This window comes from Salmo salar, unplaced genomic scaffold (assembly GCF_965601325.2).
Source record: "Salmo salar unplaced genomic scaffold, fSalSal1 ptg000136l, whole genome shotgun sequence".
Classification (NCBI taxonomy): Eukaryota; Metazoa; Chordata; class Actinopteri; order Salmoniformes; family Salmonidae; genus Salmo; species Salmo salar.
Genome location: NW_027675321.1, coordinates 1485242 through 1557330, shown reverse-complemented (window position 1 = coordinate 1557330; position 72089 = coordinate 1485242). Strand labels below are relative to the sequence as shown.

General features: G+C 43.3%; 2 protein-coding genes and 1 pseudogene across 3 annotated transcripts; 1 reads left to right on the top strand and 2 right to left on the bottom strand.

Moving 5' to 3' along the window:
- Positions 1-14382: 14382 nt before the first annotated feature.
- On the bottom strand, positions 14383-25888 carry LOC145866950 (tripartite motif-containing protein 16-like). Its single transcript, XM_082971011.1, has 6 exons — positions 25282-25888; positions 24750-24849; positions 18925-19160; positions 17010-17169; positions 16825-16884; positions 14383-16593 (listed from the first exon to the last, which is right to left on the bottom strand). Exons 1-6 carry the CDS (start codon positions 25876-25878, stop codon positions 16082-16084), a joined length of 1665 nt encoding a protein of 554 aa, XP_082827137.1. The 5' UTR covers positions 25879-25888; the 3' UTR covers positions 14383-16081.
- Positions 25889-30280: 4392 nt separating this feature from the next.
- Positions 30281-41844, top strand: LOC145866949 (tripartite motif-containing protein 16-like; annotated as a pseudogene). The gene is made up of 6 exons (XR_014383177.1): positions 30281-30977; positions 31410-31505; positions 36427-36660; positions 39872-40031; positions 40157-40216; positions 40448-41844. The product of XR_014383177.1 is annotated as a tripartite motif-containing protein 16-like (transcript).
- Positions 41845-55477: 13633 nt separating this feature from the next.
- LOC145866948 (tripartite motif-containing protein 16-like) lies at positions 55478-68628 on the bottom strand. Its single transcript, XM_082971010.1, has 6 exons — positions 67897-68628; positions 67369-67464; positions 62305-62538; positions 61212-61371; positions 61027-61086; positions 55478-60795 (listed from the first exon to the last, which is right to left on the bottom strand). The coding sequence occupies exons 1-6, from the start codon at positions 68491-68493 to the stop codon at positions 60281-60283; spliced, it is 1662 nt and encodes a 553-aa protein (XP_082827136.1). The 5' UTR covers positions 68494-68628; the 3' UTR covers positions 55478-60280.
- Between the last annotated feature and the right edge of the window lie 3461 nt (positions 68629-72089).

Sequence of the window (72089 nt, the reverse complement as noted above, 5' to 3'; positions counted from 1 at the left end):
GAGAAAGGGAAGGAATAAGAGCAGATCCCTCTTCTGTATTGTCCTTCAGGGACTGTCAAAATAGCAGGATGATGTCCTCACCCCTGCCTCGCCTCTCTACCTCTGATAGTCCTTGAATTATCTTTTTGTCTATATCCATTCCATGGACTTGATTCATTTCTGAGAAGATCATTTGCACACATTTGTATGCTAATAGATGTCAGTTTGTATTGACTGCTATGTAGGTTAAATGTACACTTCAAATGCAGCTGTCCTACAACATATCTGTACCTTCTTCTTGATCCCAATTGCATTGTGTCCATGTTTTGTCCTATAAGAATTTCAAAGGAAGAGAAAATGTGTCAAAGAATAGTCTTACAAGCATTAATGTATATATATATATATCTATATATATATACTTTGTAATTTGTAAGTCGCTCTGGATAAGATCGTCTGCTAAATTACGTAATTGTAAATGTACTACATCAATATTTAAAGATAAATGGCATCGACATACAATGTAATGTAAAATAGAAGAACATATTGGAGAAAGCACTAGCCAATACAGTACTGCCATACAGTAACAGTACTGCCATACAGGCCTAATATCACATTTCAAGATATCTTTGTACACAAATTGTTCAATATTTTATCAGGCTGACTTGAAAGATTATACACAACATTTTGCTGCGTGGCAATACTGTGTTTGGATTCTGAAGAGCATTTATACAAAAGAGGTAGTCTAGACACTGTATTAATAACATTATGCATTTGAATCCCATCTACAGCTACCATCTAAGATATTAATTTCCCTCCACAAGGGGGCGGACATGTAACGTTTCCAAAATGGGATAGTATTGTACATGTAACGTTTCCAAAATGGGATAGTATTGTACATGTAACGTTTCCAAAATGGGATAGTATTGTCCATGTAACGTTATGCCCCCTTGTGAGTTAATAGTATTGCATGCTGTAGCAGCCTATATAAACAGGAAGACCTCCATTGACGATTCAGTTTGTTGTAACATCTCGTCTGGACAGGTCACCGTCCTTAGTTAGTTAGTTAGTTAGTTAGTTAGTTAGTTAGTTAGTTAGTTAACGAAGCTAACGTTAGCTAGTTCATTATCACAAAAATGAGAACTGCTCCAGATTGGAAACTTACGTTAATGAGTGTAAAGCCATGTTGTCTTTATGGAAACGATATACAATATATGGGAAAGAATATAGTTGAGGAAATAATCCAAACCTAGTTGTGCCTAGTTAGGACATAACGTTAGCTAGCTAGCTAACGGTACTGTACTGTAGCTCATACAACGCCGACGGTCAAACCCGGCTTTCTAATATTTACGTTAATTAACTATAGTAACGTTATGGAAGATATTCACAGAAAACTATCATTGTCTTCGTTATTCATTATTAGTATGTTATTTTATTATAATACATTATTTCGAGACATATTCAGAGCCAAACATCAACACAACTTAACCTTTTTAACTGTTGTCGCATCCAAACTTGTCACCATCGTTTTCAGTTGTAATTCCTTAGTTCCCGGAAGAAGTCCAGCAACAACGGAGGTTCCTCGATGAACCCACCTTCTAACAAGTTCTTTGAAGAACCTTTTGGGGCTGTTTTTCATTGACCAAGAACCCTACGGTTCTTAGGGGATCTGAGAACAACTCCAGTTGAACCCTTCATTTTTAGAGTGTAGTCGGCTCTATTTACTCTCAGATTCAAACATGATGATTAGCATCAACGATCAAGTCAGCTGCTGCTGCTCCAATACAGTATGAGGTGAGGCGGTGAACTGATGTTGAACTGGGCAGTCAGCTGCTGCTGTTCCAATACAGTATGAGGTGAGACGGTGAACTGATGTTGAACTGGGCAGTCAGTCATTCATTCTGTACTACGAGTCTATCAAATCAAATTGAATTTGACCTTACAGTGAAATGCTTACTTACAAGCCCCTAACCAACAATGCAGTTTTAAAAAGCACAAATAAGAATACTAAATAAAAGGAACAAGTAATTAAAGAGCAGAAGTTAAATAACAATAGCTAGACTATATACAGGGGGTACCGGTACAGAGTCAATGTGTGGGGGCACCGGTTAGTAGGTAATATGTACATGTAGGTAGAGTTATTAAAGTGACTATGCATAGATGATAACAGAGAGTGTGGGGGGGGGGGGCCTTCCTCTGACACCGCCTGGTAAAGAGCTCCTGGATGGCAGGGAGCTTGGCCCCAGTGATGTACTGGGCTGTACGCACTACCCTCTGTAGTGCCTTGCGGTCGGAGGCAGAGCAGTTGCCATACCAGGCAGGGATGCAACCAGTCAGGATGCTCTCGATGGTGCAGCTGTAGAAGCTTTTGAGGATCTGAGGACCCATGCTAAATCTTTTCAGTCTCCTGAGGAGGAATAGGTTTTGTCGTGCCCTCTTCACGATTATCGTGGTGTGCTTGGACCATGATAGTTTGTTAGTGATGTGGACACCAGGGAACCTGAAGCTCTCAACCTGCTCCACTACAGCCCCGTCGATGAGAATGGGGGCGTGCTGTCTTCCTTTTCCTGTAGTCCACAATCATCTCCTTAGTCTTGATCACGTTGAGGGAGAGGTTGTTTTCCTTGCACCACACGGCCAGGTCTCTGACCTCCCTATAGGCTGTCTCATCGTTGTTGGTGATCAGGCCTACCACTGGTGTGGCATCGGCAAACTTAATAATGGTGTTGGAGTCGTGCCTGGCTGTGCAGTCATGAGTGAACAGGGAGTACAGGAGGGGGCTGAGCACGCACCCCTGAGGGGCCCCTGAGTTGAGGATCAGTGTGGCGGATGTGTTGTTACCTACCTTTAAAAAACATGAGCTGGCGCACACCCAGAAGAATAATTTGTGAGGAGGTCCTGACTAACGGCGAATAAACTATCAAAATAAAGTCGCACACTCCATGTATAAACTCCCAGCAATTGAATGGGTATTTACCAACGTTTCAGCATCACTGTGACTTCTTCAGGGTGATGTCATGAATACTTCAACCAGGTTCTGTAGACAAACAGTGCAATTAGTGCAACCAATGACAATAGAGAGGGGTGTGTCATAATGATTAAGTTAATTAAAATGAATTAGTGAAACTGTTAAATAGTATATGACATTAAATATTTTACTGTATTGTTATCATATAGAAACATCATGGAATATTGTACATCATATTAAATATATTACTGTATTGTTATCATATAGAAACATCATGGAATATTGTACATCATATTAAATATATTACTCTATTGTTATCATATAGAAACATCATGGAATATTGTACATCATATTAAATATATTACTCTATTGTTATCATATAGAAACATCATGGAATATTGTATATCATATTAAATATTTTACTGTATTGTTATCATATAGAAACATCATGGAATATTGTACATCATATTAAATATATTACTCTATTGTTATCATATAGAAACATCATGGAATATTGTACATCATATTAAATATATTACTCTATTGTTATCATATAGAAACATCATGGAATATTGTACATCATATTAAATATTTTACTCTATTGTTATCATATAGAAACATCATGGAATATTGTACATCATATTAGCATCAACATACATTATTGTTTCATTCAATTTCACATAATAAGGATATTTAATATTTTCAAGTTCAGAAGTCAGAACTCATCACCTGCTATGTAAAAGAGACAGAAGAATGCACAATGGTCAATGCTATCTGGGATCCTTGGGACATCCCTACCCTAAACCCTAACCTTAACCCCTACCTTAACCATTTTAAATGTCAACTTCAAAGGTCTAGGGACATTCAAGGATGTATCTCTACCTGAAAATACATGATCTAAGTGATTGATAGTTGGTATTCAGCAGTCATAAAGCCTTATTTACTTTAATGAACTACTAAAATAGTGATTTTGTCAGACAGCAGCTCTACACTTTATTGAGTGACTGATCCATTCATCCTTCCATCCCTCCTCAGCCTTCCTCTCCTCTGAAGACCCAGTGAGGGTGGAGCTCAGTCAGAGAGCTGTTGAGGGACTGGTTAGGAAGAACACTTCTACAGCCAGAGAGGTGAGAGGTCACACATGGTTTAGATGGTAGGCTTTGGCCTTCCCTGTAGCTCAGTTGGTAGAGCATGGTGTTTGCAACACCAGGGTTGTGGGTTCGATTCCCACGGGGGGCCAGCACAGAAAAAAAGAAAAAAAGAAACGTATGAAATGTATGTATTCACTACTGTAAGTCGCTCTGGATAAGAGCGTCTGCTAAATGACTCAAATGTAAATGTAATGCAAATGTAAATATTTATGTCCCCTTAGCGGTTCATCACGTCAGCTAAAGGGAATATGTTCCATCATCCATGTTTATTTACATTAGTGCAAATTGTCCACTGATATTGGTGTAATTTCTCACCCCTTTTGGCTGTATAAAAGTTAATTTCCCCTCAGACACACACATTTGTTCTTTGATATTATGAAGGTCATTTGTGTCAAATGTACTTTTCCCCACTCATTCACCCCATCTCTTTACATTGCTTATGCATATTCAGTGGCCTGACTGTGTCAAAGGCTCATCCTGGTAGATCTGAACCTAATGCAGCTTGGAGTGATCAGATGACAGATGTCACATTTTAGTGCCAGGTATAACTGAGGCCATAGATGCTCCATATCCATTACTTTGAGTGTTTTATATATTACTAAGTGTTAATTTCTGTGTTGCAGGGGCAGTCAATGTTTACCACTCCACCACACCTTCAGCAGGCTTCAAAAGTGGGATTGATACTGTTTTCATACTAAGAGGGACCAGGAGTCTGTTGATTGGTCAGTCATTGGGTTAATGTGTTGAAATCAAATCAAGCTTTATTTATACAGCACCTTTCAGACATGGATGCAACACAATGGTTTCACAGAAAAAAAACTAATTAAAAAAATGAAAATAAACAGAAATATTTAGTACACAACAAACAGAAGATTAACAACTGAAAGACTAATGAACATTCTAAGGAATTGCCATTGATTTAAATATTAATTGGATGCAATATCCAACCCAAAATATAAGCTTGTTTTTAGGAGGGGCTCTGAAAGACACTATGGGGGTGTCCACTGGAAGTTGACTAGTAACAACAACTGGGACCTAAAAGACACCCACCATGAGACCCACTAAATCTGCCCAAGAAGAGGCAAACAAAAGAAAAACCCACACCAAACTTAAAGACAGGAAGTAAACCAAAAAGGTGGAGCAACTAAAGGTGTTGACTCTCCACATGTATCAAGACAACTGGAGCACTGGGCCAGACACTCTTAAATAGAACCTGGACCAGCTCAGGTGAAACACCTTCCCACTAACGAGATGGACAAGCCAGCACAGGTGTAACACATACTGACTAACGAGGTGACACCAATCAGTGCGTCCTACGTGCTAACGAGCTAGACGTGCTGACGAGCTAGACGTGCTAACGCGCTAGACGTGCTAACGAGCTAGACGTGCTAACGAGCTAGACGGGCTAACGAGCTAGACGTGCTAACGAGCTAGACGTGCTAACGAGCTAAACGTGCTAACGAGCTAGACGTGCTAACGAGCTAGACGTGCTAACGAGCTAGACGGGCTAACGAGCTAGACGGGCTAACGAGCTAAACGGGCTAACGAGCTAGACGCGCTAACGAGCTAGACGGGCTAACGAGCTAAACGTGCTAACGAGCTAGACGCGCTAACGAGCTAGACGTGCTAACGAGCTAAAGTTCAACCTCAAAACATAAATGGAAAAACCAAAGCCTGTAACACCTTCCCCTTTAAGACAACAAATATATCCTATATTTTCGTTGGACAAGTTTGCTCACCACCAACAGAAAACAACTTCCATTTCACATTATAATCAACTACAATGCTTCACCTTCACCAATATAAACATGGTGTCTACTGGCTGTCAACAATTAAAAACAAGAAAAAAACACTTACTTTTAAATAATAATATACAATAGTATTTTTTCACCTTTTTCTTTCTATAGAATCCCCCACCTTGGTTCACTTACTATAGAATCCTAAAACTAACTAGCTTCTAGAACTCTCGTCTTCCTAAAACTCACTAGCTTCTAGAACTCTCCTCTTCCTAAAACTCACTAGCTTCTAGAACTCTCGTCTTCCTAAAACTCACTAGCTTCTAGAACTCTCGTCTTCCTAAAACTCACTAGCTTCTAGAACTCTCGTCTTCCTAAAACTCACTAGCTTCTAGAACTCTCGTCTTCCTAAAACTCACTAGCTTCTAGAACTCTCGTCTTCCTAAAACTCACTAGCTTCTAGAACTCTCCTCTTCCTAAAACTCACTAGCTTCTAGAACTCTCGTCTTCCTAAATCCCACTAGCTTCTAGAACTCTCGTCTCCTTGGAACGAGCCCAAACAAAACTCATCTCCAATACGGAAAAACGTGCAGTCATAATAAATTGTGATCCATGGCAACGCACTGGCTAAACACAAAACACAAATCTTTTTAACTGCCCACCTTGAGACAATCAGCAACCAAGTTGTCCTGACCACAGACATGTCTGATTTCAAGAGGAAACTCCTGCAATATCCGTAGTAACTTTCCACCTCACTGCGGAGCTTCTCTCTCTTTTCAGGGTTCACTAGATAGGCATGTTGTTGGAACGGGGCCCAGTCCCCAATGTCATGCTCTAGTACATTTGGTTTGGCACATCTGAGAATGAACCCTGATATTTTAAAAGCAGGGCAACAATGTCAATATAATTGTACCAAAAATTGTCAGTTGGTTGCATGAATAAATATCATCAATAAATCGATTACTAAATCTGATCATGAAATGTAAATATGAAATATTTGGTTGCATAGTCATATTTTCAACGTCTTTTCAATGACATGTTGCTAGATGGGATATCCCCAATGTCAAAACACAGTTTTAAAGTGTCCAAATCAATAACCAATAAGCAGAAACAGTTTGTGATAAATTGAAAACGTAAACATAACATGTGCTATATACACAAACATCTGCCACAATAATCATATTACTTGTAATTTTTAAAACAAGCACCTTATAAACTGCACCAGAAACGCTGTAGTTTTGACAAGTAGCAATAAATCACTGATATCGATTAGGGGGGAAATCAGGTTGTACGTGTTGTTGAAACTAACACAACTAAAATAAACACATGGAAATGGGAGATATATTTTACCTCACTGGTTAGAGGACAACCTGCAGAAGAAAGTCAGCTACATTTTGGAGTGATGCATTTAAATGTAGGGGTCGCTAAACAAAGGAACTTATTTGTCATCACTCATCGATATCATGTTGAAATCAATTATGCAAGAGGAGGGACATGAGGTTGCACATCCTGTTAAAACGAACAGCTCAAAAACCACATGGAATCTGGGAATAATGTGTACATCCCTGGTTAGAGGACAATTTGTAGAAAACAGATCGCTACATTTTGAAGTGTTGCATTGTGATTCCTGTGCGTCACCAACGTGGTAAGTGTAACAGAATTCCTTTTGTGTTAGTCACTTTTTATTAAATCTCATAAATAGTAACTCTTCCAATTCAGAGCCTGGATTTCCCCCCTGAAGCTAATATCCATATCATGTTGAAATCAATAGAACAGGGGACAAACGTTTAGGGTTCTACATTGTGACATAATTAAAATATTCCTACTACAATGTTAAAACATTCTACATTGTGACATTATTTCATTGATATCATGAAACAACTCCATGTATTTTCTGATGTTTGATCAGAGGCCTTTTATCAGAGTATCTCTTGTCACATTAACCACAGCCAAAATATTTCTCTCCTGTGTGTGTTCTCTTGTGTTGAGTCAGATGTGCAGATCGACCAAAACTCTTCCCACATTTACCACAGCTATAAGGTTTCTCTCCTGTGTGTGTTCTCTGGTGCACTGTCAGATCTCCAGATTGACCAAAACTCTTCCCACATTTACCACAGCTATAAGGTTTCTCTCCTGTGTGTGTTCTCTGGTGTACTATCAGATGATCAGATGTAATAAAACTCTTCCCACATTGATCACAGATAAAAGGTTTCTCTCCAGTGTGTGTTCTCTGGTGTGATATCAGGCTGCTTGACTGAGTAAAACTCTTCCCACATTGATCACAGCTATAGGGTTTCTCTCCTGTGTGGATTCTCTGATTCATTTTAATGCCTGATGAGGTGCATCTGTTCCCACAGTCAAAGGAGCAGTGAGTTCTCTTCCCTGGGGATGTCTGCAGGTGTTTATTGAGGTGTTCTAATGTGGAGAGACTCTTCTCTGCCTCTTCAGCATCATGACGTTGTTGAGGCTCCCCAGAGGATCCACGATAGTTAAGTATCTCTCCTGTGTGAACAACAAAGTCAGACAGATGATTAAAGGCCCACAACAGCGGAAATCCACTGTAAAAGGTGATGCCAACAGCGTAGCCATGATGTTGTACAACAATTGTCGTCTGTAATGAATGTAATGATTATTTGACAATTGTCTTAACTTCTCTAGGGTAGGGGACAGTATTTTGACGTCCGGATGAAAGGCGTGCCCGTAGTAAAATGCCTGCTACTCAGGCTCAGAAGATAGGATATGCATATTATTAGTAGATTTGGATAGAAAACACTGAAGTTTCTAAAACGTTTTGAATGATGTCTGTGAGTATAACAGAACTCATATCGCAGGCAAAAAACCAGAGAAGAATCCAACCAGGAAGTGTGGAATTCTGAGATCTGTAGTTTTTCAACTCATTGCCTATCAAACATAGTGACTTAGGGTTCATTTTGCACTTCCTAAGGCTTTATGATATTTGTATTTGTCAAAAGGGCAGTTGAGCATCATGTCACCAGAATAAGACCCTCGATATTTATTGGAAAGGAGCACCAAGCTCATCACCGTGCACTTTCAACACTGTGAAATTCATCATAATATACTTAATCTGTTGCCTAAGAAACTGCATGGTTTCCTGAGTAGTAGTGGGAGGGCCACACTCAATATCATCGCGTGACAAGTTTACTTCGATATGATGGAAATGACATAAAGATTTGAGCATAAAGGCGTTTCCACCGCCATTTCTCGCATAATTAATTTTACAGACAAAAATATCCCACCATGTCGAACGAACAAATTAAAAACTGTTGATAAAAACGTGGTTAATGTAGTTAATTACGACATTTCTGCGCTGAACTAGGTTGAATATTTGGTTAATGAAAACTACAACTCCCTTCAGCCCAGTGTCCCACATAGTTCTTGACTTGATTTCTCTCGTGAATGATTTGATTTCTCTCTGGAGAAACGGCGCGTTGGGATCACAGAAATAACGAACTAAATGGAATTCAAGTCATTGAACCCACATCGGTCAATTAGTTGTTGAATAACCGGAGAAAAAAATACGACATTTCGGTTAATCGCTCAGCACTTGCCCTCTCTCCAGTGCTTAATTTTAGCCGGATCCTACTGGAACAGGATCTGGCACCTCTCCGTCTTGGAACAGTTTCGTTTTGTCCGGATCCGGTACCTCTTCTGGCATGAAAAATAATTTTCACTTTTTGCAATGTAAAGATTCTAATAAACGTGATCAAAGTTCTTTGGAGTTGCCTCTTCTTTAATCCCCCCCCATCTCTCACTACAATGAGATTCACTTTCTATTATCTCTCTCCCCCGCTCTCTACTCCGATAGACATGAGCCTGCAACTCTCATCTCTCCAGCATTGCAATTCATAATGTCCTTATAGAGCCGCGCAAAGGGTTGAAATACATTTGACAAAGTTATGGTTACTGCTGTCTGTTGAGAAATAAATTAAATAGGCCTAGGCTATTGATGGATTCAATGTCGTTTTCATTGATCTCAGATTCTCAGTTTGTCCGTGTCTAAATTGCCTGTCATTTCGATCATTTTGTGCTTTCAAGACAACTTGGAACTCGAAAAAAAATAAGCCGAATCATGATGTCAGTGATCGTCAGGTCGGAAAGTCGGAGCTCTAGAAGAGGCCAGAGTTCCCCAGGCTCATGTAATTCATAACAAATTATCGGAGTAGAGAGATAATAGAAAGTCGGAGCTCTAGAAGAGGCCAGAGTTCCCCATGTGGAATTTCAAATTGGATGACCATCAAAAAAAAAAAATCCAGTCTGAGCTCGTTATTTTCCCAATTTCGCAGTTGTCTTGAACGCACGGAAGTCTGAAGTCGTAGATTGCCCAACTCCGAGTTCCCAGTTGTTTTGAACGCAGCATTAAAAAAGATCGTGCCAAAATCTCCAATCGTAAAATGACGTAGAATTGCATTAAATGCGTTTATAAAAAGGCCAAACATTTTCTGGACACTAGGCCACAAACCTTTTTTCCCCATGTGGGCAACTTCTGTAAATGCCTCTACTTACTGCTCTATGCCACTACGCAAATGTGATGATATGCATGCAATGCAGGTCACCCCCCTCTCGTGCTCACTTGTTCCGGCAACTCCTGATTTACAAATTAGGCACTGTCTAGCTCTTTTTTTCTCCCTCAGTCAGTCTTTTTCCAGTAACTCCACAGTCAACAACTCCACAGTCAACAACGTCTAGCCTAGGGGTGTCAAATTCGATTCACAAGTGTCTGCGGGTTTTTGGTTTTTCCTTTCAATAAAGACCTAGACAACCAGGTGAGGGGAGTTCCTAACTAATTAGTGACCTTAATTAATCTATCAAGTACAAGGGTGGAGGGATAACCTGCAGACTCTTGGCCCTCTGTGGAATGAGTTTGACACGTGACTAACCCTTACCTAGCTCTCTCTCTCTCTCTCTCTCTGTGGCTTGTATTCTTTCCCCTGGCTTCCTTGTTTGGGCACTCTCTCCCTCCCCTACTCGCTCTCTCCTCTTCCCCCTTTCTCTCCTTTCTCCCCCTCTCTACTCTGTTCCTCTCTCATTCTTCCACCCCTGGCAGTGCACTCTTAATCCCCCCGCCAGAGTCCATGCCCTTGTAGAGCAGAGAGCATACGCTGGCGACCGTCAGCCCAGCTCCAGTTGATGAGGTAGCAGCATATCGCTTAGGGGCCCTGGCATGGGTCACATCCTGCCACGGCCCTGCCGCAGCCTTCAGGGAGGCACCATCCTAGTCAACTCCCCCCTCCACTATCACTGCACTTCATGTGTAAGCACTGAGCATTCATGGCTGCTTCACCCAATCATAATAACTTATCACAATAAAATAACAACAGCTTGCAGTCAACGGTAGATCCACCTAGCCAGGTAAACACTTCTTTAATCACTAGATTGTAATACTGGGGTGGTGAACTATTAATGACTTACCACATAATTGTTAACAATATATAAATGAACGTCATATAAATGCACACACTCAATCTCATAGCAATATAACAAGGTCATTCTTCTTTCCGATTTGGATAATCTGGCAACGTCAAAGCATTCCCCCTAGCATGTCCATGTTTGTCTTGTCTTATAATGCATTTGTGTGGTATGGAGCCCACATACCTTCAAATCCAGAAGGCTAAATTAAAATGGCGTGCTGACTGTTAATGGAGTGGGACAAACATATGACTTCACTGTCTGTTGTGGCTTCAAGCTCATGTAATGAATAATACAACAGTCTCCACCTGTATCAGTGCAGTCAATGGGCCTGACAGTTGCTATTTATATGTATATTTTCAGCACAGTGTCTTCCCTCCACGATCACACTCAGTCAACTTGTCCTTGAATTACACAGACAAGATAGCAAAACAATACCCAGAGAAAAGACAGTTTATTATCCTCTTTTAAAAGCTAATCAGCATGTAGTGACATAGCCTGATGCAAAATAGAAATTCCAGGAGAAAAACTCTCCATGTAACTAAATTATGCTCTGAATGAAAGTAAGCTCACCCATGCGGTTAATTTGACTAATTTTCTGAAATGACTTTTGTTTCTCATGAGGCGATGTAGCTAGCTAATGAGTTTGTCGGTCCACTCCAGCTGAATAATATGTATAGAGATCCTATTAAATAACTATTCTAGTATTCTAATTCATAATTCTATGGTCATATGACCCACAATGAGAGACAACTGGGGAATGCAGCTGATCGGTAGATTACTACGCTGACATCACAATGTCAGACCTGGGAAGCACTGCTCCCATTGCCTTCCCATGCCCTCCGCCCATTTTCTCGGTCAGTCACAGCACCCCACCCACCCTTTTCCCCACCCCCTCCCACTTAATGACCCCATACCTCATTATGATCTGCAAAGTCCCTTGGTGTCCTCTCACCATATTTATTTTTAATTGAACCTTTATTTAACTAGGTAAGTCAGTTGAGAGCAAATTCTTATTTACAATGACGGCCTACCAAAAGGCAAAAGGCCTCCTGCAGAGACGTGGGCCTGGGATTATAAATAAAAACTAAAAACAATATAAATATAGGACAAAACACACATCAAAACAAGAGAGACAACACAACATATGGTCCCCCACAGCACACCCTATCTCTTTAAAGGTACGGCACTCTGGTAAGAATGTACTGTATTTTCAACCACATGGCTGTCAGGTAGAGTCATAGCATCTGTACTGAGAGTGGTGTTATTGATATTTTTGCTACGAGTGCTTTACTATGTAGATTCTCCTCTTGTCATTTGTGAATTATTCCATCCTGTCTCAGAAGCACTCTGATGTAGCCAATGGTAATGTGCAGTTTGAACCATAACAACGTTTTAGTAAAGGGATGAGGGATGGCACTGGAGAAATGAAACCACTTTCAAAATTATAGACAGAGTTATGAATGCAAGGACTGACCTTCCACGGTATCAAAGTTATAGTTTTAACCATGTTTTGAGGCTATACAGTGTTTGTTTACATTCACATTGTTTCCAAACAATGGAGTTAAACAAGATTATATTTTGCATTCTGATGGGGTACAACAGTTAAACTAAGGTCATAAATAGATGTATTGAAAAGTTGTTGACAAGCAGCCAGCAGCCAGTCCTCCAGACTGCTGCCTGAGCACCTTTGTCTGCTCACACAAGCTGTGCTCTGCTTTGATACCAACACAGAAATATATAGAAAGTCACTGATTTAATATTTCATATTTGTAACGAACATCTAACAACAGATGTCTGTTTGTATGTGGTCTGACAGAGGTTTGAGGACAGTGAAGGTCAAATGCGTAAGCATCATAAATGATTGCACTCTGAAGCAACAAATCTATAAATTAAACTGTTGACAGGATTATATCTTTGCCCCTTGGTGGAGTCAATCAAACTAAAAGACGTCAAGAAAAGTCAAGAAAGTCCACAGCCCACTTGCCTGACTCCTGCTATTCAGAAGAGTACAATTTTTTATTAAGGGTCTGGAAAAATACACAACACTATTTACATAGATAGAGAGGCTCCTCAATGGGAGCAGCACTTGTGAATACAATTAATTCAACTGAAATACAATGAACTCTTATGACTCAGAGCAATGGATTTGAAATATTCTTTCAAAATAAAATATCAAAGAAATGAATGACGTCCAGAGTTACAAAATTCCTGTAGTTGTCATTCAAGACTATGTGATAACTTGTTGATCTCAGGAGGTTTTGAATGTTATATGATCACATATGACTCAGGCATTTGAGTCACCTGGTTCAAAGGGACAGTTCACCATCCTCTGATTGGCAATCAGTGTGTGGTGTAAACCTTTGTTGATTCCGTATTGAATAGCAGTGATTGAATCAACGTGAATAGCTTGAAACATTCATGACCTTTGTATAGACAGACATAGCTATCCTGATTTGTGCTGCAGCGAAAATAGAGAGGATGCATAGTACAGTAATGCATAGTACAGCAACGTGAAAGTGCAATGGTCTCCTGAGGGATCTCCTCCCAGACCTGGACTAAAGCATCAGCCAACTCCTGGACAGTCTGTGGTGCAACGTGGCGTTGGTGGATGGAGCGAGACATGATGTCCCAGAGGTGCTCAATTGGATTCAGGTCTGGGGAACGGGCGGGCCAGTCCATAGCATCAATGCCTTCTTCTTGCAGGAACTGCTGACACACTCCAGCCACATGAGGTCTAGCATTGTCTTGCATTAGGAGGAACCCAGGGCCAACCGCACCAGCATATGGTCTCACAAGGGGTCTGAGGATCTCATCTCGGTACCTAATGGCAGTCAGGCTACCTCTCAATTTAGAACACACATTTAGAACCCTCGTTTAGAACGCTCCTTTAGAACCCTCGTTTAGAACGCTCATTTAGAACGCTCGTTTAGAACGCTCATTTAGAACCCTCGTTTAGAACGTTCCTTTAGAACGCTCATTTAGAACGCTCCTTTAGAACCCTCATTTAGAACCCTCATTTAGAACCCTCATTTAGAACCCTCATTTACAACAACAATCAGCATTTGAGCTGGACACACTTTTTTCAGAAACTATTTACACAAAAAACACACACAGTCCTTACAAAGTTTATCTCCAGAATGTGAGCAGTTTATTTTTTGAAGGAAATGGTTCATATATTCACAGAAGTATATATATTTAATCACTGAACAGTAGCAGACCTAACTTCATCTGTTCCTGACTCTGGATAGTGGATTAAAAAGACCACCTGTTGTTACATCAACACCAGACATCATGATTCATGGAAATGGACATTGTATTTTATCAAATATGAAAACCTTAAATCTCTTCAAATTCAAATCAGTCAGAAAATAAGGATTGTACATAAAACAGAGCAGAATAAATCATCACATCTGGGGACCATCACCACCAGCATGACTAGTATCTATGTGGACCCTACTACAGTTTAACCAGCTCAGCTATAGACTACACCAGCATGACTAGTATCTATGTGGACCCTACTACAGTTTAACCAGCTCAGCTATAGACTACACCAGCATGACTAGTATCTATGTGGACCCTACTACAGTTTAACCAGCTCAGCTATAGACTACACCAGCATGACTAGTATCTATGTGGACCCTACTACAGTTTAACCAGCTCAGCTATAGACTACACCAGCATGACTAGTATCTATGTGGACCCTACTACAGTTTAACCAGCTCAGCTATAGACTACACCAGCATGACTAGTATCTATGTGGACCCTACTACAGTTTAACCAGCTCAGCTATAGACTACACCAGCATGACTAGTATCTATGTGGACCCTACTACAGTTTAACCAGCTCAGCTATAGACTACACCAGCATGACTAGTATCTATGTGGACCCTACTACAGTTTAACCAGCTCAGCTATAGACTACACCAGCATGACTAGTATCTATGTGGACCCTACTACAGTTTAACCAGCTCAGCTATAGACTACACCAGCATGACTAGTATCTATGTGGACCCTACTACAGTTTAACCAGCTCAGCTATAGACTACACCAGCATGACTAGTATCTATGTGGACCCTACTACAGTTTAACCAGCTCAGCTATAGACTACACCAGCATGACTAGTATCTATGTGGACCCTACTACAATTTAACCAGCTCAGCTATAGACTACACCAGCATGACTAGTATCTATGTGGACCCTACTACAGTTTAACCAGCTCAGCTATAGACTACACCAGCATGACTAGTATCTATGTGGACCCTACTACAGTTTAACCAGCTCAGCTATAGACTACACCAGCATGACTAGTATCTATGTGGACCCTACTACAGTTTAACCAGCTCAGCTATAGACTACACCAGCATGACTAGTATCTATGTGGACCCTACTACAGTTTAACCAGCTCAGCTATAGACTACACCAGCATGACTAGTATCTATGTGGACCCTACTACAGTTTAACCAGCTCAGCTATAGACTACACCAGCATGACTAGTATCTATGTGGACCCTACTACAGTTTAACCAGCTCAGCTATAGACTACACCAGCATGACTAGTATCTATGTGGACCCTACTACAGTTTAACCAGCTCAGCTATAGACTACACCAGCATGACTAGTATCTATGTGGACCCTACTACAGTTTAACCAGCTCAGCTATAGACTACACCAGCATGACTAGTATCTATGTGGACCCTACTACAGTTTAACCAGCTCAGCTATAGACTACACCAGCATGACTAGTATCTATGTGGACCCTACTACAGTTTAACCAGCTCAGCTATAGACTACACCAGCATGACTAGTATCTATGTGGACCCTACTACAGTTTAACCAGCTCAGCAGTACCAGAGAGCATAAACCCAGGATAGAGGGGCTGAGTGAATGTGGTCTGGACTCTGTGGAGGAGGGTCATTGTGTCAGAGACACTGTAGAAGGACAAAGTACCTGCCTTGTGATCCAGGTACACTCCTACTCTGGAGGACTGAGGGCCTGATACTTTAGTCTCAACATTATTGTGTCTGAAATAATAACCACCTCTATAGCACTGTAAACTCCAGGACTTGTTATTGAATCCAAATCTATTATCTCTCCCTGTTCTGCTGATGTCTTTATATGAGACTGCTGTAATAACCCACTCCCCAGTCCACTTCACCTCCCAGTAACAGCGTCCAGACAGACCCTCTCTACACAGAACCTGGTACCAGGTGGTGAATCTGTCTGGATGGTCAGGATATGGTTGGACTTGGTCTGTACAGGTCACCTTTCTGTTCCCTTCAGACAGAGAGAGGAGTGTGTATGCTGTGTTTGGGTCCAGTGTGAGCTGGCAGGAATCTGGGAGAAGAGCAGAGACCAATGAGGGGAGTCAGAACAATAAGTTAAGTCAGATACTGTATCTACCCTGTCTTTGATTAGAGCACAGCAGAGATCAAATCAGAGAAATATGAGGAGTCAGATAGATACCCAGTCTTTGATTAGATCTACTATTGCTATATATTTCTAGAGGGATTGTTAGGAGTGGCAGTAAAAAGAGACTGTTAGTTACTTCACAATAAAGAGACTCACATTGTAACAACTGTTCTCTGGTCTTGGGCTCTGGAGGCAGAACAACCTCCACTATATTCACTACAGACACACAAACACATTGACAGAGAGAGGGAATGTTATCATCATACCATATTCCACATGTATATGACTAGTAGGGAACTTTCAATGGTCTAAAGTTGATGTTCTGATTGTTTTCAACACACCTGTAGTGGAGATCTTGGTCCATTCTCCTTTAAGGAAGTCTTCTAGTTTCTCTCTCAGTTCAGACACAGTCTTACTCACATCTCCAAAGTACTGAAGAGGACGGACAACGATGCTGGGTAAGTCTGAAGATACACTGATACTGGAGAGAGACTGATAACTCTGGAGAGAGAGAGGGACAGAGACAGAGAGAGAGAGAGACAGAGAGAGAGAGAGAGAGAGAGAGACAGAGAGAGACAGAGACAGAGAGAGACAGAGAGAGAGAGAGACAGAGAGAGAGAGAGAGAGAGAGAGAGAGAGAGGGGGACACAGAGAGAGACAGAGACAGACAGAGAGAGAGACAGAGACAGACAGAGAGAGAGACAGAGGAACAGAGGGACAGAGAGAGAGAGGAGGGACAGAGAGAGAGAGACAGAGAGAGAGACAGAGAGAGAGAGAGAGAGAGAGAGAGAGAGAGAGAGAGAGAGAGAGAGAGAGAGAGAGAGAGAGAGAGAGAGAGACAGACAGACAGAGAGAGAGGGACACAGAGAGAGGGACAGGGGGACACAGACAGAGGGACAGGAGGACACAGACAGAGGGACAGGAGGACACATAGGGACACAGAGAGAGAGGGACACAGAGGGACACAGAGGGACAGAGAGGGACAAAGAGAGAGAGGGACACAGAGAGAGGGACACAGAGAGAGGGACACAGAGACAGAGAGAGAGAAAGAGAGGGACAGAGAAAGAGAGAGGGACAGAGAAAGAGAGAGACAGATAGAGACAGAGAGAGAGAGAGAGAGATAGAGAGAGAGAGAGATACAGAGAGAGAGAGACAGAGAGAGAGAGACAGATAGAGAGAGACAGAGAGAGAGAGAGACAGAGAGAGAGAGACAGATAGAGAGACAGAGAGAGAGAGAGAGAGAGATACAGAGAGAGAGACAGAGAGAGAGAGACAGAGAGAGACAGAGAGAGAGAGGGACAGAGAAATACAGAGAGAGACAGAAATACAGAGAGAGAGGGAGAGAGATGGACAGAGGGAGAGAGAGAGAGGGACAGAGGGACACAGAAAGAGGGACACCGAGACCCAGAGAGAGGGGGACACGAACAGAGAGACAGAGAGAGAGACACGGAGAGAGAGAGAGAGACAGAGGAACAGAGAGAGAGACAGAGGAACAGAGAGAGAGACACCGAGAGAGACAGAGAGACAGAGAGAGACACAGAGGGACACAGAGAGAGGGACACAGAGGGAGGGGGGGACAGAGACAGAGGGACAGGGGGACACAGACAGAGGGACAGGGGGACACAGGCAGAGGGACACAGAGAGAGAGGGACACAGATAAAGTGGGACACAGAGAGAGGGACACAGAGAGACACAGAGAGAGAGGGACACAGAGAGAGGGACAGAGGGAAAGAGAGATAGAGGGACAGAGGGAAAGAGAGATAGAGGGACAGAGGGAAAGAGAGATAGAGGGACAGAGAGAGGGAGGGGGACAGAGAGAGAGAGAGGAGAGAGAGAGAGAGAGAGAGAGAGAGAGAGAGAGAGAGACAGAGAGGGACAGAGAGAGAGAGAGAGGGACAGAGAGAGAGAGGGACAGAGAGAGAGAGAGAGGGACAGAGAGAGAGAGAGAGAGAGGGACAGAGAGAGAGAGAGAGAGGGACAGAGAGAGAGAGAGAGAGGGACAGAGAGAGAGAGAGAGAGGGACAGAGAGAGAGAGAGGGACAGAGAGAGAGAGAGAGAGAGACAGAGAGAGAGAGAGACAGAGAGAGAGAGAGAGACAGAGAGAGAGAGGGACAGAGAGAGAGAGAGAGAGAGAGAGAGAGAGAGAGAGAGAGAGAGAGAGAGAGAGAGAGAGAGGGGAACAGACAGGACAACATAAGATGAATAGTTTCACATGAAGTTCATTTCACATCACATGTAACAAGACAGTTTAGTTACCTGGAGGAAATGGATGTGATCCTCTGTGTGTGAGAGCTGCTCCAGCTCAGTGCTTCTCTTCCTCAGCTCAGCTATCTCCTGCTTCAGTTGCTCCAGGACTCCTTCAGCTTCACTCACTTGATCCTTCTCTTGGGCTCTGATCAGCTCCTTCACCTCAGAGCTCCTTCTCTCAATGGAGCGGATCAGCTCAGTAAAGATCTGATCACTGTCCTCCACTGCTGCCTGTGCAGAGCGCACTTGAGAGAGAGAGAGAGAGAGAGGGACAGAGAGAGAGAGAGACAGAGAGAGAGAGACAGAGACAGAGACAGAGAGAGAGAGAGAGAGAGAGAGAGAGAGAGAGAGATAGCAGTTAGTTAATAGTATCTCTACTTGCAAATTCATCTTCTGCACATCTATCACTCCAGTGTTTAATTGCTAAATTGTAATTATTTCGCCACCACGGCCTATTTATTAACTTACCTCCTTTATCTTACCTCATTTGCACAACTGTATATAGACTTTTCTATTGTGTTATTGACTGTACGTTTGTTTATTCCATGTGTAACTGTGTTGTTGTTTGTGTCACACTGCTTTGCTTTATCTTGGCCAGGTCGCAGTTGTAAATGAGAACTTGTTCTCAACTGGCCTACCTGGTTAAATAAAGGACTTGTTCTCATCTAGCCTACCTGGTTAAATAAAGGACTTGTTCTCAACTGGCCTACCTGGTTAAATAAAGGACTTGTTCTCAACTAACCTACCTGGTTAAATAAAGGACTTGTTCTCAACTAGCCCACCTGGTTAAATAAAGGACTTGTTCTCAACTGGCCCACCTGGTTAAATAAAGGACTTGTTCTCAACTGGCCCACCTGGTTAAATAAAGGACTTGTTCTCAACTGGCCCACCTGGTTAAATAAAGGTGGAATAAAATAAACAGTAATGGCATTACCCCGGCAACACAGAGAAAACATGATGAACAGTCTGTCATTGTAGAAAACGGACAACCCCTCCTCAACTCCCAGGTCAACCCGAGCCAATCAGCTATTGGTGTCCAGGGCTCCATGTAATACCCTCCACTGGATGACCCCTGACCTTTCCAGCACTGGGAGCTTATAGAGCACCCTCCACCTATACCCTGCCATGCTCTCAGCCCCCACAACCCCCTGCCTCTGATGCCCCTTCCCTCCCGCTAAGCCCACCTCCGTACGGTACAGTAGCCTCTGTGCTGCTTTGAGTCAGAACGCTGCCACCCTGCTCTCCAGGTCCACCAAACCCAGTGATCAGTGGTTCCTCCCAGACCCACGGCCCAGGCACCACTCCCCCCCTCCTCCTCTCGTGTGGGTCTCAGCAGCTGCCAGGCCCTCAGTACTGCAGCATAGAAATCAGAGACCCCTGTTGTATTGAGTCTCTCAGAGACGACCTCAGAGTTGACAAGGTAAAAATCTGTTGTTCTGCCGCTGAACAAGGCAGTTAACCCACTGGTCCCCAGGAGGCCGTCATTGTAAATAGAATTTGTTCTTAACTGACCTGCCTAGTTAAATAAAGGTTTCATTAAAAAGTCTGGCAATAACTTAACTTTTCATTATTTAGACAGACTCCTCTAAATAATAAATATAATAAAATAACAAAAAAAACAGTTAAATGCTAAGTACTATACATAGGTTTTATTAAAAAAATAACAATAGAACCTATTTAGTACTATAATGGTATTTCCTAACATAATATTATTACTATAATAGTTTCTAAAGGGGTTCTAGGCTACCCTACCCTAGAATTAGGGTTCAGGATAAAACAGGTTATACGTAGGGTTAGAGTTTCTGTACAGCACTTTGTGACATCTGCTGATGTAAAAAGGTCTTTATAAAGACATTAGATTGATTGTTAGGTTCAGGGTATTTAAAGAGATAAACTGTATGGGTTTATATCTCTCTTGCTCCTCCCTGTGGTCTTCTGTGGGAACTACATACCTCATTCACCACACTTGATAGGCTCATAATCTGAGGTAGCAACTGAGTCAGAGCTACAAATCAATGATCTCCACCTATCCATTAGGTTTACAACTCAGTGAACCTGCGCAGCATTCTCTCTATTTGATGTCTACGAACCAACAGATTTCAACACATATCAAATTACCAGTTACCATTATTAGTAGCTGTAACCCTAGTTAATAATAAGTTACCTGAGGTAAACCTACAAGGATAATTAATAATAAGTTACCTGAGGTAAACCTACAAGGTTAGTTAATAATAAGTTACCTGAGGTAAACCTACAAGGATAGTTAATAATCAGTTACCTGAGGTAAACCTACAAGGTTAACGCGGGGCTGGAAGAGAATTACTTCAAAACCACAGCAAACAGCTGGGACATATAGTAATATTATATATATATAATATATCACTGGGCTCCTCTGTGCTAACAAACCCTGTGTACCACCCCTCCCCTGTTTAACCTTGAATTTCGTTCAGAAAAACACTTCCACATTTAGCAAAACGAACCAACTCTTTACGGATCTGTTCGGTGGTAATAAACGGAGGCAGATTAGACACCACTACTCTTGTCGAAATCAGCACCAACACAACCCCTCACATAAATCATACTGGTAACTAGCCGGGTAACAAGACTCACCTTTTACATTACCACAACCACCGCCTTGTTCATTCTGGATACAGAGTGGATATGTTCCTCTCCCACCTGTTCACCGACCAGGATCAATAATTCCTCCACACCATTCTCCACAACGCACCTGAAGAGACAGCGTTTCTTCTCCACTCGGTTTGAGGACATCAAACTACCCTACTCCCTCCTCAACTCTAACCCGATAAACAGCGGAAACCGATAAACAAACCCTCCCACCATGACAAAATACATTTGGAAAATAGGCAAAAGAATAGCTGCACTCTTTACGAACGACAAAACCTCACGTTACCAACTTCTTCTTCTTCTTCTATGGTATAATGGCGGTCCTCAAACCAACGTTAAAGGAGCGTGGCGCCTCCTACTGTGCTGGAGTGTGTTCAATCACGGTTTACACCATTTCTAAATCCTCCTACCTAACTCAGTACTTCTGAGAAAATAAAAAAGATCCCTACTAACTTCTAATAGACCCTCCCCCATCCCCCAAATCCCAAGGCCAACTAACCCTACACTCATTAAAACCCACTACCCCATTCCACTACTTTGACCCTATCTGCTCCTGCACCAGGCCAACTAACCCTACACTCATTAAAACCCACTACCCCATTCCACTACTTTGACCCTATCTGCTCCTGCACCAGGCCAACTAACCCTACACTCATTAAAACCCACTACCCCCATTCCACTACTTTGACCCTATCTGCTCCTGCACCAGGCCAACTAACCCTACACTCATTAAAACCCACTACCCCATTCCACTACTTTGACCCTATCTTGCTCCTGCACCAGGCCAACTAACCCTACACTCATTAAAACCCACTACCCCCATTCCACTACTTTGACCCTATCTGCTCCTGCACCAGGCCAACTAACCCTACACTCATTAAAACCCACTACCCCATTCCACTACTTTGACCCTATCTGCTCCTGCACCAGGCCAACTAACCCTACACTCATTAAAACCCACTGCCCCCATTCCACTACTTTGACCCTATCTGCTCCTGCACCAGGCCAACTAACCCTACACTCATTAAAACCCACTACCCCATTCCACTACTTTGACCCTGTCTGCTCCTGCACCAGGCCAACTAACCCCTACACTCATTAAAACCCACTACCCCATTCCACTACTTTGACCCTATCTGCTCCTGCACCAGGCCAACTAACCCTACACTCATTAAAACCCACTGCCCCCATTCCACTACTTTGACCCTATCTGCTCCTGCACCAGGCCAACTAACCCTACACTCATTAAAACCCACTACCCCATTCCACTACTTTGACCCTGTCTGCTCCTGCACCAGGCCAACTAACCCTACACTCATTAAAACCCACTACCCCCATTCCACTACTTTGACCCTATCTGCTCCTGCACCAGGCCAACTAACCCTACACTCATTAAAACCCACTACCCCATTCCACTACTTTGACCCTATCTGCTCCTGCACCAGGCCAACTAACCCTACACTCATTAAAACCCACTACCCCATTCCACTACTTTGACCCTATCTGCTCCTGCACCAGGCCAACTAACCCTACACTCATTAAAACCCACTACCCCCATTCCACTACTTTAACCCTATCTGCTCCTGCACCAGGCCAACTAACCCTACACTCATTAAAACCCACTACCCCCATTCCACTACTTTGACCCTATCTGCTCCTGCACCAGGCCAACTAACCCTACACTCATTAAAACCCACTACCCCCATTCCACTACTTTGACCCTATCTGCTCCTGCACCAGGCCAACTAACCCTACACTCATTAAAACCCACTACCCCCATTCCACTACTTTGACCCTATCTGCTCCTGCACCAGGCCAACTAACCCTACACTCATTAAAACCCACTACCCCATTCCACTACTTTGACCCTATCTGCTCCTGCACCAGGCCAACTAACCCTACACTCATTAAAACCCACTACCCCCATTCCACTACTTTGACCCTATCTGCTCCTGCACCAGGCCAACTAACCCTACACTCATTAAAACCCACTACCCCATTCCACTACTTTGACCCTATCTGCTCCTGCACCAGGCCAACTAACCCTACACTCATTAAAACCCACTACCCCCATTCCACTACTTTGACCCTATCTGCTCCTGCACCAGGCCAACTAACCCTACACTCATTAAAACCCACTACCCCATTCCACTACTTTGACCCTATCTGCTCCTGCACCAGGCCAACTAACCCTACACTCATTAAAAACCCACTACCCCCATTCCACTACTTTGACCCTATCTGCTCCTGCACCAGGCCAACTAACCCTACACTCATTAAAAACCCACTACCCCCATTCCACTACTTTGACCCTATCTGCTCCTGCACCAGGCCAACTAACCCCTACACTCATTAAAACCCACTACCCCCATTCCACTACTTTGACCCTATCTGCTCCTGCACCAGGCCAACTAACCCTACACTCATTAAAACCCACTACCCCATTCCACTACTTTGACCCTATCTGCTCCTGCACCAGGCCAACTAACCCTACACTCATTAAAACCCACTACCCCCATTCCACTACTTTGACCCTATCTGCTCCTGCACCAGGCCAACTAACCCTACACTCATTAAAACCCACTACCCCCATTCCACTACTTTGACCCTATCTGCTCCTGCACCAGGCCAACTAACCCTACACTCATTAAAACCCACTACCCCCATCCCACTACTTTGACCCTATCTGCTCCTGCACCAGGCCAACTAACCCTACACTCATTAAAACCCACTACCCCATTCCACTACTTTGACCCTATCTGCTCCTGCACCAGGCCAACGGCCTGGGAGGACGGGACACCACCACTCAACACACCCTGGAACTCTTCTGAAGTCAAATCTAGTATGACCAAATACTTCTCTGCAGCTGCCACCAAAACATATTTTTTTTCTGTGATTTACATTCCATTTCTGCGGTACAGTTGATAACCATTTCCTATGAACACTAAGAAGCCAACCTTACTGAAGCATATATCACTGGTTGGCCCATCCCTCTGTGCTGTCACAGATCTACTACTCACAGGGATCCTCTCAGGATCCCTCAGCCTTGACCCATCCTCCTCTACTTTCTTCACTGCCTCAGCAGTGACAACCTGTTCCCAACAGTGGGGTCAGTGGGATTGGATAGGGGCCCCTCTACCTCTCTCTCTCTCTCTCTCTCTGACTGGAGGAGACAGGTGAAATGGTGTGTCTCCTCTGGTCAACAATACTCACCTTGAGAGACTCCACAGCCTGTTGGAGCTCCTTCAGCTCCTTCTCTCTCTCCTGGAATCTCTGCTGGACCTTCTGCTGACTCATCCCCAGCTGCCTCTGTGGAGAATCACTCTTCAATGAGCTATCAAGCTTTATTAGTCCAGTAGATCAATAGTATAGTAATGTGACATAGGGCCCATAGAGAGGAAGGTCTAAAAAATGGATGGTCCATTTACTAAATGATATTTATTTGTTGCTATGTGAATGATTATAGTTTTTATGGTAGGACTACATCTATCAACAGGTTGAGACTGAACTTTGGACTCATAAAAGGGCATTCAGAATGATAATAGTGTTTGACATTATAAAATGGTGATACATTTGGAGAATCTGGGTTAACATATCTATATACTCAAGGTTTGTGTTCATATTTGTTCTGCTGAGGATTCATTTCATTTCAATGATCTCATATTCAAACAGCCTTAGTTCCTACTGTATCTTTAATTCTTTGTTTATCAGACAGTCACCAACAAGTTGTTCTGGTCTTACCTGTTTCTCAGTCCTCTCTGCTGCAGCTGACACTGTATCATGGCCTTTATGTTCATCCATCAAACACTGATAACAGATACACTGCTGATCGGTACGACAGTAAACCTCCAGCAGTTTGTCATGATGAGAGCAGATCTTCTCCTGTAGTTGTGCGGTGGCTTTGACCAGCTTGTGCTTCTTCAAAGCAGGAGATTCGTAGTGAGATTGGAGGTGAGTCTCACAGTAAGAGGCCAGACACACCAGACAGGACATGAGGGCTTTCTGCTTTCTGGTCCCAGTGCAGACATCACACGCCACATCTCTAGGTCCAGCATAGCACAGAGCAGGAGGGGGAGCAGCCTGGAGTCCTGTCTTCTTCAGTTTCTCCACCAGCTCAGCCAACATGTTATTTTTACTCAGCGTCGGCCTCGGACTGAAGGTCTGTCTGCACTGAGGACAGCTATAGACCCCTTTCAGAACATCCTGATCCCAGCAGCCCTCAATACAGCTCCTACAGTAACTGTGTCCACAGGGGATGGTGACTGGTTCCTTCAGTAGATCCAGACAGACAGAACAACAGAACTGGTCCTGGTCCAGCAGAACTCCCTGTTGAGCCATTTGGACGGTTGTTCACTCTCACACAGACAGACGACACAGAGACTCAGATCAGTTTCGTTTCCTCAGAAGAGAGTTGGTGAAGGGGGATGGACTTCCTGGTTCTGCCAGAGGGGTGGGGTTAGAGGGAGGGAGGGAGGGGTTAGAGGAATGCAGGAAGAGAGAGAGGAACTGCAAGCAACAGCAAGAGGGAGACAAATAGTTTTGTTCCAATGTTAGAGCCTTTAACATGGAACACATGACATAATGAATCTTAAAATGTGATTTGTTAGAATATATGAAGGGTAACAGTTTTCTATGAAGTACGTATGTATCATTATTTTAATCACCTTTATAATGCCTTATAAATCAATAAGTCCTGAGGAGGTGTGATATATGGTTATTATACAGTACCACGGCTAAGGGCTGTTCTTAGACAAGACACAACACGGATTGAGAATTATCTAACACTTTCAACAATACAATCACATTTTATTTTATTGGTTTCATACACATATTTATCAGATGTTATTGTGGGTGAAGTGAAATGCTTGTGTTCCTGGTTCCAACAGTGCAGTAATATCTAACAATGCTTGTGTTCCCAGCTCCAACAGTGCAGTAATATCTAACAATGCTTGTGTTCCCAGCTCCAACAGTGCAGTAATATCTAACAATGCTTGTGTTCCCAGCTCCAACAGTGCAGTAATATCTAACAATGCTTGTGTTCCCAGCTCACAGAGGGCAAATCTAAAAAGTCAATGAAAATATTAGGACAAGCAATGTATATATATATATATATATATATATATATATATATATATATATATATATATATATATATATATATATATATATATATATCACTGTGTACTGTGATGTGATGCATAGACAATTTGGAGTACATCTGTAGTATATCTGAAGAATAGTAGATGTACAGTAGTAGTTATATAGGATGAACCATGACTAGAATACAGTATATACATATGAAGTGGACAGCAGTAGTTATATAGGATGAACCATGACTAGAATACAGTATATACATATGAAGTGGACAGCAGTAGTTATATAGGATGAACCATGACTGGAATACAGTATATTCATATGAAGTGGATAGCAGTAGTTATATAGGATGAACCATGATTAAAATACAGTATATACATATGAAGTGGATAGCAGTAGTTATATAGGATGAACCAGGACTAGAATACAGTATATACATATGAAGTGGACAGCAGTAGTTATATAGGATGAACCAGGACTAGAATACAGTATATACATATGAAGTGGACAGCAGTAGTTATATAGGATGAACCAGGACTAGAATACAGTATATACATATGAAGTGGATAGCAGTAGTTATATAGGATGAACCATGACTAGAATACAGTATATACATATGAAGTGGATAGCAGTAGTTATATAGAATACAGTATATACATATGAAGTGGACAGCAGTAGTTATATAGGATGAACCAGGACTAGAATACAGTATATACATATGAAGTGGGCAGCAGTAGTTATATAGGATGAACCATGACTAGAATACAGTATATACATTTTTATTCTATATAACTGGTTCATCCTATATAACTACTATACTACATATTTGATCCATATTACCTATACATCCCTTTACATTTATATATACACTACCGGTCAAAAGTTTTAGAACAATTAAGGCTTTTTCTTTATTTGTACTATTTTCAACATTGTAGAATAATAGTGAAGACATCAAGACTATGAAATATCAGATATGGAATCATGTAGTAACCAAAAAAAGTGTTATATTTATATATTTTATATTTGAGATTCTTCAAAGTAGCCACCCTTTGCCTTGATGACAGCTTTGCACAATCTTGGCATTCTCTCAACCAGCTTCATGAGATAGTCACCTGGAATGCATTTCAATTAACAGGTGTGCCTTGTTAAAGTTAATTTGTGGAATTTCTTTCCTTCTAAATGCATTTGAGCAAATCAGTTGTGTTGTGACATGGTAGGGTTGGTATACAGAACATAGCCCTATTGGGTAAAAGACCAAGTCCACATTATGGCAAGAACAGCTCAAATAAGCAAAGAGAAACGACATGAATGTAAAAATAAAGAAAAACCCTTGAATGAGTAAGTGTGTCCCAACATTTGACTGGTACTGTATATATATATATAATCCAGACTGGTTCTGTGTGTGTATATATATATATATATATATATATATATATATATACTCCAGACTGGTTCTGTGTATATATATATATACACTCCAGACTGGTACTGTGTGTATATATATATATATATATATACTCCAGACTGGTTCTGTGTATATATATATATATACTCCAGACTGGTACTGTGTATATGTGTGTATATATATATACTCCAGACTGGTTCTGTGTGTGTGTATATATATATATATATACTCCAGACTGGTTCTGTGTGTATATATATATACTCCAGACTGGTTCTGTGTATATGTGTGTGTATATATATGTGTGTATATATATATATATATATATATATATACTCCAGACTGGTTCTGTGTGTGTGTGTGTATATATATATATATATACACACATATATATATATACACACATATACACACAGTATATACTCAGTATATATATTTATATTCCAGGACTCCAACATTGCTCATCCTAATATTTCTATATTTCTTAATTCCTTTACTTTTTACTGTCACGTCCTGACCAGTAATAGGGGTTATTTGTTATTGTAGTTTGGTCAGGACGTGGCAGGGGGTGTTTGTTTTAGGCGGTTCGGGCTATGTATTTAGGTAGAGGGGTGTTTGGTTTATGTGGTTCGGGCTATGTATTTAGGTAGAGGGGTGTTTGGTTTATGTGGTTCGGGCTATGTATTTAGGTAGAGGGGTGTTTGGTTTATGTGGTTCGGGCTATGTATTTAGGTAGAGGGGTGTTTGGTTTATGTGTTTCGGGCTATGTATTTAGGTAGAGGGGTGTTTGGTTTATGTGGTTCGGGCTATGTATTTAGGTAGAGGGGTGTTTGGTTTATGTGGTTCAGGCTATGTATTTAGGTAGAGGGGTGTTTGGTTTATGTGGTTCGGGCTATGTATTTAGGTAGAGGGGTGTTTGGTTTATGTGGTTCGGGCTATGTATTTAGGTAGAGGGGTGTTTGGTTTATGTGGTTCGGGCTATGTATTTAGGTAGAGGGGTGTTTGGTTTATGTGGTTCGGGCTATGTATTTAGGTAGAGGGGTGTTTGTTTTATGTGGTTCGGGCTATGTATTTAGGTAGAGGGGTGTTTGGTTTATGTGGTCCGGGGTTTGTTAGTCTATGTTCTATGTTAGTGTATTTCTATGTTCTGTCTTGTCTATTGTAGTTCTATGTTTAGTTAATTGGGGTTGGACCTTCAATTGGAGTCAGCTGGTTATCGTTGCCTCTGATTGAAGGTCCTATAATTAGGAGTTTGTTAGTCATGGGGGTTTTGTGGCAGATTGTTGCTGTGTATAGCTTTGTGCCTTACTGGCCTGTTCTTTGTCCTTTAATAAAAGAAGATGAGTTTACATTTTCCCGCTGCGTCTTGGTCTAAACCCTACGACACCTGTGACATTTACATTAGGGTGTATTGTTAGATACTACTGCACTGTTGGAACCAGGAACACAAGCATTTCACTACACCCACAATAACATCTACTAAATATGTGTATGTGACCAATAACATTTTTATTTGATTGTATTTTTGAAAGTGTTACATAATTCTCAATCCGCTTTGCGTCGTGCCTAAAAACAGCACTTAGCCGTGGTACTGTATATTAGCCATATACTGTCACCACTTCCACCGAAGTCATTTCCTCTCCTTGTTCGGCGGTCGGCGTCACCGGTCTTCTAGTCATTGTCGATCGACTTTTTCATTTTCCATTTGTTTTGTCTTGTTTTCTTACACATCTGGTTTCCATTTCCATCATGAATTGTTGTGTATTTAACCCTCTGTTCCCCCCATGTCCTTGTGTGGAATTGTTTGTTTGTAAGTGCTTGTACTCTGTTACTGGTGCGCATCGGGTTTTGTACCCATGTAGGTTCGTTTTGTATTAAACTGCTCCGGCTATTACCTATCTCTGCTCTCCTGCGTCTGACTTCACTGCCACCAGGTCCGCAATCCTTACATATACCACACCTCCTCAGGCCTTATTGCTTATTAGATCACATAAGTGTATTATAAGGCATTATAAAGGTCATTAAAATAATTATAATACGTACTTCATAGAAAGTGTTACCCTTCTATATTCTAACAACTCACATTTTAAGATTCATTATGTCATGTGTTCCATGTTAAGGGCTCTAACCAATGGAACAAGACTATTTGTCTCCCTCTTGCTGTTGCATGCAGTTCCTCTCTCTCTTCCTGCCTCCCTCTAACCCCCTCCCTCCCTCCCTCTAACCCCACCCCTCTGGCAGAACCAGGAAGTCCCTCCCCCTCCCACAAACTCTCTTCTGAGGAAACGAAACTGATCTGAGTCTCTGTGTCGTCTGTCTGTGTGAGAGTGAACAACCGTCCAAATGGCTCAACAGGGAGTTCTGCTGGACCAGGACCAGTTCTGTTGTTCTGTCTGTCTGGATCTACTGAAGGAACCAGTCGCCATCCCCTGTGGACACAGTTACTGTAGGAGCTGTATTGAGGGCTGCTGGGATCAGGATGTTCTGAAAGGGGTCTATAGCTGTCCTCAGTGCAGACAGACCTTCAGTCCGAGGCCGACGCTGAGGAAAAATAACATGTTGGCTGAGCTGGTGGAGAAACTGAAGAAGACAGGACTCCAGGCTGCTCCCCCTCCTGCTCTGTGCTATGCTGGACCTAGAGATGTGGCGTGTGATGTCTGCACTGGGACCAGAAAGCAGAAAGCCCTCATGTCCTGTCTGGCGTGTCTGGCCTCTTACTGTGAGACTCACCTCCAATCTCACTACGAATCTCCTGCTTTGAAGAGGCACAAGCTGGTCAAAGCCACCGCACAACTACAGGAGAAGATCTGCTCTCATCATGACAAACTGCTGGAGGTTTACTGTCGTACCGATCAGCAGTGTATCTGTTATCAGTGTTTGATGGACTGAACATAAAGGCCATGATACAGTGTCAGCTGCAGCAGAGAGGACTGAGAAACAGGTAAGACCAGAACAACTTGTTGGTGACTGTCTGATAAACAAAGAATTAAAGATACAGTAGGAACTAAGGCTGTTTGAATATGAGATCATTGAAATGAAATGAATCCTCAGCAGAACAAATATGAACACAAACCTTGAGTATATTGATATGTCAACCCAGATTCTCTAAATGTATCACCATTTTATAATGTCAAACACTATTATCATTCTGAATGCCCTTTTATGAGTCCAAAGTTCAGTCTCAACCCGTTGATACTTGTAGTCCTACCATAAAAACTATAATCATTCACATAGCAACAAATAAATATCATTTAGTAAATGGACCATCCATTATTTAGACCTTCCTCTCTATGGGCCCTATGTCACATTACTATACTATTGATCTACTGGACTAATAAAGCTTGATAGCTCATTGAAGAGTGATTCTCCACAGAGGCAGCTGGGGATGAGTCAGCAGAAGGTCCAGCAGAGATTCCAGGAGAGAGAGAAGGAGCTGAAGGAGCTCCAACAGGCTGTGGAGTCTCTCAAGGTGAGTATTGTTGACCAGAGGAGACACACCATTTCACCTGTCTCCTCCAGTCAGAGAGAGAGAGAGAGAGAGGTAGAGGGGCCCCTATCCAATCCCACTGACCCCCACTGTTGGGAACAGGTTGTCACTGCTGAGGCAGTGAAGAAAGTAGAGGAGGATGGGTCAAGGCTGAGGGATCCTGAGAGGATCCCTGTGAGTAGTAGATCTGTGACAGCACAGAGGGACAGGCCAACGAGTGATATATGCTTCAGTAAGGTTGGCTTCTTAGTGTTCATAGCAAATGGTTATCAACTGTACCGCAGAAATGGAATGTAAATCACAGAACAAAAATTGGCTTCTTAGTGTATTTGGTCATACTAGATTTGACTTCAGAAGAGTTCCAGGGTGTGTTGAGTGGTGGTGTCCCGTCCTCCCAGGCCGTTGGCCTGGTGCAGGAGCAGATAGGGTCAAAGTAGTGGAATGGGGTAGTGGGTTTTAATGAGTGTAGGGTTAGTTGGCCTGGTGCAGGAGCAGATAGGGTCAAAGTAGTGGGATGGGGTAGTGGGTTTTAATGAGTGTAGGGTTAGTTGGCCTGGTGCAGGAGCAGATAGGGTCAAAGTAGTGGAATGGGGTAGTGGGTTTTAATGAGTGTAGGGTTAGTTGGCCTGGTGCAGGAGCAGATAGGGTCAAAGTAGTGGAATGGGGTAGTGGGTTTTAATGAGTGTAGGGTTAGGTTGGCCTGGTGCAGGAGCAGATAGGGTCAAAGTAGTGGAATGGGGTAGTGGGTTTTAATGAGTGTAGGGTTAGTTGGCCTGGTGCAGGAGCAGATAGGGTCAAAGTAGTGGAATGGGGTAGTGGGTTTTAATGACTGTAGGGTTAGTTAGAAGGGTGCAGGAGCAGATAGGGTCAAAGTAGTGGAATGGGGTAGTGGGTTTTAATGAGTGTAGGGTTAGTTGGCCTGGTGCAGGAGCAGATAGGGTCAAAGTAGTGGAATGGGGTAGTGGGTTTTAATGAGTGTAGGGTTAGTTGGCCTGGTGCAGAAGCAGATAGGGTCAAAGTAGTGGAATGGGGGTAGTGGGTTTTAATGAGTGTAGGGTTAGTTGGCCTGGTGCAGGAGCAGATAGGGTCAAAGTAGTGGAATGGGGTAGTGGGTTTTAATGAGTGTAGGGTTAGTTGGCCTGGTGCAGGAGCAGATAGGGTCAAAGTAGTGGAATGGGGTAGTGGGTTTTAATGAGTGTAGGGTTAGTTAGAAGGGTGTTTTTTAGTATTATCATAATTTCCCCTTTTCCCATTTTGTATCCCATAATATCATGTATTTATATTATAGTCCAGTTGAGGCAGGTGAGATGCCTTTGGATATACGACGTAATAAATTGTCATTAGCTTATTGGGTTGAAAGGCTGTGAGGTTGAGCATCCCACTGCTACTGTTCTAGATGACTGTTGGGAATATACTAGTAGACAAGGCAGTGGTTTTGGTTGGACAGTTGGAAAGCTTGCTGATGAGAGTAGTTTCAGGGAGTTGGAGGTTGGCCCTTTCTGTGGTGATAGGGGATGTTCCTCCATGGTTACTCCCAGATCCTGTTGTTGATCTAACCTTGGTAGACAAAAGGAAAAGATTGGGTCAGAAGTCAGTGATAAAGGGAAACTGGTTGACAATTACATTGGTAGAAGTTGTTATGCTTTTTTACCTCTTTTCACAGATGGATCCAAGGGCCCAGATAGTGGGCCCACAGGAGCAGGTGTTTACCTTCCTGAATGTGATGTGCAGATATGTAGAAGACTAACAGATGAACTGTCAGTGAACTCAGTTGAACTGTTGGTGATAATAGTTGTCCTCCAGTGGGTGGAGGACGTACAGCCTGTTAGAATTATAGTATCCTCAGATTCTCTGTCTGTATTGAATAGTTTATCATCTGGTAAATCTATTAGGAGTGACCTACTATTGGAGGTATTAATGTTATTATGGAGAATTGAGAGAATGGGTCTAGTAGTGAGATTCTACTGGGTCCCAGCACATTCAGGTGTGGAATGGAATGAAATTGTAGACTAGTTAGCTAAAATAACTTTAAAACAAGATATAATATATATTAATGTTCCACTGGGTAGAGGTGAGGACAAATGTGAGATCAGAGACATTTTGATAGATGTGTGGCAGAAGAGATGGGACTCTGAGCACAAGGGACGGCATTTATATGCCCTCCAAAGAAAGGTCGGTGGACCAAGGTTCAAAGGTCAGATTAGGAAGGAAGAGGTGGTATTTCCTCGATTGTGTTTAGGACCTTGTACATTGAACTGGTCCTTCCACCTGGTCTGGCAGCATGTGAATGGTTTGTGTCTGGCCTTCCCTGTAGCTCAGTTGGTAGAGTGTTTGCAACGCCAGGGTTGTGGGTTCAATTCCCATGGGGGGAAAAAATTATATATATGAAAATGAATGAAATTCAAATGTATGCATTCACTACTGTAAGTTGCTCTGGATAAGAGTGTCTGCTAAATGACTAAAATGTAAATGGAGGGTATTGTCAATGAAATGGTGGAGCATGTGTTGTTATAGTGTTGTAAGGATGTTGAAGAGAGGGAAAGATTGAATTATAGGGTCATTGAGGTTGGGGGGGTTTGGAAGGGATTTGGGGGATGGGGGAGGGTCTATTAGAAGTTAGTAGGGATCTTTTTTATTTTCTCAGAAGTACTGAGTTAGGTAGGAGGATTTAGAAATGGTGTAAACCGTGATTGAACACACTCCAGCACAGTAGGAGGCGCCACGCTCCTTTAACGTTGGTTTGAGGACCGCCATTATACCATAGAAGAAGAAGAAGTTGGTAACGTGAGGTTTTGTCGTTCGTAAAGAGTGCAGCTATTCTTTTGCCTATTTTCCAAATGTATTTTGTCATGGTGGGAGGGTTTGTTTATCGGTTTCCGCTGTTTATCGGTTAGAGTTGAGGGGGGAGTAGGGTAGTGTGATGTCCTCAACCGAGTGGAGAAGAAACGCTGTCTCTTCAGGTGCGTTGTGGAGAATGGTGTGGAGGAATTATTGATCCTGGTCGGTGAACAGGTGGGAGAGGAACATATCCACTCTGTATCCAGAATGAACAAGGCGGTGGTTGTGGTAATGTAAAAGGTGAGTCTTGTTGTCCGGCTAGTTACCAGTATGATTTATGTGAGGGGTTGTGTTGGTGCTGATTTCGACAAGAGTAGTGGTGTCTAATCTGCCTCCGTTTATTACCACCGAACAGATCCGTAAAGAGTTGGTTCGTTTTGCTAAATGTGGAAGTGTTTTTCTGAACGAAATTCAAGGTTAAACAGGGGAGGGGTGGTACACAGGGTTTGTTAGCACAGAGGAGCCCAGTGATATAATATTATATATATATAATATTACTATATGTCCCAGCTGTTTGCTGTGGTTTTGAAGTAATTCTCTTCCTGCCCGCGTTAACCTTGTAGGTTTACCTCCGGTAACTTATTATTAACTATCCTTGTAGGTTTACCTCAGGTCACTGATTATTAACCATCCTTGTAGGTTTACCTCAGGTAACTTATTATTAACTAACCTTGTAGGTTTACCTCAGGTAACTTATTATTAACTAAACTTGTAGGTTTACCTCAGGTAACTTATTATTAACTATCCTTGTAGGTTTACCTCAGGTAACTGATTATTAACTAACCTTTTTTTATATGTTTCTAAATGGCTGCTGGGTAATATGATAATCGTTGAAATCTGTTGGTTCGTAGACATAAAATAGAGAGAATGCTGCGCAGGTTCACTGAGTTGTAAACCTAATGGATAGGTGGAGATCATTGATTTGTAGCTCTGACTCAGTTGCTACCTCAGATTATGAGCCTATCAAGTGTGGTGAATGAGGTATGTAGTTCCCACAGAAGACCACAGGGAGGAGCAAGAGAGATATAAACCCATACAGTTTATCTCTTTAAATACCCTGAACCTAACAATCAATCTAATGTATTTATGAAGCCCTTTTTACATCAGCAGATGTCACAAAGTGCTGTACAGAAACTCTAACCCTACGTATAACCTGTTTTATCCTGAACCCTAATTCTAGGGTAGGGTAGCCTACAACCCCTTTAGAAACTATTATAGTAATAATATTATGTTAGTAAATACCATTATAGTACTAAATAGGTTCTATTGTTATTTTTTAAATAAAACCTATGTATAGTACTTAGCATTTAACTGTTTTTTTGTTATTTTATTATATTTATTATTTAGAGGAGTCTGTCTAAATAATGAAAAGTTAAGTTATTGCTACACTTTTTAATGAAACCTTTATTTAACCAGGTAGACTAGTTGAGAACAAGTCCTTTATTTAACCAGGTGGGCCAGTTGAGAACAAGTTCTCATTTACAACTGCGACCTGGCCAAGATAAAGCAAAGCAGTGTGACACAAACAACAACACAGAGTTACACATGGAATAAACAAACGTACCGTCAATAACACAATAGAAAAGTCTATATACAGATGTGCAAATGAGGTAAGATAAAGGAGGTAAGTTAATAAATAGGCCGTGGTGGCGAAATAATTACAATTTAGCAATTAAACACTGGAGTGATAGATGTGCAGAAGATGAATTTTGCAAGTAGAGATACTATTAACTAACTGCTATCTCTCTGTCCCTCTCTCCCTCTCTGTCCCTCTCTCTGTCCCTCTCTCTGTCCCTCTCTCTGTCCCTCTCTCTCTCTCTGTCTCTCTCTCTCTCTCTCTGTCCCTCTCTCTCTCTCTGTCCCTCTCTCTCTCTCTCTCTGTCCCTCTCTCTCTCTCTGTCCCTCTCTCTCTCTCTCTCTCTCTCTCTCTCTCTCTGTCCCCTCTCTCTCTCTCTCTCTCTGTCCCTCTCTCTCTCTCTCTCTCTCTCTCTCTCTCTCTCTCTCTGTCTCTGTCTCTGTCTCTGTCTCTCTCTCTCTCTCTCTCTCTCTGTCTCTCTCTCAACAGCGCTCTGCACAGGCAGCAGTGGAGGACAGTGATCAGATCTTTACTGAGCTGATCCGCTCCATTGAGAGAAGGAGCTCTGAGGTGAAGGAGCTGATCAGAGCCCAAGAGAAGGATCAAGTGAGTCAAGCTGAAGGAGTCCTGGAGCAACTGAAGCAGGAGATAGCTGAGCTGAGGAAGAGAAGCACTGAGCTGGAGCAGCTCTCACACACAGAGGATCACATCCATTTCCTCCAGGTAACTAAACTGTCTTGTTACATGTGATATGAAATGAACTTCATGTGAAACTATTCATCTTATGTTGTCCTGTCTGTTCCCCTCTCTCTCTCTCTCTCTCTCTCTTCTCTCTCCTCTCTCTCTCTCTCTCTCTCTCTCTCTCTCTCTCTCTCTCTCTGTCTCTGTCCCTCTCTCTCTCTCTCTCTCTCTCTCTCTCTCTGTCCCTCTCTCTCTCTCTCTCTCTCTCTCTCTCTCTCTCTCTCTGTCCCTCTCTCTCTCTCTCTCTCTCTCTCTCTCTGTCCCTCTCTCTCTCTCTCTCTCTCTCTCTCTCTCTGTCCCTCTCTCTCTCTCTCTCTCTCTCTCTCTCTCTCTCTGTCCCCTCTCTCTCTCTCTCTCTGTCTCTCTCTCTCTCTCTCTCTCTCTCTCCCCCTCTCTCTCTGTCCCTCTGTCTCTCTGCTCTCTCTCTCTCTCTCTCTCTCTGTCCCTCCTCTCTGTCCCTCCTCTCTCTCTCTCTGTCCCTCTCTCTCTCTCTCTGTCCCTCCTCTCTCTCTCTGTCCCTCTGTTCCTCTGTCTCTCTCTCTGTCTCTCTCTCTGTCTGTCTCTCTCTGTCCCTCTGTCTCTCTCTGTCCCTCTGTCTCTCTGTCCCTCCTCTCTGTCCCTCCTCTCTGTCCCTCCTCTCTGTCCCTCCTCTCTCTCTCTCTGTCCCTCCTCTCTCTCTCTCTCTGTCCCTCTCTCTCTTTCCCTCTGTCTCTCTGTGTCTTTCTGTGTCCCCCTGTCCCTCTGTCTGTGTCCCCCTGTCCCTCTATCTGTGTCCCTCTCTCTGTCTGGCCCTCTGTGTCCCTCTGTGCCTCTCTGTCCCTCTGTGTCCCTCTCTCTGTCTCTCTCTCTGTCTGTCTCTGTCTCTCTCTCTGTCTCTCTCTCTGTCTCTCTCTCTGTCTGTCTCTGTCTCTCTCTCTGTCTCTCTCTCTGTCTGTCTCTCTCTCTCTCTCTGTCTCTATCTCTCTCTGTCTCTCTCTCTCTCTCTGTCCCTCTCTCTCTCTCTCTCTGTCCCTCTCTCTCTCTCTCTCTGTCCCTCTCTCTCCCTCTCTCTCTCTCTCTCTCTCTCTCTCTCTGTCCCTCTCTCTCTCTCTCTATGTCCCTCTCTCTCTCTCTCTGTCTCTCTCTCTCTCTGTCTCTCTCCTCTGTCTGTCTCTCTCTCTGTCTCTCTCTCTCTGTCTGTCCCTATCTCTCTCTCTCTCTCTCTCTCTCTCTCTCTCTCTCTCTCTCTCTCTGTCCCTCTCTCTCTCTCTCTCTCTCTCAACAGCGCTCTGCACAGGCAGCAGTGGAGGACAGTGATCAGATCTTTACTGAGCTGATCCGCTCCATTGAGAGAAGGAGCTCTGAGGTGAAGGAGCTGATCAGAGCCCAAGAGAAGGATCAAGTGAGTCAAGCTGAAGGAGTCCTGGAGCAACTGAAGCAGGAGATAGCTGAGCTGAGGAAGAGAAGCACTGAGCTGGAGCAGCTCTCACACACAGAGGATCACATCCATTTCCTCCAGGTAACTAAACTGTCTTGTTACATGTGATATGAAATTAACTTCATGTGAAACTATTCATCTTATGTTGTCCTGTCTGTTCCCCTCTCTCTCTCTCTCTCTCTCTCTCTCTCTCTCTCTCTCTCTCTCTCTCTCTCTCTCTCTCTCTGTCCCTCTCTCTCTGTCCCTCTCTCTCTCTCTCCTCTCTCTCTGTCTGTCTCTGTCTCTCTCTCTGTCTCTCTCTCTGTCTCTCTCTCTGTCTGTCTCTCTCTCTCTCTCTCTCTCTCTCTCTGTCCCTCTCTCTGTCCCTCTGTGTCCCTCTCTCTGTCTCTCTCTCTGTCTGTCTCTGTCTCTCTCTCTGTCTCTCTCTCTGTCTCTCTCTCTGTCTGTCTCTCTCTCTCTCTCTCTCTCTCTCTCTGTCCCTCTCTCTCTCTCTCATGTCCCTCTCTCTCTCTCTCTCTCTCTCTCTCTCTCTGTCCCTCTCTCTCTGTCCTCTCTCTCTCCTCTCTCTCTCTCTCTCTGTCCCTCTCTCTCTCTCTCTCTCTCTCTCTCTCTCTCTCTCTGTCCCTCTCTCTCTCTCTCTCTCTCTCTCTCTCTCTGTCCCTCTCTCTCTCTCTCCTCTCTCTCTGTCCCTCTCTCTCTTCTCTCTCTCTCTCTCTCTGTCCCCCTCTCTCTCTCTGTCCCTCTGTCCCTCTGTCTCTCTCTCTCTCTCTCTCTCTCTGTCCCCCTCTCTGTCCCCCTCTCTGTCCCCCCTCTCTGTCCCTCCTCTCTCTCTCTCTGTCCCTCCTCTCTCTCTCTCTCTGTCCCTCTCTCTCTCTCTCTCTCTCTCTCTGTCCCTCCTCTCTGTCCCTCCTCTCTCTCTCTCTGTCCCTCCTCTCTCTCTCTCTCTGTCCCTCCTCTCTCTCTGTCCCTCTCTCTCTCTCTCTCTCTGTCCCTCTCTCTCTCTCTCTGTCCCTCTCTCTCTCTCTCTCTCTGTCCCCCTCTCTCTCTGTCCCTCTGTCCCTCTGTCCTCTCTCTCTCTCTCTCTCTCTCTCTCTGTCCCCCTCTCTGTCCCTCCTCTCTGTCCCTCCTCTCTCTCTCTCTGTCCCTCCTCTCTCTCTCTCTGTCCTCCTCTCTCTCTCTCTGTCCCTCTCTCTCTTTCCCTCTGTCTCTCTGTGTCTTTCTGTGTCCCTCTCTCTGTGTCCCGCTTTCTGTGTCCCTCTCTCTCTGTGTCCCTCTGTGTCCCCCTGTCCCTCTGTCTGTGTCCCCCTGTCCCTCTGTCTGTGTCCCCCTGTCCCTCTGTCTGTGTCCCCCCCTCTCTCTGTGTCCCTCTCTCTGTCTGTCCCTCTGTGTCCCTCTGTGTCCCTCTCTCTGTCTCTCTCGGTGTCTCTCTCTCTGTTCCTCTGTCCCTCTCTCTATGTCCCTCTGTCCCTCTCTCTCTCTCTCTCTCCCTCTCTATATCCCCCTCTCTCTCTTTCTCTGTCTCTCTCTCTCTGTCTCTCTCTCTGTCCCTCTCTCTCTCTCTCTCTGTCCCTCCTCTCTCTCTCTGTCCCTCTGTTCCTCTGTCTCTCTCTCTGTCTCTCTCTCTGTCTGTCTCTGTCTCTCTCTCTGTCTGTCTCTGTCTCTCTCTCTGTCTGTCTCTGTCTCTCTCTCTCTCTGTCTCTGTCTCTCTCTCTGTCTCTCTCTCTGTCTGTCTCTGTCTGTCTCTCTCTGTCTGTCTCTGTCCCTCTCTCTCTCCAGAGTTATCAGTCTCTCTCCAGTATCAGTGTATCTTCAGACTTACCCAGCATCGTTGTCCGTCCTCTTCAGTACTTTGGAGATGTGAGTAAGACTGTGTCTGAACTGAGAGAGAAACTAGAAGACTTCCTTAAAGGAGAATGGACCAAGATCTCCACTACAGGTGTGTTGAAAACAATCAGAACATCAACTTTAGACCATTGAAAGTTCCCTACTAGTCATATACATGTGGAATATGGTATGATGATAACATTCCCTCTCTCTGTCAATGTGTTTGTGTGTCTGTAGTGAATATAGTGGAGGTTGTTCTGCCTCCAGAGCCCAAGACCAGAGAACAGTTGTTACAATGTGAGTCTCTTTATTGTGAAGTAACTAACAGTCTCTTTTTACTGCCACTCCTAACAATCCCTCTAGAAATATATAGCAATAGTAGATCTAATCAAAGACTGGGTATCTATCTGACTCCTCATATTTCTCTGATTTGATCTCTGCTGTGCTCTAATCAAAGACAGGGTAGATACAGTATCTGACTTAACTTATTGTTCTGACTCCCCTCATTGGTCTCTGCTCTTCTCCCAGATTCCTGTCAGCTCACACTGGACCCAAACACAGCAGGCACACGCCTCTCTCTGTCTGAAGGGAACAGAAAGGTGACCTGTACAGACCAAGTCCAACCATATCCTGACCATCCAGACAGATTCACCACCTGGTACCAGGTTCTGTGTAGAGAGGGTCTGTCTGGACGCTGTTACTGGGAGGTGAAGTGGACTGGGGAGTGGGTTATTACAGCAGTCTCATATAAAGACATCAGCAGAACAGAGACAGATAATATATTTGGATTCAATAACAAGTCCTGGAGTTTACAGTGCTATAGTGATGGTTATTATTTCAGACACAATAATGTTAAGACTAAAGTATCAGGCCCTCAGTCCTCCAGAGTAGGAGTGTACCTGGATCACAAGGCAGGTACTTTGTCCTTCTACAGTGTCTCTGACACAATGACCCTCCTCCACAGAGTCCAGACCACATTCACTCAGCCCCTCTATCCTGGGTTTATGCTCTCTGGTACTGCTGAGCTGGTTAAACTGTAGTAGGGTCCACATAGATACTAGTCATGCTGGTGTAGTCTATAGCTGAGCTGGTTAAACTGTAGTAGGGTCCACATAGATACTAGTCATGCTGGTGTAGTCTATAGCTGAGCTGGTTAAACTGTAGTAGGGTCCACATAGATACTAGTCATGCTGGTGTAGTCTATAGCTGAGCTGGTTAAACTGTAGTAGGGTCCACATAGATACTAGTCATGCTGGTGTAGTCTATAGCTGAGCTGGTTAAACTGTAGTAGGGTCCACATAGATACTAGTCATGCTGGTGTAGTCTATAGCTGAGCTGGTTAAACTGTAGTAGGGTCCACATAGATACTAGTCATGCTGGTGTAGTCTATAGCTGAGCTGGTTAAACTGTAGTAGGGTCCACATAGATACTAGTCATGCTGGTGTAGTCTATAGCTGAGCTGGTTAAACTGTAGTAGGGTCCATTTCCATGAATCATGATGTCTGGTGTTGATGATGTATATTGGTTGTCATTCAGAACCATTGATATGTTTTCTCAGAACCATTGATATGGACTGGTTTCCCAGACACAGATTAATCCTAGTCCTGTACTAAAAAGCGTGTTCAATGTAGATGTCCAGGAAACCGGCCCTAAATGTGTCATCTTTCATCCTCCCATACTGCTCAGTCCAGCAACATTAAACCTGTCCAGCAGGTGGTGCTATTGACCAAACAATAAAACCAGCAGATATCTGGACTTGCCACTCAGTATATCAGTAATTTTCAGAATAGGACTTTAATATCATTGGAGATTGATGGTCTTTTTAATCCACTATCCAGAGTCAGGAACAGATGAAGTTAGGTCTGCTACTGTTCAGTGATTAAATATGATTTATGGTGATGGGAAATAAAAAATCCAACACTAAACTTCATCTAGTAATAGTTTTCCTTTGTTATTTATTCCAAGGCGAGTCTTTAACTTGTAAATGGATTGTGTGGAGGTGAGCTAGTGGTGTGGCTGATAGAATAGAATGAAAAGGGAGGAAGAGGAAGAGGGGAGGAGTGAAGGGCTGTTCAAGAAACCAGATGAGGAAGAGAAAGATATTCAGGGGAATTACTGGTCTCTGTTCCAAATGGTTCCCTATTCCCTACGTAGTGCACTACGGTGCTTCTGACCAGGTCTAAAGTAGTGTTCTACGTAGGGAATAGGGTGTAGATTTATTAGAATATCATGCTTTAGTGTTTGTCACAAAACAATATTAGATCTCCACCCACCCACACATTGTTATGTTGTCAGGTTGTTCCTCTGTGTTCCTCCTCTCCCCTCCCCCTCCCATCCTCTCCTCTCCCCGCCTTTCCTCTCCAGAGACGGTATATAAACCAGACTGATAGATTATGGTAAAGGTCCTGAGGACAGGAAGTAACTCACTGTGGATTGTTGTTTTTTTTACATTAAAATGGTCAAAAATGAAATGAAAATAACTTTTCAAGATGAAATTTAGCAAGGACTGTCTGGGAGTGGTCTGAGTGGGGGAAGTGAAAACAGGAAACTAGTCGTTATTGGCAGACAGAGGTTGGGAAAGCTCTTTCTCATTGGTCTATTAACTAACTGACACCAGGCAGGTCAAAACAGGAAGAGAGAGGTTGGGAACTCATTTCTTATTGGTCTATTAACTAATTGATGTCACCAGGCAGGTCAAAACAGGAAGAGAGAGGTTTGGAACTCATTTCTTATTGGTCTATTAACTAACTGACACCAGGCAGGTTAAAACAGGAAGAGAGAGGTTGGGACCTCATTTCTTATTGGTCTATTAACTAATTGATGTCACCAGGAAGGACAAAACAGGAAGAGAGAGGTTTGGAACTCATTTCTTATTGGTCTATTAACTAATTGATGTCACCAGGCAGGTCAAAACAGGAAGATAGAGGTTTGGAACTCATTTCTTATTGGTCTATTAACTAATTGATGTCACCAGGAAGGACAAAACAGGAAGAGAGAGGTTTGGAACTCATTTCTTATTGGTCTATTAACTAATTGATGTCACCAGGCAGGTCAAAACAGGAAGATAGAGGTTTGGAACTCATTTCTTATTGGTCTATTAACTAATTGATGTCACCAGGAAGGACAAAACAGGAAGAGAGAGGTTTGGATGAATAAAGTTTGCTGTGTCCACAGATCGATTTTATAAGTGAAAAAATGACCGTCACAACCGGAACCACACAGGTCCACTAAAACAGAGGAATTTACTGAAGGGGAAAGTAATCTAAAAGTAGTCAGATTACCTGAGTAAACAGGGGAATTACTGAAGGGGGAAAGTAATCTAAAAGTAACCAAAAGTAGTCAGATTACTGGGAAAGTAATCTAAAAGTAGTCAGATTACGTGACTGAGTTTGGGTCTAAAAGTTACTGATTCCAATGTTGGACAGGTAACTAGTAACATATTCCATTTAGAAAGTAACCTACCCAACCCTCTAACGGGGTACTAACCTACCCAACCCTCTAACAGGGTACTAACCTACCCAACCCTCTAACAGGGTACTAACCTACCCAACCCTCTAACAGGGTACTAACCTACCCAACCCTCTAACAGGGTACTAACCTACCCAACCCTCTAACGGGGTACTAACCTACCCAACCCTCTAACGGGGTACTAACGTACCCAACCCTCTAACGGGGTACTAACCTACCCAACCCTCTAACGGGGTACTAACCTACCCAACCCTCTAACGGGGTACTAACCTACCCAACCCTCTAACGGGGTACTAACCTACCCAACCCTCTAACTAACGGGGTACTAACCTACCCAACCCTCTAACAGGGTACTAACCTACCCAACCCTCTAACTAACAGGGTACTAACCTACCCAACCCTCTAACTAACAGGGTACTAACCTACCCAACCCTCTAACTAACAGGGTACTAACCTACCCAACCCTCTAACTAACAGGGTACTAACCTACCCAACCCTCTAACAGGGTACTAACCTACCCAACCCTCTAACAGGGTACTAACCTACCCAACCCTCTAACGGGGTACTAACCTACCCAACCCTTTAACGGGGTACTAACCTACCCAACCCTCTAACAGGGTACTAACCTACCCAACCCTCTAACAGGGTACTAACCTACCCAACCCTCTAACAGGGTACTAACCTACCCAACCCTCTAACAGGGTACTAACCTACCCAACCCTCTAACTAACGGGGTACTAACCTACCCAACCCTCTAACTAACGGGGTACTAACCTACCCAACCCTCTAACAGGGTACTAACCTACCCAACCCTCTAACTAACAGGGTACTAACCTACCCAACCCTCTAACGGGGTACTAACCTACCCAACCCTCTAACTAACAGGGTACTAACCTACCCAACCCTCTAACTAACAGGGTACTAACCTACCCAACCCTCTAACAGGGTACTAACCTACCCAACCCTCTAACGGGGTACTAACCTACCCAACCCTTTAACGGGGTACTAACCTACCCAACCCTCTAACAGGGTACTAACCTACCCAACCCTGCCTTTAGGGAACTGTGGTTTTGGGTAGTGTAGTCCTACCTCCTCCTGTATGTACTGCAGTAGGAGGGGGTTGTGGGTAGTGTAGTCCTACCTCCTCCTGTACGTACTGCAGTAGGAGGGGGTTGTGGGTAGTGTAGTCCTACCTCCTCCTGTACATACTGCAGTAGGAGGGGGTTGTGGGTAGTGTAATCCTACCTCCTCCTGGATGTACTGCAGTAGGAGGGGGTTGTGGGTAGTGTAGTCCTACCTCCTCCTGTATGTACTGCAGTAGGAGGGGTTGTGGGTAGTGTAGTCCTACCTCCTCCTGTAGATACTGCAGTAGGAGGGGTTGTGGGTAGTGTAGTCCTACCTCCTCCTGTAGATACTGCAGTAGGAGGGGGTTGTGGGTAGTGTAGTCCTACCTCCTGTATGTACTGCAGTAGGAGGGGGTTGTGGGTAGTGTAGTCCTACCTCCTCCTGTACGTACTGCAGTAGGAGGGGGTTGTGGGTAGTGTAGTCCTACCTCCTCCTGTTTGTACTGCAGTAGGAGGGGGTTGTGGGTAGTGTAATCCTACCTCCTCCTGGATGTACTGCAGTAGGAGGGGGTTATGCAAATTAACTGAATCCCCCCCCAAAAAACATTTCCACTGCATTTCAGCCCTGCCACAAAAGGACCAGCATGTCAGTGATTCTCTCGTTAACAGGTGTGAGTGTTGACGAGGACAAGGCTGGAGATCACTCTGTCATGCTGATTGAGTTCGAATAACAGACTGGAAGCTTCGGGTGTACACCGTTAGTTTATACTGGATACACCTGGTGTACACCGTTAGTTCATACTGGATACACCTGGTGTACACCGTTAGTTTATACTGGATACACCGGGTGTACAACTTTAGTTTATACTGGATACACCGGGTGTACACCGTTAGTTTATACTGGATACACCGGGTGTACACCGTTAGTTTATACTGGATACACAGGGTGGACACCATTTAGATTATACTGGATACACCGGGTGTACAACTTTAGTTTATACTGAATACACCGGGGGTACACCGTTAGTTTATACTGGATACACCGGGTGGGTTAGTTCTTCTTGAGAGAACTAACCCAAAATTAGTCGAACTAACCCAAAATTAGTTGAAAGGCTAAGGGATTCTCTTCCTGAGAAGAAGCTGACAGCCTTCAAACAGAGCAAAAAAAGTGGTCCCAAACAATATGTCAAAATGAATAAAAAAATGATACAGCTGTCTTTAATAAGATCAAACTGAACTAACTGCTATCTTGAAATGTTGAAAAAGTGTTTATAAATAGGCATCCTATCATTTGAAAATTAGTTGAAAGGCTAAGTGATTCTCCTCCTGAGAAGAAGCTGACAGCCTTCAAACATAGTGCAAAAAAAGTGTCACTGAGAAATAGGATAATTATGAAACATGAAAACTATATTGTCTGACTCAGCTACTATGCATGTTGGTTGGACAACATGAACACTTCGCTCGCTACATGTGAAAATTAAAAAGGATGGTTAGGATACTTAGCATGTTAGCTAACCCTTCCCTAACCACTAGCCCAGGGGTTCTCAAACTTTTTTGTGATAGCAAATTCATCAGTGACCCCCTCATAATCAGAACACAACTCGAGTGAGATAAAAAAATATCATACAAGGAGTTTTACCATGATTTCGTGTGCAAGGCCGGACAAACCAAGTCTCGGGCCCTGGGAATGAACATTTTAAAGGTCTGCCTCTTGGAGGGAAAAAAACTTGCTAATTTCCTGCATTCTACACATTTTGTCATGGGGCAGAGAAATGTTTCTTGTTGCAACTATAACGCTAATATCCTGCAGTTCTACACATGTTGTCATGGGGCAGAGAAATGTTTCTTGTTGCAACTATAACGCTAATATCCTGCAGTTCTACACATGTTGTCATGGGGCAGAGAAATGTTTCTTGTTGCAACTATAACACTAATATCCTGCAGTTCTACACATGTTGTCATGGGGCAGAGAAATGTTTCTTGTTGCAACTATAACGCTAATATCCTGCAGTTCTACACATGTTGTCATGAGGCAGAGAAATGTTTCTTGTTGCAACTATAACGCTAATATCCTGCAGTTCTACACATGTTGTCATGAGGCAGAGAAATGTTTCTTGTTGCAACTATAACGCTAATATCCTGCAGTTCTACACATGTTGTCATGGGGCAGAGAAATGTTTCTTGTTGCAACTATAACGCTAATATCCTGCAGTTCTACACATGTTGTCATGAGGCAGAGAGAAAACGACTGTGTAACGAAGACGCTGTAAGTTGAGAAGCAGGTGAAACGTTTAATAAAACAACAAACGAGACAACATAACAGTAGCGTCTTTGCATGTACACAGGATCAATACTGACTGGGGAAGGAACCTAAGGGAGGGCCAGATATAGGGGTGGTAATAAGTAAGGTAATGGAGTCCAGGTTTGCCTCATGACAACGTGCAGGTGCTCGTAATGATGGATCCCAGGACCGGCGGTTAGTATACCGGCGACGTCAAACACCGGAGGGGAGGAGCGAGAGCAGACGTGACAGACTGCCACCTCTCATTGAAGCCATGGAAGTTCACGGCCGACCGCACCACTGCAGGCATTGTTAGCAGAAAACAGGATCCCCCATAATAGTGAAATAAATAAATAGAAAGTCAATCATGGTACCAATAAATGCTTCTAATACACCAGATGTATGTCCTTGAACCGATTATGTTTAAATCTCATTTAAAAAGCATTTTTGAAACGGTCTGTTTGAGATACAAGTTTGAGGTGGCTTTTTTAAAGTATTTTTTCTCCAATTAATGCTTCGGCCACAAATACGAGTATAGTCAAAATTATTTGGGTATGAGTTAACAGAACATTAGCTTTTAAAAGTTTGATTTTCACTGGACAATTACTTTAAATTACAGTGCATTTATGTAAAAAAAATATAGTATTGAAGTATTGAGATGGAAAATGTATAATAGGTGGAGTACTGTGGATACCAATAGGCTCATGTTGCCCAAGGTTTAATAACAAACATTGTAGATTAATAATATTACATTGTATTGTATTACACCCTCTAAACTTCCACGGATCCCTGGGGCAAAATGTGTTTTTTCAGTTGTTGGATCCCCCCGCTCCCTTTTGCCCTCAGAACAACCTCAATGCGTTGGAGCATGGACTCTACAAGGTGTCGAAAGCATTCCACAGGGATGCTGGCCCATGTTGACTCAAATGCTTCCCACAGTTGTGTCAAGTTGGCTGGATGTCCTTTTGTCTTGCCCATTTACCTTCTGAATGGCACACATACACAGTACATGTCTCAATTGTCTCAAGGCTTAAAAAACCTTCTTTAACCTGTCTCCTCTCTTTCATCTACACGGATGGAAGTGGATTTAACAGGTGACATCAATAAGGGATCATATCTTTTTCCTGAATCCCCTGTTTTCAATACAGGTATAACGACACTGAGCTTTTTTTCGAAAATGTTTTATGAGGTTGGAGAACACATTGGGAGGGATCTTGAAACTTTGCCGCAAGTGGATCTTTTAGCAAGACAATAACCCCAAGCACACATCAAAATCCACAAAGAAATGGTTCATTGACCACAAAATAAACATTTTGAATGGCCGTCTCAGGATTTGATCCCCATTGAAAACCTGTGGTTTGAATTGAAGAGGGCAGTCCATAAACGCAGACGAAGGATATCAAGGATCTGGAAATATTCTGTATGGAGGAGTGGTCTAAGATCCATCCCAATGTGTTCTCCAATCATCATTAAAAAAAAGTGTTTAAGGCTGTGTTGTTATCCTCGCAAGGGGAGGATGCTAGAGTATTAAAAACAGGGGTGCCAATCATTTTGATAATTTTGTATTACTTGTTTAACAAAATCTCTTGCTCTGAGCACTTGCATTAGTATAAAATAATATAATTTTCCCTTTTTTTGCATTCAAATACTGTAGAATTAGTAGTATTTGTATTATATATTTTATATAGTATTTTTTGCTCATCTTTCTCAAGGGTGCCAATAATTTGGGACTTGACTGTATGTAATCAAATAGTCCATATTTCAGAGGTACCTTTTGTATGAGGTAAGATGTTCCTTCTAAATCTTGTTATTGCGTAACATTTTTATGCTTGTCTTTGAAACGAATAGTCCAAGAATACCCAATGTTTCAGAACCAGATTTTGGTTTCAGCTGACAACTACATACCTTTGCCTTTCAATCTCCTACACAATATCCCCTTGACTGGTGTGCATGAAGATATCAAGAGAGACAGACATCTAGCAAGAAAAAGTCAATTGGAGGGAACACTGACAGATCAGCGCAACAAGACCATGGATTTTTACACTGGCTGCAGTGAGCAGAAAGCAAGAAAACTCAATAAAAAAATGTGAATGTGGAAATGCGTAAAATAACATTGTGAATCCGACTGAGTGAAAACAATTCACAATTCTCCTACATTTACAGTCCTAGTTATCATTGCCCAAAACAAAGGGAATCATTTCAAACATCTCACACATTTTTGCTTATTGTGTCCATTGACTAGAATTCATATATATTTGGGTTAAAAGACCAATTCAGTGGAAAAACAAAATGGGGTAAAAATAGCCCAGCCCAGTTAATATTGACTGCAGCTGCAGCTCCTCAGGCAGCAGCACTCCCACTTCATCTTACGTTAGGGACACAGATCAAGGGTTCTCCAGGGACTGACAGTATTCTTCAAGCTAATTACATCCAGTTTATTTGGGGTGTCAGGTAGCCTAGTGCCTAGTGGTTAGCGCATTGGGCCAGTAACCGAAAGGTTGTTGGATCGAATCCCTGAGCTGACAAGGTAAAAAATCTGTCATTCTGCCCTAAATAAGGCAGTTAACCCACTGTTCCCTGGTAGGCTGTCATTGTAAATAAGAATTTGTTCTTAACTGACTTGCCTAGTCAAAATAAAAGGTTAAATTGACAGCACCTTGTCTCTGCAAGCCAAGTAGGAAGGTTAGTTCACCTCACAAACCAGAGTCCATTTTTTTATTTTTATTAACATCGAGGATGAGTGCCATGGGAACTATCGGTATGGCCCAGCAGGACCAGCCTAAGTGACAGGCCTCACATGTTTAATATAATGCACACAAAATAATGGAGCCCTTAACCTTCACGGCACATTCAACGTTTTTTTTTTGCTCTCCATGCAATCCTCGCACGCAGACGTATGTGTGTGTGCAACAGGCTGAATGAAGCTAATGAATCCAACATGGACAGAGAGGCTGCATTGTTTTGTTCATCATGAACCATGCCTATAGACCAATCACCATGACTAATTAGCTCAACTAAGAGCAGCAATTTACTCTACAGGCCATAATGGGAGGTGGAAGCTCAACTTGCAATATTTAATGCTCTTATATAATGACACATAACCAGTGGTGTAAAGTACTCAAGTAAAAATACTTTAAAGTACTACTTAAGTCATTTTCTGGGGGGTATCTGTACTTTACTATTTATATTTGACAACTTTTACTTTTACTTTGCTACCTTCCTAAAGAAAATAATGTACTTTTTACTCCATACATTTTCCCTGACACCCAGAAGTACTTGTTATGTTTCGAATGCTTAGCAAGACAGGAAAAAGGTCAAATTCACACACTTATCAAGAGAACATCCCTGGTCATCCCTTCTAACTCTGGCAGACTCACTAATCACAAATGCGTTGTTTTTAAATGATGTTCGAGTGTTGGAGTGTGCCCCTGGCTATCTGTAAAAAAAAAAGGCAATAAAAAAATGGTGCTGTCTGGTTTGCTGGGAGTTAAAAAAAATTAACCCCAAAAGGTTCTTTGAGGAACCATGATAAGGGGTTCTTCGAAGAACTTATAGGAGTTCCCACAAAATGTTCTTCAAATAACTTTTAGGGGTTCCCCCACAGTTCCAATTTGAAGAACCCCTAAAGGATACTCCAGGAACCTTTACTTTTTAGAGTGTATATTGATAAAAGTCACCTGGTCCGAGAGACATTTAAATAGTTATACACAGCCCAATTTGAGTTTGTGTGTGTTCTCTGGTGTGATATAAGGCTGTGTGAATGAGTAAAACTCTTCCCACATTCATCACAGCTACACGATTTCTCTCCTGTGTGTGTTCTCTGGTGTGATATCAGGTTGCATTGCTGAGTAAAACTCTTCCCACATTGACCACAGCTATAAGGTTTCTCTCCTGTGTGTGTTCTCTGGTGTGATTTCAGGCTCTGTGACCAAGTAAAACTCTTCCCACATTCATCACAGCTATAAGGTTTCTCTCCTGTGTGTGTTCTCTGGTGTGATTTCAGGCTCTGTGACCAAGTAAAACTCTTCCCACATTCATCACAGCTATAAGATTTCTCTCCTGTGTGTATTCTCTGGTGTGATATCAGGTTGCTTAGCTGAGTAAAACTCTTCCCACATTGATCACAGCTATAAGGTTTCTCTCCTGTGTGGATTCTCTGATGAATTTTAATGCCTGCTGAGGAGGTGAATCTCTTCCCACAGTCAGAGCAGCAGAGAGTTCTCTTCCCTGTGGGTCTTTGCAGGTGTTTATTGAGGTGTTGTGATCTGGAGAGACTCTTCTCTGCCTCTTCAGCATCATGATGTTGTTGAGGCTCCCCAGAGGATCCACAATAGTAAAGTTTCTCTCCTGTGTGAACAACAAAGTCAGACAGATGATTAAAGGCCCACAACAGCGGAAATCCACTGTAAAAGGTGATGCCAACAGCGTAGCCATGATGTTGTACAACAATTGTCGTCTGTAATGAATGTAATGATTATTTGACAATTGTCTTAACTTCTCTAGGGTAGGGGACAGTATTTTGACGTCCGGATGAAAGGCGTGCCCGTAGTAAAATGCCTGCTACTCAGGCTCAGAAGATAGGATATGCATATTATTAGTAGATTTGGATAGAAAACACTGAAGTTTCTAAAACGTTTTGAATGATGTCTGTGAGTATAACAGAACTCATATCGCAGGCAAAAACCAGAGAAGAATCCAACCAGGAAGTGTGGAATTCTGAGATCTGTAGTTTTTCAACTCATTGCCTATCAAACATAGTGACTTAGGGTTCATTTTGCACTTCCTAAGGCTTTATGATATTTGTATTTGTCAAAAGGGCAGTTGAGCATCTTGTCACCAGAATAAGACCCTCGATATTTATTGGAAAGGAGCACCAAGCTCATCACCGTGCACTTTCAACACTGTGAAATTCATCATAATATACTTAATCTGTTGCCTAAGAAACTGCGTGGTTTCCTGAGTAGTAGTGGGAGGGCCACACTCAATATCATCGCGTGACAAGTTTACTTCGATATGATGGAAATGACATAAATATTTGAGCATAAAGGCGTTTCCACCGCCATTTCTCGCATAATTAATTTTACAGACAAAAATATCCCACCATGTCGAACGAACAAATTAAAAACTGTTGATAAAAACGTGGTTAATGTAGTTAATTACGACATTTCTGCGCTGAACTAGGTTGAATATTTGGTTAATGAAAACTACAACTCCCTTCAGCCCAGTGTCCCACATAGTTCTTGACTTGATTTCTCTCGTGAATGATTTGATTTCTCTCTGGAGAAACGGCGCGTTGGGATCACAGAAATAACGAACTAAATGGAATTCAAGTCATTGAACCCACATCGGTCAATTAGTTGTTGAATAACCGGAGAAAAAAATACGAAATTTCGGTTAATCGCTCAGCACTTGCCCTCTCTCCAGTGCTTAATTTTAGCCGGATCCTACTGGAACAGGATCTGGCACCTCTCCGTCTTGGAAGAGTTTCGTTTTGTCCGGATCCGGTACCTCTTCTGGCATGAAAAATAATTGTCACTTTTTGCAATGTAAAGATTCTAATAAACGTGATCAAAGTTCTTTGGAGTTGCCTCTTCTTTAATCCCCCCCCATCTCTCACTACAATGAGATTCACTTTCTATTATCTCTCTCCCCCGCTCTCTACTCCGATAGACATGAGCCTGCAACTCTCATCTCTCCAGCATTGCAATTCATAATGTCCTTATAGAGCCGCGCAAAGGGTTGAAATACATTTGACAAAGTTATGGTTACTGCTGTCTGTTGAGAAATAAATTAAATAGGCCTAGGCTATTGATGGATTCAATGTCGTTTTCATTGATCTCAGATTCTCAGTTTGTCAGTGTCTAAATTGCCTGTCATTTCGATCATTTTGTGCTTTCAAGACAACTTGGAACTCGAAAAAAAATAAGCCGAATCATGATGTCAGTGATCGTCAGGTCGGAAAGTCGGAGCTCTAGAAGAGGCCAGAGTTCCCCATGTGGAATTTCAAATTGGATGACCATCCAAAACAATTTTTTCCAGTCTGAGCTCGTTATTTCCCCAATTTCGCAGTTGTCTTGAACGCACGGAAGTCTGAAGTCGTAGATTGCCCAGCTCCGAGTTCCCAGTTGTTTTGAACGCAGCATTAAAAAAGATCGTGCCAAAATCTCCAATCGTAAAATGACGTAGAATTGCATTAAATGCGTTTATAAAAAGGCCAAACATTTTCTGGACACTAGGCCACAAACCTTTTTTCCCCATGTGGGCAACTTCTGTAAATGCCTCTACTTACTGCTCTATGCCACTACGCAAATGTGATGATATGCATGCAATGCAGGTCACCCCCCTCTCGTGCTCACTTGTTCCGGCAACTCCTGATTTACAAATTAGGCACTGTCTAGCTCTTTTTTTCTCCCTCAGTCAGTCTTTTTCCAGTAACTCCACAGTCAACAACTCCACAGTCAACAACGTCTAGCCTAGGGGTGTCAAATTCGATTCACAAGTGTCTGCGGGTTTTTGGTTTTTCCTTTCAATAAAGACCTAGACAACCAGGTGAGGGGAGTTCCTAACTAATTAGTGACCTTAATTAATCTATCAAGTACAAGGGTGGAGGGATAACCTGCAGACTCTTGGCCCTCTGTGGAATGAGTTTGACACGTGACTAACCCTTACCTAGCTCTCTCTCTCTCTCTCTCTGTGGCTTGTATTCTTTCCCCTGGCTTCCTTGTTTGGGCACTCTCTCCCTCCCCTACTCGCTCTCTCCTCTTCCCCCTTTCTCTCCTTTCTCCCCCTCTCTACTCTGTTCCTCTCTCATTCTTCCACCCCTGGCAGTGCACTCTTAATCCCCCCCGCCAGAGTCCATGCCCTTGTAGAGCAGAGAGCATACGCTGGCGACCGTCAGCCCAGCTCCAGTTGATGAGGTAGCAGCATATCGCTTAGGGGCCCTGGCATGGGTCACATCCTGCCACGGCCCTGCTGCAGCCTTCAGGGAGGCACCATCCTAGTCAACTCCCCCCTCCACTATCACTGCACTTCATGTGTAAGCACTGAGCATTCATGGCTGCTTCACCCAATCATAATAACTTATCACAATAAAATAACAACAGCTTGCAGTCAACGGTAGATCCACCTAGCCAGGTAAACACTTCTTTAATCACTAGATTGTAATACTGGGGTGGTGAACTATTAATGACTTACCACATAATTGTTAACAATATATAAATGAACGTCATATAAATGCACACACTCAATCTCATAGCAATATAACAAGGTCATTCTTCTTTCCGATTTGGATAATCTGGCAACGTCAAAGCATTCCCCCTAGCATGTCCATGTTTGTCTTGTCTTATAATGCATTTGTGTGGTATGGAGCCCACATACCTTCAAATCCAGAAGGCTAAATTAAAATGGCGTGCTGACTGTTAATGGAGTGGGACAAACATATGACTTCACTGTCTGTTGTGGCTTCAAGCTCATGTAATGAATAATACAACAGTCTCCACCTGTATCAGTGCAGTCAATGGGCCTGACAGTTGCTATTTATATGTATATTTTCGGCACAGTGTCTTCCCTCCACGATCACACTCAGTCAAATTGTCCTTGAATTACACAGACAAGATAGCAAAACAATACCCAGAGAAAAGACAGTTTATTATCCTCTTTTAAAAGCTAATCAGCATGTAGTGACATAGCCTGATGCAAAATAGAAATTCCAGGAGAAAAACTCTCCATGTAACTAAATTATGCTCTGAATGAAAGTAAGCTCACCCATGCGGTTAATTTGACTAATTTTCTGAAATGACTTTTGTTTCTCATGAGGCGATGTAGCTAGCTAATGTGTTTGTCGGTCCACTCCAGCTGAATAATATGTATAGAGATCCTATTAAATAACTATTCTAGTATTCTAATTCATAATTCTATGGTCATATGACCCACAATGAGAGACAACTGGGGAATGCAGCTGATCGGTAGATTACTACGCTGACATCACAATGTCAGACCTGGGAATTGATTGAATCAACGTGAATAGCTTGAAACATTCATGACTAAGACCTTTGTATAGACAGACATAGCTATCCTGATTTGTGCTGCAGCGAAAATAGAGAGGATGCATAGTACAGTAATGCATAGTACAGCAACGTGAAAGTGCAATGGTCTCCTGAGGGATCTCCTCCCAGACCTGGACTAAAGCATCAGCCAACTCCTGGACAGTCTGTGGTGCAACATGGCGTTGGTGGATGGAGCGAGACATGATGTCCCAGAGGTGCTCAATTGGATTCAGGTCTGGGGAACGGGCGGGCCAGTCCATAGCATCAATGCCTTGCTCTTGCAGGAACTGCTGACACACTCCAGCCACATGAGGTCTAGCATTGTCTTGCATTAGGAGGAACCCAGGGCCAACCGCACCAGCATATGGTCTCACAAGGGGTCTGAGGATCTCATCTCGGTACCTAATGGCAGTCAGGCTACCTCTCAATTTAGAACGCTCATTTAGAACCCTCGTTTAGAACGCTCGTTTAGAACGCTCATTTAGAACGCTCATTTAGAACGCTCATTTAGAACGCTCATTTAGAACGCTCAGTTAGAACCCTCATTTAGAACGCTCTTTTAGAACGCTCTTTTAGAACCCTCATTTAGAACCCTCGTTTAGAACGCTGTTTTAGAACCCTCATTTACAACAACAATCAGCGTTTGAGCTGGACACACTTTTTTCAGAAACTATTTACACAAAAAACACACACACAGTCCTTACAAAGTTTATCTCCAGAATGTGAGCAGTTTATTTTTGGATGCAAATGGTTCATATATTCACAGAAGTATATATATTTAATCACTGAACAGTAGCAGACCTAACTTCATCTGTTCCTGACTCTGGATAGTGGATTAAAAAGACCACCTGTTGTTACATCAACACCAGACATCATGATTCATGGAAATGGACATTGTATTTTATCAAATATGAAAACCTTAAATCTCTTCAAATTCAAATCAGTCAGAAAATAAGGATTGTACATAAAACAGAGCAGAATAAATCATCACATCTGGGGACCATCACCACCAGCATGACTAGTATCTATGTGGACCCTACTACAGTTTAACCAGCTCAGCTATAGACTACACCAGCATGACTAGTATCTATGTGGACCCTACTACAGTTTAACCAGCTCAGCTATAGACTACACCAGCATGACTAGTATCTATGTGGACCCTACTACAGTTTAACCAGCTCAGCTATAGACTACACCAGCATGACTAGTATCTATGTGGACCCTACTACAGTTTAACCAGCTCAGCTATAGACTACACCAGCATGACTAGTATCTATGTGGACCCTACTACAGTTTAACCAGCTCAGCTATAGACTACACCAGCATGACTAGTATCTATGTGGACCCTACTACAGTTTAACCAGCTCAGCTATAGATACTAGTCATGCTGGTGTAGTCTATGTGGACCCTACTACAGTTTAACCAGCTCAGCTATAGACTACACCAGCATGACTAGTATCTATGTGGACCCTACTACAGTTTAACCAGCTCAGCTATAGACTACACCAGCATGACTAGTATCTATGTGGACCCTACTACAGTTTAACCAGCTCAGCTATAGACTACACCAGCATGACTAGTATCTATGTGGACCCCACTACAGTTTAACCAGCTCAGCTATAGACTACACCAGCATGACTAGTATCTATGTGGACCCTACTACAGTTTAACCAGCTCAGCTATAGACTACACCAGCATGACTAGTATCTATGTGGACCCTACTACAGTTTAACCAGCTCAGCTATAGACTACACCAGCATGACTAGTATCTATGTGGACCCTACTACAGTTTAACCAGCTCAGCTATAGACTACACCAGCATGACTAGTATCTATGTGGACCCTACTACAGTTTAACCAGCTCAGCTATAGACTACACCAGCATGACTAGTATCTATGTGGACCCTACTACAGTTTAACCAGCTCAGCTATAGACTACACCAGCATGACTAGTATCTATGTGGACCCTACTACAGTTTAACCAGCTCAGCTATAGATACTAGTCATGCTGGTGTAGTCTATGTGGACCCTACTACAGTTTAACCAGCTCAGCTATAGACTACACCAGCATGACTAGTATCTATGTGGACCCTACTACAGTTTAACCAGCTCAGCTATAGACTACACCAGCATGACTAGTATCTATGTGGACCCTACTACAGTTTAACCAGCTCAGCTATAGACTACACCAGCATGACTAGTATCTATGTGGACCCCACTACAGTTTAACCAGCTCAGCTATAGACTACACCAGCATGACTAGTATCTATGTGGACCCTACTACAGTTTAACCAGCTCAGCTATAGACTACACCAGCATGACTAGTATCTATGTGGACCCTACTACAGTTTAACCAGCTCAGCTATAGACTACACCAGCATGACTAGTATCTATGTGGACCCTACTACAGTTTAACCAGCTCAGCTATAGACTACACCAGCATGACTAGTATCTATGTGGACCCTACTACAGTTTAACCAGCTCAGCTATAGACTACACCAGCTTGACTAGTATCTATGTGGACCCTACTACAGTTTAACCAGCTCAGCTATAGACTACACCAGCATGACTAGTATCTATGTGGACCCTACTACAGTTTAACCAGCTCAGCTATAGAGTACACCAGCATGACTAGTATCTATGTGGACCCTACTACAGTTTAACCAGCTCAGCTATAGACTACACCAGCATGACTAGTATCTATGTGGACCCTACTACAGTTTAACCAGCTCAGCTATAGACTACACCGGCATGACTAGTATCTATGTGGACCCTACTACAGTTTAACCAGCTCAGCTATAGACTACACCAGCGTGACTAGTATCTATGTGGACCCTACTACAGTTTAACCAGCTCAGCTATAGACTACACCAGCGTGACTAGTATCTATGTGGACCCTACTACAGTTTAACCAGCTCAGCTATAGACTACACCAGCGTGACTAGTATCTATGTGGACCCTACTACAGTTTAACCAGCTCAGCTATAGACTACACCAGCATGACTAGTATCTATGTGGACCCTACTACAGTTTAACCAGCTCAGCTATAGACTACACCAGCGTGACTAGTATCTATGTGGACCCTACTACAGTTTAACCAGCTCAGCTATAGACTACACCAGCGTGACTAGTATCTATGTGGACCCTACTACAGTTTAACCAGCTCAGCTATAGACTACACCGGCATGACTAGTATCTATGTGGACCCTACTACAGTTTAACCAGCTCAGCTATAGACTACACCGGCATGACTAGTATCTATGTGGACCCTACTACAGTTTAACCAGCTCAGCTATAGACTACACCCGCATGACTAGTATCTATGTGGACCCTACTACAGTTTAACCAGCTCAGCTATAGACTACACCAGCATGACTAGTATCTATGTGGACCCTACTACAGTTTAACCAGCTCAGCTATAGACTACACCAGCTTGACTAGTATCTATGTGGACCCTACTACAGTTTAACCAGCTCAGCTATAGACTACACCAGCATGACTAGTATCTATGTGGACCCTACTACAGTTTAACCAGCTCAGCTATAGAGTACACCAGCATGACTAGTATCTATGTGGACCCTACTACAGTTTAACCAGCTCAGCTATAGACTACACCAGCATGACTAGTATCTATGTGGACCCTACTACAGTTTAACCAGCTCAGCTATAGACTACACCGGCATGACTAGTATCTATGTGGACCCTACTACAGTTTAACCAGCTCAGCTATAGACTACACCAGCGTGACTAGTATCTATGTGGACCCTACTACAGTTTAACCAGCTCAGCTATAGACTACACCAGCATGACTAGTATCTATGTGGACCCTACTACAGTTTAACCAGCTCAGCTATAGACTACACCAGCATGACTAGTATCTATGTGGACCCTACTACAGTTTAACCAGCTCAGCTATAGACTACACCAGCACGACTAGTATCTATGTGGACCCTACTACAGTTTAACCAGCTCAGCTATAGACTACACCAGCATGACTAGTATATATGTGGACCCTACTACAGTTTAACCAGCTCAGCTATAGACTACACCAGCATGACTAGTATCTATGTGGACCCTACTACAGTTTAACCAGCTCAGCTATAGACTACACCAGCATGACTAGTATCTATGTGGACCCTACTACAGTTTAACCAGCTCAGCTATAGACTACACCAGCATGACTAGTATCTATGTGGACCCTACTACAGTTTAACCAGCTCAGCTATAGACTACACCAGCATGACTAGTATCTATGTGGACCCTACTACAGTTTAACCAGCTCAGCTATAGACTACACCAGCATGACTAGTATCTATGTGGACCCTACTACAGTTTAACCAGCTCAGCTATAGACTACACCAGCATGACTAGTATCTATGTGGACCCTACTACAGTTTAACCAGCTCAGCTATAGACTACACCAGCATGACTAGTATCTATGTGGACCCTACTACAGTTTAACCAGCTCAGCTATAGACTACACCGGCGTGACTAGTATCTATGTGGACCCTACTACAGTTTAACCAGCTCAGCTATAGACTACACCGGCATGACTAGTATCTATGTGGACCCTACTACAGTTTAACCAGCTCAGCTATAGACTACACCAGCATGACTAGTATCTATGTGGACCCTACTACAGTTTAACCAGCTCAGCTATAGACTACACCAGCATGACTAGTATCTATGTGGACCCTACTACAGTTTAACCAGCTCAGCTATAGACTACACCAGCATGACTAGTATCTATGTGGACCCTACTACAGTTTAACCAGCTCAGCTATAGACTACACCAGCATGACTAGTATCTATGTGGACCCTACTACAGTTTAACCAGCTCAGCTATAGACTACACCAGCATGACTAGTATCTATGTGGACCCTACTACAGTTTAACCAGCTCAGCTATAGACTACACCAGCGTGACTAGTATCTATGTGGACCCTACTACAGTTTAACCAGCTCAGCTATAGACTACACCGGCATGACTAGTATCTATGTGGACCCTACTACAGTTTAACCAGCTCAGCTATAGACTACACCAGCATGACTAGTATCTATGTGGACCCTACTACAGTTTAACCAGCTCAGCTATAGACTACACCAGCATGACTAGTATCTATGTGGACCCTACTACAGTTTAACCAGCTCAGCTATAGACTACACCAGCATGACTAGTATCTATGTGGACCCTACTACAGTTTAACCAGCTCAGCTATAGACTACACCAGCATGACTAGTATCTATGTGGACCCTACTACAGTTTAACCAGCTCAGCTATAGACTACACCAGCATGACTAGTATCTATGTGGACCCTACTACAGTTTAACCAGCTCAGCTATAGACTACACCAGCATGACTAGTATCTATGTGGACCCTACTACAGTTTAACCAGCTCAGCTATAGACTACACCAGCATGACTAGTATCTATGTGGACCCTACTACAGTTTAACCAGCTCAGCTATAGACTACACCAGCATGACTAGTATCTATGTGGACCCTACTACAGTTTAACCAGCTCAGCAGTACCATCATAGACATAAAACCCAGGATAGAGGGGCTGAGTGAATGTGGTCTGGACTCTGTGGAGGAGGGTCATTGTGTCAGAGACACTGTAGAAGGACAAAGTACCTGCCTTGTGATCCAGGTACACTCCTACTCTGGAGGACTGAGGGCCTGATACTTTAGTCTTAACATTATTGTGTCTGAAATAATAACCACCTCTATAGCACTGTAAACTCCAGGACTTGTTATTGAATCCAAATCTATTATCTCTCCCTGTTCTGCTGATGTCTTTATATGAGACTGCTGTAATAACCCACTCCCCAGTCCACTTCACCTCCCAGTAACAGCGTCCAGACAGACCCTCTCTACACAGAACCTGGTACTTGTTGGTGAATCTGTCTGGATGGTCAGGATATGGTTGGACTTGGCCTGTACAGGTCACCTTTCTGTTCCCTTCAGACAGAGAGAGGCGTGTGTGTGCTGTGTTTGGGTCCAGTGTGAGCTGACAGGAATCTGGGAGAAGAGCAGAGACCAATGAGGGGAGTCAGAACAATAAGTTAAGTCAGATACTGTATCTACCCTGTCTTTGATTAGAGCACAGCAGAGATCAAATCAGAGAAATATGAGGAGTCAGATAGATACCCAGTCTTTGATTAGATCTACTATTGCTATATATTTCTAGAGGGATTGTTAGGAGTGGCAGTAAAAAGAGACTGTTAGTTACTTCACAATAAAGAGACTCACATTGTAACAACTGTTCTCTGGTCTTGGGCTCTGGAGGCAGAACAACCTCCACTATATTCACTACAGACACACAAACACATTGACAGAGAGAGGGAATGTTATCATCATACCATATTCCACATGTATATGACTAGTAGGGAACTTTCAATGGTCTAAAGTTGATGTTCTGATTGTTTTCAACACACCTGTAGTGGAGATCTTGGTCCATTCTCCTTTAAGGAAGTCTTCTAGTTTCTCTCTCAGTTCAGACACAGTCTTACTCACATCTCCAAAGTACTGAAGAGGACGGACAACGATGCTGGGTAAGTCTGAAGATACACTGATACTGGAGAGAGACTGATAACTCTGGAGAGAGAGACAGAGAGAGAGAGAGACAGAGACAGAGAGAGACAGAGAGAGAGAGAGAGAGGGCCAGAGAGAGAGAGAGGGAGGGACAGAGAGGGAGAGAGGGAGGGACAGAGAGGGAGAGAGAGAGGGACACAGAGAGAGGGACACCGAGACCCAGAGAGAGGGGGACACGGACAGAGAGACACAGAGAGAGAGACACAGAGAGAGAGAGGGACAGAGAGAGAGAGGGACAGAGTGACAGAGAGAGAGACAGAGGAACAGAGAGAGAGACACCGAGAGAGGGGGACACAGAGAGAGGGACAGGGGGACACAGAGGGACAGTGGGACACAGAGGGACGGACAGGGGGACACAGAGAGACGGACAGGGGGACACAGACAGACGGACAGGGGGACACAGACAGACGGACAGGGGGACACAGACAGAGGGACAGGGGGACACAGAGAGAGAGGGCCACAGATAGAGAGGGCCACAGAGAGAGGGCCACAGAGAGAGAGGGCCACAGAGAGAGAGGGCCACAGAGAGAGAGGGCCACAGAGAGAGAGAGGGACAGAGGGACAGAGAGAGAGAGGGCCACAGAGAGAGAGAGAGGAAGGACAGAGAGAAAGAGAGATAGAGGGACAGAGAGAGAGAGAAAGGGACACAGAGAGAGAGAGGGACAGAGAGAGAGAGAGGAGGGACAGAGAGAGAGAGAGAGGAGAGAGAGATAGAGAGAAAGAGAGAGAGGAGGGACAGAGAGAGAGAGAGAGAGGAGGGACAGAGAGAGAGAGAGAGAGAGAGAGGGGGACAGAGAGAGAGAGAGAGAGAGAGGGGGACAGAGAGAGAGAGACAGAGAGAGAGAGAGAGGGACAGACAGGACAACATAATGATTGAGATGAATAGTTTCACATGAAGTTAATTTCATATCACATGTAACAAGACAGTTTAGTTACCTGGAGGAAATGGATGTGATCCTCTGTGTGTGAGAGCTGCTCCAGCTCAGTGCTTCTCTTCCTCAGCTCAGCTATCTCCTGCTTCAGTTGCTCCAGGACTCCTTCAGCTTGACTCACTTGATCCTTCTCTTGGGCTCTGATCAGCTCCTTCACCTCAGAGCTCCTTCTCTCAATGGAGCGGATCAGCTCAGTAAAGATCTGATCACTGTCCTCCACTGCTGCCTGTGCAGAGCGCTGTTGAGAGAGAGAGGGACAGAGAGAGAGGGACAGAGAGAGAGAGACAGAGACAGAGACAGAGAGAGAGAGGAAGGAGAGAGAGGGAGAAAGAGAGAGAGAGAGACAGAGAGAGGGACAGAGAGCGAGAGAGAGGGACAGAGAGCGAGAGAGAGGGACAGAGAGCGAGAGAGAGGGACAGAGAGCGAGAGAGAGGGACAGAGAGCGAGAGAGAGGGACAGAGAGCGAGAGAGAGGGACAGAGAGAGAGAGGGACAGAGAGAGAGAGGGACAGAGAGAGAGAGGGAGAGGGACAGAGAGAGAGAGGGACAGAGAGAGAGAGAGGGACAGAGAGATAGCAGTTAGTTAATAGTATCTCTACTTGCAAATTCATCTTCTGCACATCTATCACTCCAGTGTTTAATTGCTAAATTGTAATTATTTCGCCACCACGGCCTATTTATTAACTTACCTCCTTTATCTTACCTCATTTGCACAACTGTATATAGACTTTTCTATTGTGTTATTGACTGTACGTTTGTTTATTCCATGTGTAACTCTGTGTTGTTGTTTGTGTCACACTGCTTTGCTTTATCTTGGCCATTTCGCAGTTGTAAATGAGAACTTGTTCTCAACTGGCCCACCTGGTTAAATAAAGGACTTGTTCTCAACTTGCCTACCTGGTTAAATAAAGGACTTGTTCTCAACTGGCCCACCTGGTTAAATAAAGGACTTGTTCTCAACTGGCCTACCTGGTTAAATAAAGGACTTGTTCTCAACTGGCCTACCTGGTTAAATAAAGGACTTGTTCTCAACTAACCTACCTGGTTAAATAAAGGACTTGTTCTCAACTGGCCCACCTGGTTAAATAAAGGACTTGTTCTCAACTGGCCCACCTGGTTAAATAAAGGACTTGTTCTCAACTGGCCCACCTGGTTAAATAAAGGACTTGTTCTCAACTGGCCCACCTGGTTAAATAAAGGACTTGTTCTCAACTGGCCCACCTGGTTAAATAAAGGTGGAATAAAATAAACAGTAATGGCATTACCCCGGCAACACAGAGAAAACATGATGAACAGTCTGTCATTGTAGAAAACGGACAACCCCTCCTCAACTCCCAGGTCAACCCGAGCCAATCAGCTATTGGTGTCCAGGGCTCCATGTAATACCCTCCACTGGATGACCCCTGACCTTTCCAGCACTGAGCTTATAGAGCACCCTCCACCTATACCCTGCCATGCTCTCAGCCCCCACAACCCCCTGCCTCGGATGCCCCTTCCCTCCCGCTAAGCCCACCTCCGTACGGTACAGTAGCCTCTGTGCTGCTTTGAGTCAGAACGCTGCCACCCTGCTCTCCAGGTCCACCAAACCCAGTGATCAGTGGTTCCTCCCAGACCCACGGCCCAGGCACCACACCCCCCTCCTCTCGTATGGGTCTCAGCAGCTGCCAGGCCCTCAGTACTGCAGCATAGAAATCAGAGACCCCTGTTGTATTGAGTCTCTCCGGCCGCATGATGAAGAGCTGCTGATCCAGCCACAAACCCAATTCAGTTTTCCCAAAATGGCACCAAAAAAACCTACCTTTTAATTTACCACTAAAACCTGTTCTTAGGACCAAGCCATAAAAAAATGTATTATAATAATAACTGGTTTACGTTTTAACTACCAACAATTGGTAAAAACTTTCCCCTTTCGGAAACAATGGGACGACCTCAGAGTTGACAAGGTAAAACTCTGTTGTTCTGCCGCTGAACAAGGCAGTTAACCCACTGGTCCCCAGGAGGCCGTCATTGTAAATAGAATTTGTTCTTAACTGACCTGCCTAGTTAAATAAAGGTTTCATTAAAAAGTCTGGCAATAACTTAACTTTTCATTATTTAGACAGACTCCTCTAAATAATAAATATAATAAAATAACAAAAAACAGTTAAATGCTAAGTACTATACATAGGTTTTATTTAAAAAATAACAATAGAACCTATTTAGTACTATAATGGTATTTCCTAACATAATATTATTACTATAATAGTTTCTAAAGGGGTTCTAGGCTACCCTACCCTAGAATTAGGGTTCAGGATAAAACAGGTTATACGTAGGGTTAGAGTTTCTGTACAGCACTTTGTAACATCTGCTGATGTAAAAAGGTCTTCATAAATACATTAGATTGATTGTTAGGTTCAGGGTATTTAAAGAGATAAACTGTATGGGTTTATATCTCTCTTGCTCCTCCCTGTGGTCTTCTGTGGGAACTACATACCTCATTCACCACACTTGATAGGCTCATAATCTGAGGTAGCAACTGAGTCAGAGCTACAAATCAATGATCTCCACCTATCCATTAGGTTTACAACTCAGTGAACCTGCGCAGCATTCTCTCTATTTGACGTCTACGAACCAACAGATTTCAACGATTATCATATTACCCAGCAGCCATTTAGAAACAAATAAAAAAAGGTTAGTTCTTTTTATTCTTTTTTTCTGACTGTTTAAATCGGCCACATCTTGAAAAAGAGAACAGGGACATGCGATTTGTTGATAATTTACACTTTTTTATATATAAAAAATATAGATATACAGTTAACCATGATCAGAACATGTTTAACGTTTGAAGGCTTTGCGCCAACCATCCCTGTAGGTCACTACAATCTATAAACAGGTGAACAGTGAGCTTCCTCACCAAGTAGCTGTAACCTAGTTAATAATAAGTTACCTGAGGTAAACCTACAAGGTTAGTTAATAATAAGTTACCTGAGGTAAACCTACAAGGATAGTTAATAATAAGCTACCTGAGGTAAACCTACAAGGATAGTTAATAATAAGTTACCTGAGGTAAACCTACAAGGTTAACGCAGGCAGGAAGAGAATTACTTCAAAACCACAGCAAACAGCTGGGACATATAGTAATATTATATATATATAATATTATATCACTGGGCTCCTCTGTGCTAACAAACCCTGTGTACCACCCCTCCCCTGTTTAACCTTGAATTTCGTTCAGAAAAACACTTCCACATTTAGCAAAACGAACCAACTCTTTACGGATCTGTTCGGTGGTAATAAACGGAGGCAGATTAGACACCACTACTCTTGTCGAAATCAGCACCAACACAACCCCTCACATAAATCATACTGGTAACTAGCCGGGTAACAAGACTCACCTTTTACATTACCACAACCACCGCCTTGTTCATTCTGGATACAGAGTGGATATGTTCCTCTCCCACCTGTTCACCGACCAGGATCAATAATTCCTCCACACCATTCTCCACAACGCACCTGAAGAGACAGCGTTTCTTCTCCACTCGGTTGAGGACATCAAACTACCCTACTCCCTCCTCAACTCTAACCGATAAACAGCGGAAACCGATAAACAAACCCTCCCACCATGACAAAATACATTTGGAAAATAGGCAAAAGAATAGCTGCACTCTTCACGAACGACAAAACCTCACGTTACCAACTTCTTCTTCTTCTATGGTATAATGGCGGTCCTCAAACCAACGTTAAAGGAGCGTGGCGCCTCCTACTGTGCTGGAGTGTTCAATCACGGTTTACACCATTTCTAAATCCTCCTACCTAACTCAGTACTTCTGAGAAAATAAAAAAGATCCCTACTAACTTCTAATAGACCCTCCCCCATCCCCCAAATCCCTTCCAACCCCCCCAACCCCATCCAACCTCAATATGACCCTACACTTCAATCTTTCCCTCTCTTCAACATCCTTACAACACTATAACAACACATGCTCCACCGTTTCATTGACAATACCCTCCAGACACAAACCATTCACATGCTGCCAACCAGATGGAAGGACCAGTTCAATGTACAATGTCCTAAACACAATCGAGGAAACAACACCTCTTCCTTCCTAATCTGACCTTTGAACCTTGGTCCACCAACCTTTCTTTGGAGGGCATATAAATGCCGTCCCTTGTGCTCAGAGTCCCATCTCTTCTGCCACACATCTATCAAAATGTCTCTGATCTCACATTTGTCCTCACCTCTACCCAGTGGAACATTAATATATATTATATCTTGTTTTAAAGTTATTTTAGCTAACTAGTCTACAATTTCATTCCATTCCACACCTGAATGTGCTGGCACCCAGCAGAATCTCACTACTAGACCCATTCTCTCAATTCTCCATAATAACATTAACACCTCCAATAGTAGGTCACTCCTAATAGATTTACCAGATGATAAACTATTCAATACAGACAGAGAATCTGAGGATACTATAATTCTAACAGGTTGTTCGTCCTCCACCCACTGGAGGACAACTATTATCACCAACAGTTCAACTGAGTACACTGACAGTTCATCTGTTAGTCTTCTACATATCTGCACATCACATTCAGGAAGGTAAACACCTGCTCCTGTGGGCCCACTATCTGGGCCCTTGGATCCATCTGTGAAAAGAGGTAAAAAAGCATAACAACTTCTACCAATGTAATTGTCAACCAGTTTCCCTTTATCACTGACTTCTGACCCAATCTTTTCCTTTTGTCTACCAAGGTTAGATCAACAACAGGATCTGGGAGTAACCATGGAGGAACATCCCCTATCACCACAGAAAGGGCCAACCTCCAACTCCCTGAAACTACTCTCATCAGCAAGCTTTCCAACTGTCCAACCAAAACCACTGCCTTGTCTACTAGTATATTCCCAACAGTCATCTAGAACAGTAGCAGTGGGATGCTCAACCTCACAGCCTTTCAACCCAATAAGCTAATGACAATTTATTACGTCGTATATCCAAAGGCATCTCACCTGCCTCAACTGGACTATAATATAAATACATGATGGAGGGGACAGGTGAAATGGTGTGTCTCCTCTGGTCAACAATACTCACCTTGAGAGACTCCACAGCCTGTTGGAGCTCCTTCAGCTCCTTCTCTCTCTCCTGGAATCTCTGCTGGACCTTCTGCTGACTCATCCCCAGCTGCCTCTGTGGAGAATCACTCTTCAATGAGCTATCAAGCTTTATTAGTCCAGTAGATCAATAGTATAGTAATGTGACATAGGGCCCATAGAGAGGAAGGTCTAAAAAATGGATGGTCCATTTACTAAATGATATTTATTTGTTGCTATGTGAATGATTATAGTTTTTATGGTAGGACTACATGTATCAACGGGTTGAGACTGAACTTTGGACTCATAAAAGGGCATTCAGAATGATAATAGTGTTTGACATTATAAAATGGTGATACATCTGGAGAATCTGGGTTAACATATCTATATACTCAAGGTTTGTGTTCATATTTGTTCTGCTGAGGATCCATTTCATTTGAATGATCTCATATTCAAACAGCCTTAGTTCCTACTGCATCTTTAATTCTTTGTTTATCAGACAGTCACCAATAAGTTGTTCTGGTCTTACCTGTTTCTCAGTCCTCTCTGCTGCAGCTGACACTGTATCATGGCCTTTATGTTCATCCATTGTACACATCAGACAGATACACTGCTGATCGGTACGACAGTAAACCTCCAGCAGTTTGTCATGATGAGAGCAGATCTTCTCCTGTAGTTGTGCGGTGGCTTTGACCAGCTTGTGCTTCTTCAAAGCAGGAAATTCGTAGTGAGATTGGAGGTGAGTCTCACAGTAAGAGGCCAGACACGCCAGACAGGACATGAGGGCTTTCTGCTTTCTGGTCCCAGTGCAGACATCACACGCCACATCTCTAGGTCCAGCATAGCACAGAGCAGGAGGGGGAGCAGCCTGGAGTCCTGTCTTCTTCAGTTTCTCCACCAGCTCAGCCAACATGTTATTTTTACTCAGCGTAGGCCTCGGACTGAAGGTCTGTCTGCACTGAGGACAGCTATAGACCCCTTTCAGAACATCCTGATCCCAGCAGCCCTCAATACAGCTCCTACAGTAACTGTGTCCACAGGGGATGGTGACTGGTTCCTTCAGTAGATCCAGACAGACAGAACAACAGAACTGGTCCTGGTCCAGCAGAACTCCCTGTTGAGCCATTTGGACGGTTGTTCACTCTCACACAGACAGACGAGACAGAGACTCAGATCAGTTTCGTTTCCTCAGAAGACAGTTTGTGAAGGGGGATGGATTTCCTGGTTCTGCCAGAGGGGTGGGGTTAGAGGGAGGGAGGGGTTAGAGGGAGGGAGGAAGAGAGAGAGGAACTGCATGCAACAGCAAGAGGGAGACAAATAGTCTTGTTCCTTGGTTAGAGCCCTTAACATGGAATAAATGAAATAATGAATCTTAAAATGTGAGTTATTAGAATATAAAGGGTAACACTTTCTATGAAGTACATATTATAATTATTTTAATGACCTTTATAATGCCTTATAATACACTTATGTGTTCTAATAAGCAATAAGGACTGAGGAGGTGTGGTATATGTAAAGTTGCAGCTGTCTTTGATATGCTCAAAATTAACTAACTGCTATCTTGAAATGTAGAGAAAGTGTTTTAAAATAGGCATCCTATCATTTGAAAATTAGTTGAAAGGCTAAGTGATTCTCTTCCTGAGAAGAAGCTGACAGCCTTCAAACAGAGCAAAAAAAGTGGTCCCAAAAAATATGTCAAAATGAATAAAAAAATTATACAGCTGTCTTTAATAAGATCAAACTGAACTGCTATCTTGAAATGTTGAAAAAGTGTTTTTAAATAGCTCAGTCTTATCACTCAATATGAGTCAAAATCTGTCACTTCCAGGAGTGCTCATTTTGTCAAAAATGAAAAAATGAAAAAAATAACAACTCACAGCTGTGTTAATAGACCCAACTCAAACATCTGCTGTCTTGAAATGTCCAAAAAAGGTATTTAAATGGGCCTACCAGACATCTTCTTGAGAGAAGATAAGGTCAGGGACTCCTGAATGACTTACTCTCCGTCATGTTGAGATGGGTTTCCCTTTAGATCTTCTTGAGAGAACTAACCCAAAATTAGTCGAACTAACCCAAAATTAGACCTGATCTATATAGTGGTGTTGGCTGGTCTCCACACCACTGTGATCTATATAGTGGTGTTGGCTGGTCTCCACACCACTGTGATCTATATAGTGGTGTTGGCTGGTCTCCACACCACTGTGATCTATATAGTGGTGTTGGCTGGTCTCCACACCACTGTGATCTATATAGTGGTGTTGGCTGGTCTCCACACCACTGTGATCTATATAGTGGTGTTGGCTGGTCTCCACACCACTGTGATCTATATAGTAGTGTTGGCTGGTCTCCACACCACTGTGATCTATATAGTGGTGTTGGCTGGTCTCCACACCACTGTGATCTATATAGTGGTGTTGGCTGGTCTCCACACCACTGTGATCTATATAGTGGTGTTGGCTGGTCTCCACACCACTGTGATCTATATAGTGGTGTTGGCTGGTCTCCACACCACTGTGATCTATATAGTGGTGTTGGCTGGTCTCCACACCACTGTGATCTATATAGTAGTGTTGGCTGGTCTCCACACCACTGTGATCTATATAGTTGTGTTGGCTGGTCTCCACACCACTGTGATCTATATAGTGGTGTTGGCTGGTCTCCACACCACTGATCTATATAGTGGTGTTGGCTGGTCTCCACACCACTGTGATCTATATAGTGGTGTTGGCTGGTCTCCACACCACTGTGATCTATATAGTGGTGTTGGCTGGTCTCCACACCGCTGTGATCTATATATTGGTGTTGGCTGGTCTCCACACCACTGTGATCTATATAGTGGTGTTGGCTGGTCTCCACACCACTGATCTATATAGTGGTGTTGGCTGGTCTCCACACCACTGTGATCTATATAGTGGTGTTGGCTGGTCTCCACACCACTGTGATCTATATAGTGGTGTTGGCTAGTCTCCACACCACTGATCTATATAGTGGTGTTGGCTGGTCTCCACACCACTGTGATCTATATAGTGGTGTTGGCTGGTCTCCACACCACTGTGATCTATATAGTGGTGTTGGCTGGTCTCCACACCACTGTGATCTATATAGTGGTGTTGGCTGGTCTCCACACCACTGTGATCTATATAGTGGTGTTGGCTGGTCTCCACACCACTGTGATCTATATAGTGGTGTTGACTGGTCTCCACACCACTGTGATCTATATAGTGGTGTTGGCTGGTCTCCACACCACTGTGATCTATATAGTAGTGTTGGCTGGTCTCCACACCACTGTGATCTATATAGTAGTGTTGGCTGGTCTCCACACCACTGTGATCTATATAGTGGTGTTGGCTGGTCTCCACACCACTGTGATCTATATAGTGGTCCACTGGTCTCCACACCGCTGTGATCTATATAGTGGTGTTGGCTGGTCTCCACACCACTGATCTATATAGTGGTGTTGGCTGGTCTCCACACCACTGTGATCTATATAGTGGTGTTGGCTGGTCTCCACACCACTATGATCTATATAGTGGTGTTGGCTGGTCTCCACACCACTGTGATCTATATAGTGGTGTTGGCTGGTCTCCACACCACTGTGATCTATATAGTGGTGTTGGCTGGTCTCCACACCACTGTGATCTATATAGTGGTGTTGGCTGGTCTCCACACCACTGTGATCTATATAGTGGTGTTGGCTGGTCTCCACACCACTGTGATCTATATAGTGGTGTTGGCTGGTCTCCACACCACTGTGATCTATATAGTGGTGTTGGCGTGTCTCCACACCACTGTGATCTATATAGTGGTGTTGGCTGGTCTCCACACCACTGTGATCTATATAGTGGTCCACTGGTCTCCACACCGCTGTGATCTATATAGTGGTGTTGGCTGGTCTCCACACCACTGTGATCTATATAGTGGTGTTGGCTGGTCTCCACACCACTGATCTATATAGTGGTGTTGGCTGGTCTCAACACCACTGTGATCTATATAGTGGTGTTGGCTGGTCTCCACACCACTGTGATCTATATAGTGGTGTTGGCTGGTCTCCACACCACTGTGATCTATATAGTGGTGTTGGCTGGTCTCCACACCACTGTGATCTATATAGTGGTGTTGGCTGGTCTCCACACCACTGTGATCTATATAGTGGTGTTGGCTGGTCTCCACACCACTGTGATCTATATAGTGGTGTTGGCTGGTCTCCACACCACTGTGATCTATATAGTTGTGTTGGCTGGTCTCCACACCACTGTGATCTATATAGTGGTGTTGGCTGGTCTCCACACCACTGTGATCTATATAGTGGTGTTGGCTGGTCTCCACACCACTGTGATCTATATAGTGGTGTTGGCTGGTCTCCACACCACTGTGATCTATATAGTTGTGTTGGCTGGTCTCCACACCACTGTGATCTATATAGTGGTGTTGGCTGGTCTCCACACCACTGTGATCTATATAGTGGTGTTGGCTGGTCTCCACACCACTGTGATCTATATAGTGGTGTTGGCTGGTCTCCACACCACTGTGATCTATATAGTGGTGTTGGCTGGTCTCCACACCACTGTGATCTATATAGTGGTGTTGGCTGGTCTCCACACCACTGTGATCTATATAGTTGTGTTGGCTGGTCTCCACACCACTGTGATCTATATAGTGGTGTTGGCTGGTCTCCACACCACTGTGATCTATATAGTGGTGTTGGCTGGTCTCCACACCACT

What these genes read in the sequence shown, in the direction of transcription:
- LOC145866950 (XM_082971011.1), bottom strand. Translation starts at nt 25,878, where the DNA reads ATGGCTCAACAGGGAGTTCTGCTGGACCAGGACCAGTTCTGTTGTTCT. An exon ending in ATCACATCCATTTCCTCCAG is followed by an intron (nt 17,170 to 18,924) that starts GTAACTAAACTG and finishes CTCTCTCTCCAG; the next exon opens with AGTTATCAGTCTCTCTCCAG. An exon ending in GACCAAGATCTCCACTACAG is followed by an intron (nt 16,885 to 17,009) that starts GTGTGTTGAAAA and finishes GTGTGTCTGTAG; the next exon opens with TGAATATAGTGGAGGTTGTT.
- LOC145866948 (XM_082971010.1), bottom strand. Translation starts at nt 68,493, where the DNA reads ATGGCTCAACAGGGAGTTCTGCTGGACCAGGACCAGTTCTGTTGTTCT. An exon ending in AGGCTGTGGAGTCTCTCAAG is followed by an intron (nt 62,539 to 67,368) that starts GTGAGTATTGTT and finishes CTCTCTCAACAG; the next exon opens with CGCTCTGCACAGGCAGCAGT. An exon ending in CAGAGAACAGTTGTTACAAT is followed by an intron (nt 60,796 to 61,026) that starts GTGAGTCTCTTT and finishes CTCTTCTCCCAG; the next exon opens with ATTCCTGTCAGCTCACACTG.